This window comes from Apium graveolens, chromosome 2 (genome assembly GCF_009905375.1).
Source record: "Apium graveolens cultivar Ventura chromosome 2, ASM990537v1, whole genome shotgun sequence".
Classification (NCBI taxonomy): Eukaryota; Viridiplantae; Streptophyta; class Magnoliopsida; order Apiales; family Apiaceae; genus Apium; species Apium graveolens.
In genome coordinates, this window is record NC_133648.1 from 178,484,025 (window position 1) to 178,556,113 (window position 72,089).

Sequence of the window (72,089 nt, forward strand, 5' to 3'; positions counted from 1 at the left end):
ATTGTGTAAGTGGCTGGGTGGCAGTCCATCAACGCGTGAGGGGCCGGGGTACGGTCTAGCGCGAGGTCCTAATGCGGCCAGGGTGATGACCGGTGAGGAATTCATCCATCTACAGTAGAAAAGGTTACTTATTGGTATCTTTGCCTGATCAGCAAGATATCGGGTTTATGCCAAAATTCTTTTCCTTTCCAAAATTCATTGGATGTTTCAAACTCTGTTCATACTTTACATAACAGAGGTTCCAGGAAATGTTTAAGAGATATATATATGTGGATATATATATATCGGGACTAAATAAAGTATCTCGTAACTTTATTTCATTCAATAATATTTCAAAGATTGAATCTATTCAAATCTTGTCTTGTAGTCTCATCTATGTGATGAACTTTTGAAACTGATTATAACTTGAACGGTGGTAGTTCAAGTAGTATTGGGAAAGATATAAGTATATTGGGGTATTTGGTAACCTCATCTTTTAAACTTATATCTAATTAATAATTGTCTTATGTATGACAAAGATTTTCAGAAAAACGTTGAGACAAGGTTAGATATATGAGATCACCTTGCAACGATATTTTTTTCATACAGTTACACACTAGGACTTTGTGTATATTATGCATGGAAGAGGACTTCCAATATTTTGAAAAGTATATATGTATATATACTGAATATTTTGCGACTTCATCGCATTAAGTTATCAACTTGGTTCATTTCTTTTGACCAAGACTTTCATGAGTATTATGAGTAGGCTCATATATTGTAAATCATTATACATATTATTTTGGTGGGCTTGCTGCTCACCCTTGCTTTCTTCTTTCATCACACAACAACAGTTAGGAAAGATGGCCAGACTCCAGCAGACCCAGCGCAAGCGCGTGGGAAGCGTCCCGCGTCTTCCCGTTGATGTTGTAGCTGCTATAGCTGCAGAGGTAGATCTATTGTAGATCAGACCATCTACTTTTGAGAATCAATTATGTATAATTATAACTTGTGGCAGATAATGGCAATTAACTGTAAATTTATCAAGTAATCATTTTGGGTTGTAATAACTTTTAAATTGTGGATTCAAAGACTTGTACTTATTTAAATTTCATCTCTGAGACTATAACGGGTTGTGGTGTGTGTTAGTGTGGGGTCACAGCATAAGGTTATTTATTATTAATTAAGTGAAGTGATATTGTGGAAAGAAAGACCGTGACGACCCGGATCCCCGACCCCGGATCTGGGGGTGTTACAGAAATGGTATCAGAGCTAAGCGTTATAAACCTCAGAGATGATGGGACGTTAAGATAATAAGTTCACTAAGATAATAAGAACTCTTGCCAAGTTCATAGTCGGACTACCTAACGTAGTACTGACAGTTAAAACCCTTATGGGAACCCTTATAAATATCGTGATAGGAAGCGTAGTTCGTTATCGTATATGGTAGCGGGACTCCGAACCCTGAGGTTGAGGAGCAACAGCGCGATGATGTTTTATTACTAATTGGAGATCGGATTGTGGATCCGATAGAGTGTCCTAATAGCAGGACCGGATGATGTTGATATTGAGGATATAGCGGTTGAGGATGTTGTCCTAGAAGGGATAGTTGTTGAGGAGGATCCCATGGAGGATCCTGACAGATTGGATAAAGGACCACTGATGAATTGATGACCATGGTTAGGTCGACTACCAGAGGTAGGATTGGTCCGGATCACTACCGGAGGTTCGTTCAAGTTTGTAAAGATAGTAGCCCCTTTAACGCGGCTTACTCGTAAGACTGAGAAGTTCGAATGGACAGAGAAATGCGAGAACAACTTTTAAGAACCTGAAGCAAAGGTTGGTGACGTGCCCCTATGTTGGCGTTGCCGGATGGAAAATGAGATTTTGTGATTTGTAAGTGACGCTTCGCATAAGGAATTAGGGTGCTTCTTATATAGCACAGCAAGATAATCGCGTCTGCGTCAAGACAATTAAGGTAATATGAAATTCGATATCCCCGCCCATGAGCTTAGGCTCGTGGTAATAGTTTTACCCTAAAGATTGGAGGCACTACTTGTATGGAGAGAAGTGCGAGAATTACCTAAGCCATAAGTGCTCTAGTACATTTTCACGTAGAAAGAGCTCAACATATGCCAGAGGAGGCGGTTAGAGCTAATCAAGAATTATGATTGGGAGATTCTTTATCATTCGGGGAAAGCCAATATGGTGGCTTATGCCCTTAGTAAAAAGGAGAGACTCAAGATGATAATGTCTTTTGGGAGAGTTGATAAGAGATTTTGAGAAAATGGAAATAGTAGTGAAGGTAACCGGAGCCGGTACCGAAAAGCTGTTTGAGATTGCAATAGAGACCGAATTATTGGAAAAGAGCATATTGTGCCAGAAAAAGGTGATGAATGAAGGCAGAGAGCCAACAAATAAATATGAGATTAATACTGAGAAAGATGATAAGGGAATAATGAGGTATTCCTATAGAATTTGGGTTCCGAAAGTTCAAGAGCTTAAGGATGAGAACTTAGATGAGAGCCATAGTTTGAGGAATAGGATTTAGGGCAAACCCAGAGTGTGATAGTCAGGGAGGTTGCCATCAAGAAAGAAAGAACCCATAACATAATAGAGTGGAAAACAAGGTTTTTAATGTATAAGATAACCCCGATTATGGGAGAAGGTTGAAACATTTCATACTAAGGAAACAGAAAGTCGAGTAAGGAAAGGAGACCCGAGACGGTACTCCTATATGGCAATTTATGGACCTGTCTAGACATAACTTAGACTATTATCCCCAACCACCACCCTGAGGGGACAATGCGGCAGGAAATTCTTTCATGACCTTTAAATCGTTAAGCTCTCAGAGTTCCAAGGAACATGTTGACCTAGTCGAGGCAAGAGCCTGGCTAAAGGAAATATAGGAATCATTTGAGATTCTAAATGATTGACGAATCACAAAAGACTGTTTTTATCACTCACCCTCCTAAGAGAGAGACCACCTGCTGGTGAAAGGCCAAGGAAGGCACGGAGCAAGAGATTATAATAAACTGATTTAAGTCCAGTCAATTGTTTTCGGGAAAGTAATTCCCAAAGATAAGGAGATAGTGTAAAAGCTTTAGAGTCAGAACAAAGGCAGACGAGTATGATAAATTATGAATCTAAGTTGTAAAAGTTGTCAAGATTCGTTCTGAGGATACGAATCCAGAATGACGGGATGTTTGAAATCAATGCTTATGTTGTGTTAGTTCATGAAATAATGATAAGGAAGTTGGGTATGAGGAAACCCTAAAGACTCGTAGTAATAGAAATAGAAAAGTAAGTAATCGTCAGGATGAGGGTGATTCACCATGAGTTAAAATTGATGGTTGAGGGCATAAGAGATACATATATATTATCCCCTGTAAGTTGGGAGGATTCGAAGAAACCTTGAGATAGTTCGAAGGATAAATAATGAGACGCGGATAGACTGAGGAGACAAGAAAGTAAGAAATCAAGAAAATTGGATGAAGGAAGTGACCTTCAAGAATGTGAAGTGTAAGACCGGTGGCTTGATACCCAGGAAGGGAGACTGCCAGGTATGAAAGATATCCCAACATTGAGATGACTGTTGAGATAAACAACAAAAGTAATAAGGATTTATTAAGAAGAAGTTCACGTTGAACACGACCAATATCTTCCAGATCATCCATGTGATCATTACCAAATCAGGAAAGAAAAGCGGATAACCATTTTTATCTTTTGGAGGCCATGTGGATTGACCTTAACTTGAATAAGGATGCTATTGTGAAATTCGGTATAGACTATCGAGGTGGAAATGATTGAATAAGATACCCTTATCAGGGATATATGACTTTATTTATCCATGGAAGGATGCTTGTACCTTTTTAAAGGTGGAATTAAGGATAGAACATCGGTAACTTAAACGAATCCTAGGGGAATGCATAAAGGTTGGCATTTCACCCTTAATAGGGATAGTATGAGTTTTGACAGTATGAATTGGAAAGGATTAAGGTAATAATAACCTTTAAGGATCAGTGGAGAAATTTTTCAGAAGTATATAGACAATGGTTCTAGTATCAGTAAATGGTATTTGATATGCCCTGTATATAGGGAATACAGGAGGAACGATTGAAGGATAACCTTAGAGGTTTTACAAGGAGAAAGGAAATATTCGAAATTCTCAAGAATAAAAATGTTGATAAAGGAAATATGACATAATTATAATGATGCCAAGTGGGGCACGTGTTAAACCACGAGAAAGTATGGATCGAACCAGTAAAGGTCGAAATTATTCAGGGCAATTAAGACTTAAGATAAAAGATGTTCTAAGTATGATTGAGAGTCAGTCGTGACAGTGATTAACCTCTAACGACTGAGGCAATAACTTATGGAAAAATGGTGATATTTTTTTTTACTCATCAGATTTTAAGGAATACATCTTCACAAAAGCAGTGATTGAAATAAGGTAGAAAATTTATTTGGAGGTGGTTAAAATGACATTGACTATAAGGAAATTTTAATATCAGGAAAGGCCAAAGAGGTGGCCGACACTTTAAAGGTAAGAGGATAATTATAGGCGCTTGTGCCAGAGGAATACAGTGATGATGGTTAAAACTGTGAAGGTTGTATTATGGTTTGGAAGATTGACATTCCTTCTGATGACTGTGCAATACCCAACCGTAATAGTAGTTGGTAAAAGTTTAATTCGTGTAATCGCCATGAACGGGCTATCTATCTTAGGAGGTCCTATCTTGGGATAAGCCAGGACCATGTTTCCAAAAGGACTAGACGAACCTTTGAGTTAAGTCTTCTATTTAAGGCATATGATTAAGAATGGTATTAACCTGCTATCGTTGCTTTGATTGAAACTCTTCTGCAATTTTATCTGCTTCACGTCATGAATGTACGTCAGGATCAGGAGTGTTCTTCATGAATCAAGAACGGTGATCATGTTACCTCCTTAGAAGAATTCGATATGATATGAATGGACTCCGTATGGTTAGCTATTAAACTTCATGGAAAACGAATGACTACAGTAGGTCAACGGTGGGCCATAGTAATGTAGGAATGATTCTGAGAGTAATGAGCTGATTACTTACAACCGTGAGAGTTGTATTGGAATGGATGTTGAGAGTAAGTACCACTAATCGGGTCGTGGTGGTGTATAAGTTATCATTGATAGACTAATTAAGTCAATTATCTACCTATGATATATTTATTCCTTCTTATCGATAAAGAGTAGTATTACCCATACGAAGAAGGTTGCGGTATAGAAATGGATTCTAGTAACGATGAGGTCTAGAATGAGATCCCAGATTCGATTTTCGATATCGAGGGAGTTTCAAAGGTGATTGTGTATAAGCTCGAAGAAGAGCATGGGTCCATAGAATGATGGACGGAATAGAAATATTTAGGCATGGGAAATACGATGCTATAATACTTGATGCTGATATAAATACGTTATGTTTTGTTCTCCTATGACAAACCTCTATAATTCAGAGGTAGGTTCCAAGCCAGATATTTTGTGGCAGTATATATATATATATTTTATATATACAATTCTCTTCAGTTCGTTCTTTTCTCTTCTTTTCATTTCATGTAATCTGAGAAGAACAACCCTTCCAGAAGGGGAGGTATTGCCGAATGACTATCTATCTGTGTGATAGAAGCCTAGTAGGATACCATCTATTGTTTAATTGCTTGTCAAGTACTAAAGGCTGGCCACCTTCTGTACTAACTATGCAATATAACAAGTGTTCATGATCATAGTGATCTCTCAACAAATTCCTTTACTTCTATTTGATTGATCAAATTTTGGAAAATAGAAACAACTGAAAAAGGAGTAATAAAGTAGTGGTAGTATGCGGAATGGAAACACATTCGTGATACTAAGGTTGTCGTGGTCATTAAAAGGTTATAGAACGCTAACGAGCAAAAGTATAACTAGTATAATATTAGGAACGGAAGGTTGTAGCGATTACGAACTAGAAAAGAATGGGTATTAAGAAGCAAAAGCTCTAATGCTAAACGCTATAATGAGAGTCTGTGCAATAGACTTGAAAGAATTTGGAATGATCACTTAACGCGGATTTAGTTATATCACGACAATAGATCATATGTCATTATCGAGGTGTCACCTTATGAGATCCTTGAGGGAAGATAATGTCGATCTCCCTTATGTTAGGATGAAGTTGTAGAGCGCAAGATGCTCGGACCCGCAGTAGTCCAAAGGACCAGGGATATAATAGATCTAATCAGAGGACGGCTGGTAGTAACCCAAGATGGACATAAGAGGTATGCTGATTTGACTCAAAAAAGGACAAAGAGTATGAAATAGGGGGCCTAGTAATGTTAGGTATCCCCTTGGAAACCCTTGAAAAGGATTGATGAGGTTCGGAAAGAAAGGAAAGCTAAGTCTACAATTTGTTGGACCCTTGGATATATTAAGACGTTTGGGAAGTTAGCATAGGAGCTAGCCCTACCCCCGAACCTGTAGCAAGTTCATAACGTGTTCCACGTATCAATGTTATGGAAGTGTAATTCGGATGCCAGACAAATAGGGGCATATGAGCGCATAGACATGCAACCAGACGTAACCTATATGGAGCAACCAGGAAGGGTATAGAGTAAAAAGGAACGAGTGCTTAGGAGAAGGGTTATCAAACTAGTAAGAGTTTGATGGTAGAACCATAATGTGGGAAAATTTACTCGAGAGTTAGAAAGTGCAATGCTAAGAGAGTATCCCTATTCACTTTCTATCTGATTCCGGGACGGAATCCTTTTAAGGAGGGGAGACTGTAATAACCCCAATTTTTGGGAAATTTTTGAAACCCTTATGAATAGTGTTTTTGCTGAATGAGAAAACTTTTCATGCCACACTATGTAGGGGTTCTGATATGGATATTCTGAGATTTTATTAGTACTTTATATGGGATATAAGTGTATGTAAAGATCGTCAGAATCCAAATCCGAACACTTTGATTTTTCCCGGAAATTCACAAGATACGGAGAGAATTGAGTATAAGGTAACAGGATAAAAAGGATTTAAATTAAAGGATTATAGGAGAGGATCATAAAAGGAATATAATATATTGAGAAAGGTTAAGGGAACCTAAGTAATAAGATCCCGGGTATGATCCCTCAAACGATAAACGAGAACGAAAGATAAGCGAACCGTAAAACAAATAAGTGACCAAGAGACAAGCTTGTACAAGAAGCCAGGGATTGTGACATCATCAAACCACAAGGTGTGGACAAGTGGGAGCATTATGACATGTGCAAGGTGACATAAGCATGACATGGGAAGGAAGGAGGTGTGGTGGCTTTGTAACCACACAAATTCAAGGGCAAGAAGGTAATTGACTAAAGCAAGCACAAAAACCAAGCAACCAAGCCAAGCAAATCATTTTTCATCAAAATCAAAAGAAACCAAGGCATTGTTCTTCATGCTCTCGGCCAAAACAGAATCAGAACACTAAAACTGCTGTATCTCCTTCATTTCTCACTCAAATATTGTGTTCTATAGCTCATTGGAAAGGTATTGAGATGGCCTACAACTCTTGTTCACAAGTCTCGTCCAAATAATCATGGTTAAGACCCTCATTTTTACAGTTCTTTAAATCGGACTTTTAGAAACTTCAAAGCCTAACTTTGTGTTCTTGATTTCTTTGGAAAGATCAAGCTTGTAGGAGGCTCCCTAAGGCTTCCTAGCAACTTAACACCTCCCAAGGAAGGTATAAACTTCAAACCCTAGCCTTTACTTTATTTGTTAGTAAGTTTAATGGTTGGTGTTGTGAAATGAGAAGCATGGATTGTGATTATTAGTAGTTTGGTTTGATTTGGAAGTGTTTTGGTAATTGAAGCTTGATTATAGTTCATAGGTCTTGATTGTGGTTGTTTGAGTTGAAAACCTTGGAGATTATGGACTGATGTGGTATGGTTTAGGTGAAGTTTTGTTGTATTGATGGTTATGAGTTGGTTGGTGGTTAATTGGAGTAGTTTAAACATTGGTAATCGCGTAAACATAGCCGTCGTAACGTCCGATTTTCTTTGGACTGTTTTTGTGCATAACATTAGGACCCGAGAACCCCCTGCTAGATTATGACCACTGCGATGTTTAGATAGCTCATGTTACGAGCTTCGTTTTGATATGTAGTTCGTTCGATTCCGATGCACGGTTTAGGAGAAACGACCGTTTCAAGTAACGGCGTTTCGCGAACGAAACTTTTCCCCTCGCCTTACTTTGAAACATAGGTTAAAGACCAAAAAGGGTTAATTAATGTATGAAACATTTATGGTAAGTGTGTTAGGCAGTTGGTAAGACACTCGCGAAGGAATCGCTTTAAAACTCGTAAAGGTTAAATTATTAAAAATGGTGGAGCCGAGGGTACCCGAGCGACTTAAGCAAATCAGTGAGCGCAAAACAAGCGTTAGAGTCTAAGTTAGTTAAAGTATAGAATTACAAGTGATTTTGGTTTAATTCCAACTTACTTGTTGTTTATAGGTTACCAGACTCGTCCCGAGCCATTCGTAACCCCCAGTCGCTCAGGCAAGTATTCTATCCGTTATACTGTTGTTGTGATGTATACATTTGTATATGCATGATCTTGCGATAAATGCATATTGGTTATTTAGCAAATTCTTGCGATATATTGTAGCATGTGATATGGTATATATGCATGCCTGTTTCATATTCTTGAAATATATCTGTTGGTTCAGTTGATAATACTTATGCTAGAGGATAGCGGTAACTTGCATATACCCTTAGTATAGGGACCCAAAGGTGAAAATATTTTCTAAAACCGGGAGTCGAGGATCCCGAGTAGATTTTGTATATATGGATATGGATATATATATATATATATATATATATATATGGTTATAGTTTTCCAAACTATTAATCGAATAAGGTTTATTCGATAACTTTAACTTTATTTATTTATTTGAATATTATTTCGAATATTATTCGAGGGCTTATGACTCTTTTATATTATTATTGAATATTATTTGAATATTCATTCGAGGGCTTATGACTCTTTTATATATTATTATTGAATATTATTTGAATATTCATTCGAGGGCTTATGACTCAGTTTATATTATTTAATGAATATTATTTGAATATTCATTTGAGGATCTATGACTCCGATTATTTGCTGAAATATATTCTTTATTTCATTAGAGAATAAACTGTTAATAATCAAACTTATTTTCGATTATTCAAATAAAGATAATACTTTCATATAAGTATATCTTTGGTTATTTAATACTCGTTTCAATTATAAGTTTTAATACTTCTACTTCAATTATTTTTATAAAAGATTAGTCTTTATGGGAATATTATTTAAATAATAATATTCAGTCATTTTCTAAATATTCTGGGGACTGATTTACTTCATTAAATCAGCTTTACTCCAAACACTCTTTAAAGTGTTTTCGAGTCTTCAAAATGATTTTTAAAGTCAGAGCGGATCCCAAAACGCATTTTTATATTTAAGATATTCCTTTTTAAGGGGATTTAAATACTCGCTCAAAACCTGGGGAATCCGGCTCTGTGGTGTATTTTATATTCGCAACGAGGTTGCAGTTTTGGTAAATGAATTGATTACTTGCCCAACGTTCGGGAAGTAAGCCCATCTAATTGAGTCGGCATAAGCGACAGGCCGGGGTACGGTCTATGAATGTGTAAGTGGCTGGGTGGCAGTCCATCAACGCGTGAGGGGCCGGGTAACGGTCTAGCGCGAGGTCCTAATGCGGCCAGGGTGATGACCGGTGAGGAATTCATCCATCTACAGTAGAAAAGGTTACTTATTGGTATCTTTGCCTGATCAGCAAGATATCTGGTTTATGCCAAAATTCTTTTCCTTTCCAAAATTCATTGGATGTTTCAAACTCTGTTCATACTTTACATAACAGAGGTTCCAGGAAATGTTTAAGAGATATATATATGTGGATATATATATATCGGGACTAAATAAAGTATCTCGTAACTTTATTTTATTCAATAATATTTCAAAGATTGAATCTATTCAAATCTTGTCTTGTAGTCTAATCTATGTGATGAACTTTTGAAACTGATTATAACTTGAACGGTGGTAGTTCAAGTAGTATTGGGAAAGATATAAGTATATTGGGGTATTTGGTAACCTCATCTTTTAAACTTATATCTAATTAATAATTGTCTTATGTATGACAAAGATTTTCAGAAAAACGTTGAGACAAGGTTAGATATATGAGATCACCTTGCAACGATATTTTTTTTCATACAGTTACACACTAGGACTTTGTGTATATTATGCATGGAAGAGGACTTCCAATATTTTGAAAAGTATATATGTATATATACTGAATATTTTGCGACTTCATCGCATTAAGTTATCAACTTGGTTCATTTCTTTTGACCAAGACTTTTATGAGTATTATGAGTAGGCTCATATATTGTAAATCATTATACATATTATTTTGGTGGGCTTGCTGCTCACCCTTGCTTTCTTCTTTCATCACACAACAACAGTTAGGAAAGATGGCCAGACTCCAGTAGACCCAGCGCAAGCGCGTGGGAAGCGTCCCGCGTCTTCCCGTTGATGTTGTAGCTGCTATAGCTGCAGAGGTAGATCTATTGTAGATCAGACCATCTACTTTTGAGAATCAATTATGTATAATTATAACTTGTGGCAGATAATGGCAATTAACTGTAAATTTATCAAGTAATCATTTTGGGTTGTAATAACTTTTAAATTGTGGATTCAAAGACTTGTACTTATTTAAATTTCATCTCTGAGACTATAACGGGTTGTGGTGTGTGTTAGTGTGGGGTCACAGCATAAGGTTATTTATTATTAATTAAGTGAAGTGATATTGTGGAAAGAAAGACCGTGACGACCCGGATCCCCGACCCCGGATCTGGGGGTGTTTACAAAAATAGTAAGTTAAAATCTTTAACAAATTACAGGAATGCCCCTACCTCTTTTCTTTTAAAAACAACAGGCCCAATTCCTTTTCTCTCCCCCGTGCTCATTGCTCATCTCTCGACTCTTCTCTTCACCGACTTTTTTTCTCCTTCTCTCTAGTAAAGCTTCACCTCGTCGGGGTTTTCGTTTTTCTTGGTTCCAACCTCGAATTCAACCTACCCATGACTACTAAATCTGAAATCACGCAGTATGTGTATATATGTATGTATCATTCGTAAATTCGAAATCTAGAAATGGGTTTTGGATTTTCTCAAATCTAAACTCATTTATTTGTGATGATTGGATTAATAGAGATTATGGTTTTAATCAATAATTATGCTTATTGTTGTTTTGATAATATTGAGATATTAATATGTGATTATTTGGTTGTATGCTAAGTGTTTGATGATTGGATTAATAGAGATTATGGGTTTAATTAATTGCTAAGAATTGATTAAAGTTGTTAATAACATTGAAGTGCAGAAAATTCAGCATTTGCAAGGAAACTGGCCTATTTTGAATGGCTGTTTTGAGACGTTTAGAGACCTAATTGCTTAATGGTCAAACATAATAATTATAGGTTTATATTTGAATTATAAGTCTGCAAAATTTGGTTATTATCAGACTTGTACAAGTTGAGATACAATTATTTAGTGCCAAGTGTACAGAATTTCTGGACAGGGTCTGTTGGCCATATTGAAGACTCTGTTCAGGGGCGCTAAACACCTTACTTTCATCTGAAATTTTTAAGGTAGATAGGTATGCGAGTCACCTAAGTCTCTACCAAAATTCACTATAACAGACCTATTTATGAATTTATTAAAAATCCGGAGGCAAACTTAGTTTCTGTGAAATCGAGCAGCCAAGATACTTGTTATGTGTTTTATATGTTTAATTGTTTACAAAACTTTTGTTTGCACTTGATATTAAATGAGAACGAATATATTTGGTTAATGGTTTATTTCGATTATTATAACTTTAGTAAGATATAAGCGCACATCATTATTACTTGAATGATTATGTGCTTATGAGAACATATAACGATGTGTTTGAAATGACTTATATGGTTGTGTAGTCTTAACGCCGTTCTTTTGTGAGTTTGTCTGCGTGTATGTTTTACTGTATCCAGTATTAATATTAGATTTGTAAATATTCTGGTCAGGTTTATGTGTCTTGTTCTAGGCCCGTTTTACTACTTTAAATATTGGATTTGTTTCTGAAAACTTTATAGTAAATTGGAGTAACGTTAATCATGAGTGTCATAAAAATTCATGTAAAATCAATAAATTTTCAATTTATTAAAAATCAAAGAGTGGGTAATATTTGAACCAGTGTCTAGTTTCTTTCTTTATTAGTGCAGAGTATGAGTTTATATTTGGCTAATTGCATATAATTGATAAGTGAATTCTTGTCGCGGTGGTAGCTTGCTATTTGCATTAACTTATTTCATGTTTGAACATATATAATTTTATGAGTTTTTACTTGATACATGTCGGTAGTCGTATAAAAGTTATTTTGTTAAAGAATTAGGGAGTTAGTTACTATATGAGCATTCGTATGAATTAGGGAGTTTATTTGGAGTCTAATTTTGGACATTTGTTAAGTTGGGATTGTTATGTGTGGTGTGATTATATCTTGGTTGATGGCGGGTAATTATATGTTAGCTTATTGGTTTCTTTTTGGATTGGTTTAGGTAGTAAGTCAGATATGGTAATTGATTATTAGACTGCTTAAATTGGTTAATCTTGTATAGGTGAATAAACATATTTTATATTTAGTAAATTTGTAATTCTGCTGAAAGATTTTCTTATGTGTTTACTGCAAGTCAAGGCAGATTTTCTTATATGTTTACTGCAAGTCAAGGCAGATTTTCTTATATGTTTACTGCAAGTCAAGGCAGATTTTCTTATATGTTTACTCCAAGTCAAGGCAAGAATGGAAAGAGGAATAGAGATTATTTTCACTAACATATTTATTGCAGGTATTCTTTGAAGAATTCCCTTCTTGAGTCGGTCAAGGAGTGGGATGTTCGTGAAAAGCTTGAAGGCCTCCAGGGATATGCGGGATGATTGAAGGCCTCCTCGGGTGTCCTCGTTGGGGATGCAGGGTTAATATTGGTGTGTGCTTTGGGAGCTCTCTTCTTGTATTCAGCGGGTGTCCTTGTTGGAGAACTTTGGAGTCAACCTGCACTTTGCACCCAAGAACTTGGGATCACCTATCCTGTTATCTGATGGGTTATCCTCACTCGGGGGACAGGGACGCATCCAGCATTTGGGGTGAACCATGGCTATACCTGCGTTCGTAAATCAAGGGAAATAGTTGTAGCAGAGTGTTATCCTTGTGCAGGGAGTTGCGTTATCCGTGAAGTCCTACGATTATGGACGAGTCTTGGGCCTTCGCGGTTGGGCCTCATAGGTGGACATTCCTAAAGCTAGTGGAAGATGGATCCTGGGAGGACTTCTACTAGGCCTAGGAATGAGAAGTCTAAGCCCATTAGATTTCTTGTTCCTCAAGAACTACGTCAGGCTTGATTCCTATATAAAGGGTACGTAGGCACATTGAGAGGGCTAAGAAGTTGAGAGCTGAAAAGGAGCCACCACTTTCCCTAATCAATCTCGGCCATTAGTTAACATACAACCACCACACACCGCTTGATTTTTCGGCGAAGAACCACCGCATAGATCTTGATTCCAGCGAGAAACCTCAAATTTTGTTGTTACCAAATTCCTCCATCAACAGATTCAACGTAGCTTTAATATTGTATTACCCCTTTCCGGGCCTTTAGCAATATTTTTTGGGTTATATAGCAATATAGTTGGGATTGTTATGTGCAATCTATGGCGTAGTGTTAATTGTTGCTTTAAGGGCATCATTTGGTAAAACATTCATGCTTGGCGCTTAATGCTTAAGATTTGTCTTCTTTCTTCTTTCTCGTAATACTAATTATTTTTTCATCATCCAGTAATTCTGCCACTGATCATTTTTGGCAACATAATTAAGGATAACATTTTCGACATCCATTTCATAATGATAAGCAATAACCTTTTCTCTATATATGTGTGTGTGATACGTGTAAAGACTCATGAGCCACAGCCTGTCGCTTAAATGCGGTTTACCTTAGTTCACGTGGTTTGCAGGCTATTGCTTGAGCCCGTAGGGTTTACCCAGTGCGCATCCGAAGGGTAGCGGCTGCGGATTACCTACGATAAAAAAAATACATGTAAAGAGAAAATTAACAATCATATATATCTTATATTGATAAATTAATAAAATATTAATTTACCAATTAATTGATATTTTGATTAATTAATAATCTTCTCTCGTCCCGAATATTAATTTATCAGGATTTACCTGTATTGATATTTTATTCTCAATAAACCAATTACCAATTTATGTGTTTAACACATAAAAAAGATAGACTTACTTCTGTGAAATAATAACAAAAATTTTTGTTATTAAATATTGTTTCGGGATAATTCGAATTCCTCGTTGAGAAGAAAAGAACATTTTTTCACAAATAAATCCACCAACATTATGAATAAAAATTTACTAAGGGTCATGTTTTAATTATCGGCACCCCATTTTAATATGGGTCCCGTTCCCTGACAATCATGTGTCAAGGAACTGTTAACCAACACATTGTCTCCTGGTCGTTGGATGAACAATCCAGCGGCCAGGATTTAAAAAAAAATTACCCGGTCAGTGCTTCTTTCCGCGGAAAGCTGCCCTTCCGCGCTTATTATGCGCGTAACGGGTAATGACAAAAATGCCCTTAAATTGTATCCGCGCTTAATTTACGCGGAAGGCCTGAAGAGTCGATTAAACATAGTTTTAAACCCGGATAGCAGTTAGTGTAGGTTTCAAACACGATTCAACACAATATAAACACGATTTTGAGTTGTAGGAGGGCGATTGGAGACGGATTCGAGAGGAGAAAGCATAAACACGAATCATTCAACGTAAAAGGTTCGATTTTTATCTATTTTTATGTAGTTTGGTCGTGTTGGGTCGGGTTATTGGTGTTCAATCTGGTTATTAGGGTTCTTGAACACGATTCGTAATTAATCTGTGTGGGATTATGTTGTTGTTAGTAATCCGTGTATGTAATCGTGTATGTATTCACGTATATTGCATAATTATGTTGTTTAATCTCTCTTGTTTGTGTAATGTAATACACCTGTCTAGACAGTTAATTTTTGTAATAATAATGTCCGGGTCAATTAAAAACGGGTTTTGTTATTGTATATGTTGTGATCTTGTGAGTTTAAAGTTCGTGTGTAATTTAAAATGCAGACTGCATTATTTTAAATTGTCAATTGTTCTTCGATTAAAAAATTGATTGATTACTCGTACACTGCAGATGAATTTGGCGGTGTATACGTGGATAATGCATTGAACTTCCATTTGGTATAGTTTATACAACTACATAATGTAAGCTAATGTTGATTGATAGAATATAATGAATATCATATGGATTTAGTTTGTGATTTTCATGTCCTTGTTTCTAATGATTGTATAGTTGTATATATAATTGAATGATTCCGTGAATGTCATAGTTGCGAATGATTGCTGAGAACCATGAAGTTTTTTTGATAATATAGTTCGTTGTATATGTAATAGGATGATTGTGTTACTCTTTCGGGAGATGAATGCTGTTTGTGAAAGTGGTTAAATTGTTGAATAGAATATTAAAGTATTGCTTATATGATTGAGAATTGATGTGGATTATATCGTTTACGCTTAGTTTATTGAATTGTTTTTATTTATATTGTTTCAGGATGGATAACATATTGTCGGGTCCAGTTAGTCATGACATTATCTTTCATAACGAGTATCATTTGAGTTCGGATATTTGGGAGGGACACGAGCGGGGTCCTTTGGAGTGTTATTGTGGGAACAGGAACATGCGTATGTGGGTTTTATCTGATGCACAGAAGGTGTTGCATAGCATTGGTTTTGGTATGTTTGCAAATTCGGGTGTGGTTTTGCCGAATGATGCGAGGCTTGTCACGGCACTTGTGGAGAGGTGGCATCCCGAGACCAACACCTTCTTCATGAGACAGAGGGAAATGATAGTGACCTTGGAGGATGTTGGCTATATCTTGGGTTTATCGGTTGCTAGACATTCGTTAGTTGGCGACGGTCTGGATAGTGGCTTGGGGTATTTTATGAGACATTGGTTTGAGCCGTTGGATGAAGAGGAGGTGAAGGTGGCATGAGACAGAGTCTTCATAGAGAGGATTGCTTGTTGTACGTGGTTGTTGTAATTGTGGGCATATGAGCGGTTCTTGATTGAGAGACCTCTTCCTGATCCTATCAAGGATTCTTATCTAGTTGCTGAGTTATGGGTTAGGCCGTTGAGGAGGTGGTTAATGAGGAGGAGGAGGAAGAGGCCGATTAGGAGGCGGAGGAGGAGCCTAAGGGGAAGAAGGGGAAGGAGGTGAAGGGGAAGGAGGTTAAGGTGGCATGGATAGCAATATTCCACCTGAGTATGAGCAGGAGTTTGGGAGGATTGCCCTTATTTTATTTGAGCCGTACTGTCGATTCATGCAGGATGTTAGAGGTCCGTCATATAAGACTCCAGTGTTCCAGCATGTTCAGCTATCTCCCGAGGCGATGAGGCCTACAGTTGGAGGGATTCGAGAGCCCGATGTCATTAACATGACACTGCCGTCTCAGCAGGTGTCACAGGCCCCTACACAGGCATCTGTATTTGCATCAGGGTCATCTTTGAGGGCTGAGAAGATGGATATTCGCCGCTCTGTGGAAGAGAAATGGGAGATAAATAAGAGACTGAAGTAGGAGAGGATAGAGGCTATTAGGAGGGATTGGGGATGGGGAGGTTTTCCCAGGATTGGTCCTATTAAACACGATCTTATATGGACCTTGGACATAAATATTATGCAGAGTTTTCAACCCAAAGGATGGCTAGATGATAGGATCATATATGCTTACATGGTATAATCTTTAACCTTCTCTCATTTATGTTGTTCCTTTTATTTCATTTTAAATTTTTATATTTTATAATTATTGTGTGATAACCTGTTTCTTGCAGTGGTTGTTGCGTGATCGTGAGGAAGCCATAGTTGTCGCTGGGGTGTATACGAGGATGCCTTCATACTACTTCATGGATCAACTTTTTATAGAGTTGGGGAAGAAAGTAGACTACTCACTTCCCTTTTCTGCAAAAACCATGCATTTCTTTCTTACTTGGGCGAGTTATGGGGTAGATCCACCAATTAACCAGGTGGACTACATATTTGTTCCCGCAAATGTGAATAATAATCATTGGATTCTCATGGTATTTTCTGTGAAGGAATGGGGTATGATGATACTTGATCCTATGAACTACAACGCTAAATATCCCAAAGAAGAAGAGTGTGTGGTAATAGTTCCTTGACGACACCTTATATTGTAGTTTTGAATTCTTTCCTTATTACTTTCGTGAACTGATGGTTTTTGTTTTGTGTTAGGTTGGATTTGTTGGAAGTATGCTTCGTTATGTTGGCAAGAATAGAAATGTCCCAGAGGAAGAGCCTTTAGTTCATGTTTGGGATGCAATGCCTAAACAATATAATTACCTAGATTGCGGTGTGTACGTGTGCAAATATATGGACTATACCTTGCAGGGATATGACCTCGCTAAAGTGCATTGGGATGTGTCGGACATGGAGATCTTTCGTTATAGGATTGCTAAGGAGCTTCAAAGAGGGATGGCTAAACCCATACTAACACATAGTATGAGGCAAAGGATGGAGAGGGTAACCGGAAAGAGTACCAGTTAGGTCATTCGTCTAGTTGTGTAGTTTAGGTGAACTTGTGTAGTTTAGTTGAACTTGTTTCATTACATTTGAACATCATCACGTACCTTTTATTCGGTTTAATTACAAATGACACGTGTTTCGTTTATATCGTCATTTATCGACCGTGTCCAATTCCCGTCCCCTTTTTAGCTTTTTTGTTTCTGTTTTTTATTGATTTTTGTATATAATGGCCCCCTTCAACTTGTGTGGGTTTTGAAAAAATTTCGCGATTTGGGCCATATTTGGAGGGGTGCGTAATTTTGATGAATTTTTTTTTTGGAATTGGACAGGCTTGTTGTTGTTATACTGATGATATAACAGTTGATTGTTGTTGGTATCCTGTAAAACGGGTGGGAATGTGCCATTACAAATGGAACATTTCAAAAAAACTTTTTGTCCTTTCCGCGTAAAATAAGCACGGAAGGGTTAATGCATTACGCGGTTATTTTTCGCGGAAAGGACATAAAGTTTTTGAAAAATTTAACTCCTTTTTTCTTTGAAATCTGTAAAATAATGATGTATTTCAACTATATGAACTGCATTATGGAATAAAATATTGATTACAACATCACTACTTATGACTTTCAAATTTTAAGCATTACTTTATTATAATGACGAGCTTAATGTCATTTTGCCAACTTTGCATTTAAATTTCCATGCATGAAAGCATAAAATATTACAAAATAAAAGTGCATTTCACTTCATATCACATAAATAAAGTTATATTTCGACATAATAAGTTTTCAAGTAATGGATCAATGTCAAAATAGAAATTACATCATTGTCGCAATTCAAATCCAAATAAGTGCATAACTTGTCTAGTTTGACAAAATTACATCAAAATACAACAAAATACTTAAACAAAGGGAATTCTCGTATGAGCTACCTTAACTAACTAAATATCTCTAAAAAGTTACAGAAGCCGCCCGATAGTCGGTGCGTTGAGACCCCCGGGGGGCATCGGCCCTCACAATGTATGTAACCCAATAGAGCACAACAACACAACCTTCGCGTAGCACACCTTCAGTGACTTCGACATTGGTCTCGTGATCATTCCATATGGTGACGGGAATGGTGCTCGACCAGTCTTAGAGAGTGAATTTGCACCATGGTGCACGCCTTCAAACCCATGCGGTGGTATCGTCACCACGTAGGTGGGACACCCAGCCCTTGACGTGATCAATGCGTACTTGGTCCCGGGTGGCACCCTCACGAGGCCTCAACTTACGTATGTCCGCAATCCTATCACATTTCACAATTTTACCGCCATCCCATTCGGATAGTCTCCATGGGTCATCGGGTGACTCGTTACCCAAGTTCAAAAAGGGGAGAAAGTAAGGCGGCACATTGCTCCACACTCTTACAAACTTGCAAGGATGGGTTAACCAATGGCATACTTCGGCCAAAACCCTAGAACGATATGCCTCTTCTTTGGGAGGGTGCAACTCCGGGTCTTCTTCCTCCACTTGGAGAGGTCCTTCGTTAAACCGTGCTAGTTCCTCGCCCCATTCACGAGCGATTACATCCAACTCGCTAAATGTTGGTGACATACAATCCTCAAATTCGGAGTCCGAGTCCGAGAATGTGTTGATAACATGAGACACCGACTCATCATCCGAAGTATTGGTCATTTCACCTACATATAACAAGAAGAAATGCATGTTAGCAAAATGAGGTAGAACTACTAAAATCAATATAAGTGTAAAGAACGACAAAACAATATATATATATATTTATTTATTTATTTATTTATTTATTTATATAAAAGATAGTGTTATATAAAATTTGAATTACAATTGGCCACTTTGACTCTTTTTCAATTCTTCCATTTTCACTAAACATTTTCTAGCATCATGTCCCTCAATGTTACAATGTCCGCATTTCCTTTTTTTCCTTGCAAGTTCCTCAACGGGACTTTTAATTCGGTGCTCTTTTTTGCGCCCTTTGGTTTTTAAAACAACGGGTTCAAGAATAGTTTCATGCAACTTCTCTCCACTTTCTTGAGTATTTTTGGTATCAAATTCACTTCCAACACCTTCAACCCCATGAACGGGCATTTTCTCAATGATTTCGGTCTCTCGATTAATAACTCTCACGGCATACTTATAACGTTCCTTCGATGCCATGCAACTATGACTAAACCCAATAGTGAGCAAAGTCATGTGATTAAATCTTTCCGTTGAAGTCAAATCATGGGATGAGGCATCATCTTCGGGCATGTGATATGGCAACACACCATCAACTCTATTGGCATCCCTAGTCCACCTCCGTTTCATAAAATATTCTGGTAATTTCGCCACACGCCTCTTTGTCAACACAACAATAATATGACGACACGGCATGCCCGAATTCTCAAACATTCTACATATGCAAGAACCCCAAAACGACAACTTGTTGAAGGTAACAAGATCAGTGGTTCTCTTAGACTCAACCATTAATGGTCGATAACATTTGTAGTACGTATCTTCCACATCTTCTAAGGAACGATCTCTATCCTTTTCCACAAAGTACTTTGCGCCTCAGCCAATTGGTCTCGAAATTTTTTGAACATCTCTTTGGTATAAATGGAAGCGGCACGGTGCTCCAACGCGGTATTCATTCGCATGCAATGAATTTTGTGACGTGTATTATAATCCTCTTCTTTCTCACGCATAAATTGTCTTTCTAAAGCTTTTTGTGCACCATCAACAAATTCTTTCAACCCTGTGCAAGACCCTACATACGCATCAAAAAAGGCATTCATTCATTCGCTTCTTGATGTTATTTTTTGACCCCGGAAAAAAAAGTTATGTGTATAAGCATCGATCCACTTATGCTTCAAATTATACAAGCTTTGCAACCATGTATTATCCTCCAACTTGTATTTCAAGATCAATGTTTTCCAGCTATCCTCAAAAATTTCTTCGGTCCACGAGTGATATATGCAATTGTTGAAGTCACCTTTAAATTCTTCCTTTGCAAAATAGGTTGAAAGTTTCTCCGAAAATTTGTTACTAATATGCCACGAACACAACAAATGTGTCGTGTTTGATAGTTGAGATTGAATTGCCCCCGGCATCGCTTGATCTTGATCAGTGATAATAGCCAAAGGTATTTTTCCTTCAACGGCCTCTAACCAAGTACCCAAAACCCACTTAAATGTAGTCTTCAATTCATCACGCATTAGTGCAAATTCAAAGAGAACCGATTGATAGTGATGATTCACCCCGGTGAACGGCACAAACGGAATATATGTTGTATCGAATGCAACCACATCACCAAAATTTTTGTAGGCCAACAACGACCGGGGGTCAACCCATAAAAGGCACTTCAATCTTCCTTCTTCATCAATTAGAGTCCGAATAAAAAAAAATTCCTCCACTTTCCTCTTTTAACCGATGTAAAAAATCCAATCTCGCTTGAGCATCATTCACGCCCAAATTATCTTTTCTAAAATCACGCACGACATTTCTCAAGTGTTGGGCATAAAACCATACTTGCTCCTCTCCTCCGTGCATTTTTTCAAATATATTCATCTGTTGTCTAGGCGCAATACCCGAAACATGAAAACTCTTAATTACATTCTTTTGAGCGGCGGTTACATGTCGCTCCCTTTTAATCAAACTCATCTTCGAAGGTGACACAACTTCGTGATTGTGATTAACTCCAACGATGTTATCTCCCAATGCCTTGTATTTCGCCTATTAATCACATAAATCCTAAATTTACATCCACTTCTGGGAAGTGTATCTCTACGCCTTTTCTTCTTCTCACTACCTACACTTCCTATCAAAACTTCTTCATCCTCAACGGGTTCTTTATCGCGGTTTTCTCCCGCTAAATTAGAAACATAAGTACGGGCATATATTGTTTTGTCCACACGCCTTTAAGTATTTTGGATCTTAATTGCAAACCCATTTCTCAAAGTGTAGGCCCTAATTACATTTTCGGCGGCTACCAAATTCGGGAAATTTTGACTCAAGAAAGGAATTACAATATATTTTTCCCCAACAACATTCTTATCCCTAGTCCCACTACTATCATGCATAAACTCACTATTTTCATGCAAATCTTCATTTTCAAATCTATGTTCACTAACAAAAATATCTTCATCACAGTCATCAACAAGGTTAACATAATCTACATTATCATTACGTAAGCAACTACCACTAACATCAACCTCACTGTTTACAGCATTATCACTTTTTCAAAGTTTTTTTAACTCCAAACCTAGCAAACATTTTATCCATAATTACAACAAGAAAAAGGTAAGAAATTAAGCTTATCAAATGTATTTACTGGGGTAAAAAAACCAATAATTCCCCCAAATTTGCTCTTCAATTTGACAAAAGTTTCATAAAAAGGAAAGTGTGATCGTTTTAGAGTTATAAACTGCAAGTACAGTGCTTCCACGGTTATTAATTGCGGAAAGGTCAGCCGTTCCGCCCATAATAAGCGCGGAAGGGCAGCGTTCTGCGGAACATGATTATCAGGGAACAGGACTCTTTTGGTTAACAGTGTTTTGGTTAACAGTTCCCTGAGACATGATTATCAGACACATGATTATCAGGGAACATGACCCTTTTAATATATACGAATTCAATAGGGAACACACTGACCACTGATTTCGGTTTCAGATTTGTTTATCTCGTAATCGTGTTAACCTTCATCCTTACATTTATAACCAATTTTTAATATTTGGCCGAACAATCGATGCCCATCACTTCGGGTCCAAATCCCTGTGATAGCAGAATGCCTAGAGCTTGGCAATTCGTTTGTTTTACGTACTATCATGTCGTGTTTCGTATCATGAATGTCTAATCAAAATCCGAATTGTTAAGAATTTGTTTCGTTTCGTGTTCGTGTACCTTCATTTCGTGTACGTTTCGTGTCGTGTTTCGTATAATTTAAAATTAATAATAAAAGTAATGATAAATAAAATATATTTAAATATTAATTTTTTATTAATCAAGTCTCAACTCAAAAAAAAACTCAAATGCAGTTAAGTACTATGAAATTTAAATTTGAATCTATTTTGTATCTATTTTCAGTAAATATTATATATAAAATATTTTTGTAAGATATATGTATTTATAAATTTTTTAAATTTATTTAAATATTTATTTATTTTGTGTACTTTCATTTCGTGTCGTATACCCAATTATAAACACAAAACCGACACCAAATTCATCCGTATATTTACAAAAAATATCAAACCAAACCCATTATTTTCGTGTCAATAAATATATAACGGTAGTCCGGTGTGTACATTGAGTTGCTTATATACAAAATTACCGGCCCTTACAGCAATTAATTAATAGCCAACAATCAATTACTAATGAACTAGACATTTCACAACCGTGTTAATTATGTTTAATATTGGCCTTCACTCTCAAATATGATATTCTGAAATTACAAAAAAAACGCCATTACTAATCAATAGCACAGTTTTTCATTTTGTTGCTTGCCAGATTTTATAACCCTATGTGTTCAGACATCCTTTTACCACAAATCCGTTTACTGCTATAGTGAAGATTGTAAATCTAATCAGCTACATGAAGATCTTGCCTACTCTTTAAGCAAACAACTATCTCTCCCATTGAGAAAGAGGATGAAGGTACTAGAAATTTAGACTGACCTAAGGACTTGATCATAAAATTTATATTCTAAACAAGTAAAGTTCAACACAAAACTTGCTATCATTAAAAAAATGAGATGAGAAGCATTGGACATTGGTGAACGTTCAATGCACAAATGAAGGTCAAATGGTTGACAACTTCACTTTTGCAGCAGTGCAGCAAGCCATAACTGCATTCGACATCGCTTGCTCATCTTAACAATGACATCAATTCAGCAGTATATTAGATGGATGATAACTGGGTACATGGCCCAAGTGCACAGTGCAGGGGATCTAAGGGAAGACAAATTTTGGGACTAGCAACTCTCTGTTAACTTACCATGTCCACCAATGACAGAACAAAACCCCCTAAAGCTACCGAGAAAGAGGCATTGCGCCAGATAGTTTGATAAATACAGAACACACCTGGTGAAATGATCAACATGTACGACTCAGATCTCCACCATAACCTGCCCTCTCACCATTATTACGTAAATGTCTCCAACGTTTCTTCTTAACACTCTTCTCGTTCCTTGAAGTACTTTCTTCATATGCAATCCACCCTAGATCATCATTGTCTTTGAACTTCTTACCAAGCTTTTTCACCTTGGAGGACTTCCTCTTCTTTCCAGATGACTGTATACTGCAATTTTCAGAAACCCCGTTTCCTCGGGGGAGTGGTTCTTCTTCATTACCTAATTGCCAATTGAAAGCCAAACCCTCCTGATCATTGTACTCTGGTTGCAACTGTTCCCCTGCTCCTGGGAGCAACTTATTAAATGTCACCTCCAAATTACAACTTCCTTTTCGGTTTAATAGCACTGCATCCGGTCTGATTATGGTGCCGAGAATGCTCTTGTTGGGCCCGAGGGCCAAGATGGTCTTTGAGTTCGTCAACGTTGAGAATGCCATTGAAAAAGCAGATCTCACCTACATGTCCAATCATACAAAAAAAGTTGGTTTATCAGACTGTTGGACCTGTTTGAATCAAACCACGTTTCGATTTCACGGGACATATGAGTATGAATGTAACTATGTAAGTACTGCACTCATAGATAGAGAGGAATGGTGAAAGTGCTCTCAACCTAGGCCACTTTCTTTGTAGCCAGCCCAGCCCATACGACATAAATCATTAATTATATAGTATTTTAAGTAACTGTCATGCTATTTGATACTTCACTGATTAATGGAAATAACTGTAAACTAAAATGAAGCACACATTCAATGCAAGAGAAAAACAGCTTTACTATTAAATCAATTTCACTCTAGAAGTAGATGACTACAAGGGTCAAAAGTTACTGAGCATTTGAGGGACCCGGTTCCCTCCGAACAGAAACAAAAGAAGAGACTCACAAATTTCTAGCTACCCAACCAACACCTCTTGGTGTAGTGGTATGATATCTCTCCCGCCCCCTTTACGGATTGTTGAGCGTTCGAACCTTGTTAAAGACAAGGTGGGTATGTGAGTGTGTTCGAACTAGCAATGAAAAATAAAATAAAATTCTAGCTACCCACCCTCTTTTTTCCCCTTCCCCTTGTACTCTTTTTCTCAGTCCCCGCCACAAATAACTTATTCTGGTGTATGGACTATATTATCCTTCTGGCTACGCTTCATATAAGTCTTTGTAATCTGCGGTTTACAATAGTGTATGACATTAACAAACTGTCAGGACATTACTTACGCATCTATAAATATCTTTTCCTTGAAAGTATCAGAGACCCAGTTCCTTTCATATTTTATTCTGAGAGATGCACGATAGTGTACAGGAAAAAAATAATAAATATATCATTCCAAGAATAGTAGATGGTATCAGATACTGACCTGGAAATAATTGAAGGAGTTCTTCCCTATATCATTCTCTGGAGCCTATCACAAAAGCAGTATCGCATGTCAATATTACTGAGTCGTTTCCTTATGCAGGTTAAGGGTTTTGATAGTTTGAGTTGCGCTAGTTCTATATCCATAATTCACCATGTAAATTTATAAACTATAAGCCTATACAGCTTCCAATATTTACATTTCAATTTGGTCAGGCTTATCACAGTGGAAGTAAACGAATCTCCTATGGAGTAAGAGAAGTAGCCAAAACCACTGGTTTGGCCCTATAGGAATAAGTATAAAAAGCTAACTAAGATATCCAGAACTTCAATGAATTGCAAACAAATGAAAACTTAAAGTGGGCAACCTGTGGGTCTTCAATGGAAATGAGAGATGACCTTCCTTCACTAAAAAACCTGGTGGACAATAATCCATAAGCTGGGATCAAATATCAACCGCGATCACTATTTCTCAAGATATATAACTATTATCAATCATTACCGATATGACATTGCTTAAGCAAATAACAAACAGGGGAAAGATAAAAATATAATTGCACACGTCACGGGTATTTACCCTTTATTACTCTTGAAGAAAAAGACTTCTGCACCGTTGCAAGATATACCAACATCAGAAATGTTCAATTTACGTCCGTATATGTCAAAAAAATTCACCTACCTCGCGGAAAAATAAATAAATTAGCAAACATGTAAAAGTCCAACAATTTTTATGTAGACTAAATTAATGACTTAAATCTAGGTACTACACTATGCATGTCACTCATATACGATATGAAATATTGGAAAAAAAATAGTTTGATACTCCCTCTGTCCCATTGAATTCTATACATTATTTTTGGCACGCTTTTCAATGCTCCTTTAAAGTATAATTCCATAATATTTTTTAAAAAAAAATTCTGAATAAAAGTTTTATGTTTAAATTTTTATTCAAAAAAATAAATAAATTACAAAACTATATTTTTTAGAAGCCTTAAAATGCGTGCAAACAGTGAACGTATATAATCCGTTGGGACGGAGGGAGTATCATTTAGCAAAATAAATCGCAATTTTAAGAGAAGAGTACTAAATGTAATTTTAATTGAAAAGATCATGATCCAAGAAGTGGTTTAATTGATCATGACTACACATTTTAGTAGTTTTTCTTTTATAATACGACTTCTCTTAGGTGACAAATTTAGAACGGCTCATTCTCAATTATAATAATGAGCCCCTGTATGCACAAAAACAAAATCCTCGGCAATTATAATCAACCAGATCATAAAAAAATGGTTGTTAGAATGTGCCCATTTTAAGACAGAAAATCTCCTTGTAAAAAAAAAAACCTTACCATTTTAAGACACAGCTAAAAGAAGACCAACAAGCATCTTTTTCAAGGAGGAATGGCCCTTTCTAGCACAATATGAAGTTAAAATGCGCAACATAACACACCCTAAATATATGGTCCCTCGGGGCACAAACAAATACAACCTGAGACTACGTTTTTTGTTTCTGTTTGTTTCTCAACACTGCAACTTCATTTTCTTACTGGGCTTCATAACGCAGAAAATACAACATTGGTGGATAAACGCATGGCAATGTTGCATATTTTTTTTCAAAATAATCCAAAAATCAAACTTGCTTTTCTTATTTATTTTTTTTCTATGAACGCAAAATATAGCTGCTTTTTAAGAAGCCGAAGAAAAAGTTGCATATTAGGAAACCTGAGATAAATTTAGGTTTTCGAGTGCCATTAAGGTCATTTTTTGAATTGTGCTGTTTTGGGCCAATTTTATTCTAAATTGTGCCAGAAAGGGCCATCACCCTTATTTATACACCTTGAATTGCGTGAAACAATTATGCAGAGCAGAATTTGAGAAAAAATTATAAAAGAAAAGATAGAACTAGGGTGACTAGACCGTGGTAAGAATCACCACTCCTAGAGTTTCCCCAAGGGAGAAATTATGATGGATCACAGCCCTGCAAAGGGATGGAGACCCAATTTGAGAACAGTGTTATTAAAGGCAAAAAGCGCAGCGAAGCGCGAGGGGTCTCCTGTAGCTTAAGCGAAAAGCGGAAAGCAAAGCGCGGGCTTTTGTAAAAAAAGCGCACTATATAAAATAATATATTTATATCTATAACTATATATATTAAGAATTTAAGATACATGTAAACACTAGACATACTATTAATAATTATAGCCTTAAAATATTGAACTAAACCAATATTTTATACTACTAAAAGATATCAAGCAGGGGATAAAATTTAAATTTGTCCAACATCTCTCCCGCCCAAATACTCCCACTCTTCATCAGAACTAAGATCGAGACTCCTATTCTGCACAGACTCAAATTCCTCTTCATTCTCATATTGAACATCCTCATCCTCGATCTCGTCAATTAGATGCCTAGATCCAGAATTCCTGTTTGCATTTTTCGCTCTTAATTGTGACCTTGATCTATATAGTGCTCTCGAACACCAGAAACATTATAAAGATCATCATATGTTAAGCCATCTTCTTCATCTAATACGTAGTCATTCTCAGATTCTCCTCTAAGCCTTCCGGTTAGCCATTCATTACTTTCATCAATGTTATTTAACAATATAGGATCAATGATCTAATATTTTGTTTTATAATGGATTTTAAAAAAGACCCAATAAGTTAAAGACCAGCCCAACTGTATAAGTAATATCAGATCTAATAAAAAGTACTCATCTAAACAAAAGCCCACTTTTTCATAGCTTTTACGAGCTTGTCGCTTCATCAAAAAGCACGCTTAAGCAGGGGTTTTGAATTAACTCTGGGCTTTTTATAAGCTAAGCCCACAACAGGTGCGCTTTGCTCCGCTTTGCGCTTAAGCTGCGCTTTTTGCGCGCTTTTAATAACACTGTTTGAGAATCAAATATTATTTCAATAATCAAGTCAAACTTTATTTCATGAATTCATGATACATTAACATCACTATATAAAGAATAGGATACCGAATGAACTAAGATTCACTAAAAATAAAGTTTTAAAAAAACTAAACAAACTAGCCAACTAGTATATATAATTAAACTATAAAAATAAAATCATACTTTCACATTCATTCACCATCAAAATAAAGTGAAAATATACTTGGGGTGCTATTGTGGGAAAAAGGGAATACTAATCTAAACCGGTACCAAAGTTATACATGTTATATTTTAATTTCACAAGAAATTTACACATTCCTAATTATAATATATAAATAAAATTACTATATTAGATATCGGAACTATAAACTTCTTATAATCACCACAAAACTTAGTCATTCATTCCAGTAGTATACCATATATAAAGCCTGCCACATGCAGGCTATACAATTCTTAAAGTGTATGAAATAATTTATTAAATAGAAGGTTTTATTTATTTTTTACTTTCAGATTTTTATTTCACTTAACAGGATAGAAAAGTATTAACTATCATAAGAAAAATTATACATCAAAAGTAAATGGAAAATGGTTGTTGCAGCACATACCAAAAGAACTCCCAAATTGTGTTCAGGCAACGCATGGAAATCGTTGACACTCTGTATACAAGTTTAATTAGCAAACAAAATATTAAAAATCGCACGAAACTATAACTTACAATAATATCAGATATATTGATGGATGCAAAAACAGCTTGGGGTTTTAGGGAAGGGTTTGTGGCAAAGGCTCGTTTCCCACCCATCTTACATGACAAGGTCAAGGGTTCTAATTCTAATTCCCGCTCCCCTTATACCCATGAAAACTTTAGAAAAACTGGAATAATTAAGCACGAGCATATAAACATGACAAGTTGGGAGTGAGGGAAAAAGAAGATGACGATTATTCTTATGCAAGTTTAGATAAAAACATATATTTGTTATCAACATTTGATTCAATTACCCGCAGCATTGCTATAAGCATGGCAAGAAGAGCGTAAGAGCCAATTCCGCCAGAATAAACCTGCAAATGGTATGAAGTGTTAATAAAGTTGGCTGATCTTTATGGACTTATGGAGGTATGAGAATAAGTAATTAAAAACACACCTCATTTAGCTCTCTCTGTTGTAGAAAAACTTTTAGGATCAAACATAATGGTCTTAATGGGGGCCACTTGGATATAGCACCCTAAAAGGAAGCACCAAATCAATATAAATGAACTGCTCAAAGAAATACAGACAGAGGGAAGTTCATCATATTTAACTGGAAGGTACTATAAATTGCAAGCTACTGTCTCAAGCCTATCTTCATTTAAAAGACAGCATATGCAAGAACCATCACAACCAACCTTTATAAATTCAGCAGCTTTTGGTCCATTATGAACATCAAAACTGTTATGAAGAGATAACTCAGTAAAACTAATGTAGATCTCAGTTTTAACATATAAAAAATAAGATAAGCATCATTCTGAACAAAGGAGCATATTTGAAGAAATACAAGTAGATTTAAACCCCCTAGCAGATAAAACTTGAAGAACTACTGACAACTTAAATTCAAATCTGTGCAAAAAATTGTAAACACCAATACTTCATATCATATGCAAGTTTTATTAAATCAAAAGCTAACAATTTCCTTGATGAAAAGGTGCAACAACTTAACAGCGCATCTGTGTGATCCACATAATAAAATTGGTCATCTTAAAAGGAGATACCATCAGATCACATTATATAATAAAAGAAGAATAATTTTTCACTTTATATTAATTTAATAACATCGATGAAAAAGCTAGTTCAGTATCCCAACTTACGAATAAAATGCTTCATACTTGGTGCAACTTCTGAAAATATTTGTAAAAACGAATGAAAATCATAAATAATAGATTATTCGAACGAAGGCAAGATATGGACTGTTGATACTATTATTAAAAACACAAGAGCATTTCAATATCAATCTAGATGATCACAAAATACGATTGCATGAATCAAGATGCCTGGCGACTATCCTGACAACAACATTATCACAAAGTAATAGATTATTTATTTTAGGTAACTATAATCAGTACAAACATATTGTAGAAAACAAGACCTTATGTCAAAAGAAATCCCACTTCGTTTTTCCACAAATTTGATAATTGGCACTCGGGCCTTAGCAATTACCTGATAATCATCAAAGGATAAACGTTTACATAAGTAACAACACACATTTAGATATCATCTGAAAGCAATCGTGACTTTAACGATATAAAATTGCAGCACCTGTATCTTCTTTGCCACACCTCTTTGCGACAGGGCTCTGGAGAGAGCCATTAATCCTAACTGAGGACTTTTGATATCTGATCCCATAATTACGACCTATATTTAACAAGTAATTAAAGCTTCAAGTCTAGATTGATTGTATTTATAGAAGGGATATTAAAAACCAACTGGAGAACAAAATCAAAAGGACAACTTTGCTTGTATCAGAAGACTAGATAGTCAAAGTCAAATAATGAACTGTTTGGCACTAAATATTAAATGGTCACCCAGACTGTAGTACTGATATTACAACTGGGCAGCCTTGAGTTGTACATCCTTACTTTGTCATTGGATTCATATACCAAGAGAGGACGCCCTACATTCTTATTAAGATATTAATAACTTAAAGAGATCAAGGATGCAATAATTACATCAATATCGCTACTAGGAAGATAAAGCCCAGTCTTGAAAGACCCAAAAACTTCAACCTGCAAGTAGCAAAATCAATTACACCCATCATTATATACATATCTTAAAAATTCAGTACTTGGTAAAGAGGAAGGAGATAGGTGTAGAAGAGTGAGACGCACCTCACAATCGGGCCATATATACTTAACAACATTAAATACAGATTCTACAGCAGCACTTCTTGATGCTTCCTCCTCTGATGTCGGCGACAAAAATTCGCAGAAATCTAGTATCTCTGAAACACTCACAATCAAGTTCAGTAAATTAATGGACCACCTTCACTGCAACAGTTTATTTAGTTAAAAAACACAGATGTAGATGTAGGAGTAGAATCCTACAATATTAAATTCAATGAAATATATTCATATTCTCACACCCAGTGCTATTTTAGGAAAAAGACGCCTAAAATACTTATCCCTTCTGGGGACCAAGCAGGGATAATTCTTAGAAGCTAGGTGCAGTGATTACAAAGACTAAATATATTTACGTGCATATAAGTTAGAAGTGGAATGTCAATAAGTACCAAACTAAGCAACTTATTTAAAAAAAAATATATAAATGAAATAGATCTCTAAAAACAAAATATAGACTAAACATATTTATCTATAGTCCCTCCAAGAGTCCAAGTATGTCAACTTGGACACAAACAATCGAAGAAAAAACTGGGTTCGTTTAAAACTCATGTATGAGATTTGTACGGTTCAATCATTGGTCTCTGGTTCAAATAAACCAAGTTGTTCAGCTGAATCATAGCACAAAGTTAATATCGGGAGAAGTTTTGAAAATGGTTAAAGTCTATGCATTGACATATTTAAGGGTGAAACAATAAGCACCACAGAAGTCAACTCAATGAATAAGAAGAAAAAGAACAGATCAAATTGAAATTTAAAAACCTAAATCAAGAATTTTATCTTCTTCATATTACCATAAAATACATACATAGACAGAAATATAATGTTTTTTTTCAGGACATATATATAATGCTTTGATAAAAGAATTTTGTCTTTTGTGTACCACATCTAGAGAACCATAAACCAGGCCATAATTTCAAGTACCCATTCTGATGATAATGGTTGGGGAGATTTTGTTTAAGAATCTTAAGTCTTTGTATAATGAAGGCATAACGAAGCTTGTTCCTTTGGATTGCACCGAGGAAGGTTCGTTGAAAACTTGAAATCGATTTTAAGGAATTTGCATTGTTATGGAGGCAGAAGTTAGGAAGGAAAGAGATTTGGGTAAAGTAGAATGCTCCCAAACATTAGACAATATTCTAATAGACAGTTGGCCACCATTAGACAAGAAATACTCCCCAAATCTTAGGAACCCTTTGCTTTTGCTTGGAAAGCAAATTGCATAGTTTACGTACCCAAAACCCACAACACACCTTATACCCATACCATCCTCTCTACTGTGATCCTAATAGGTTAATCAACAATCACCACCACACACAAAAGATATAATTCTAATACACTGTTTTGAATCCAGCTTTGAAGTAACATCATTTATATTGTTTGCCCCCTTGAATTTATTCAATTGGAGATGACATGTAGGTGGGTATAGGATCTGAGTGGGATATGCTAAATTCAGACACTTGACCTTGCAGCAACCCGGTTCATAATGAAAATCAGGGATCTTGACATCTTTTTATAATATAAAATGAGATCCATTGATGCCTACACAACTTTTTATAGTAGAGAACAACATTTCCGTACATGACTTGTTTCTATGGTATTGTTTTGATTTTTATGATTCGGATTCACATATTAAAGGCTTTATCATTACCGCTCTTTAGACATCAAAATCAGGGTCACATACAGTACAGGTAACCAGGACCTAGAAATGCACAAACCAAACTCGAGTTCCATCAATGATTCGATGGTACCAGATTGTCACGATTAAACATCACAGTTGTTCAGAAGTTTGGCAAAAGGACAAAATCATCTCAAAGTAGTAACTCTAAATCCCCAATTGCTTCAAATAAATAACAAAAGAAATTTGAAAAAAAGTGCCTCTACCTATTTGTTTGATATTGCAAGTTTCCAATAAAATAATTAAAATTAAAATTAAAATTCCATTGTTGACAGAAGTGAGGGTACATCTAATTAAATACTGCCAACAACTCACAACTCCCTAGTCATCTCTAACGTAGTAAAGATTACAAACTCGGAACTCATAGCAGACAGTCTCTAAAAAAACAATCAAGACTAGCAGTTTGTTTGAAGTAATGAAAGAGTTTAAAGTGATTCACCGTGTACCGACTATTAACTAATCGAGGTTACAATTACTCAACATGTCTAATTTGGTGTCATAAATTTAGTGTAATTGTAATAAGAGAAAAAAGAAAAGGGGGGGGGGGACCTTGATGGAGCTGAAGCATGGGGCTGCGAAAGCGAGAATCGGTACGAAACCAGTTGGCCTCAAGAGCACGTTGTGGTTGGTGTTGGTGAGATTGAGAAGGAGTGAGTGGCTCAACAACAGGAGATGGCGAAGCAGCAGCAGCAGCAGCAGCAGATATATGATAGTCTTGGCTGACATCCAGAGAAAAGTAATCAACAGTAGATGTCTCTGGCGTGACGGAGGAGCAGGGAATAATTGAGTCTAGAGATATTTCATTACGAAACACAACGTATCCTTCTGGCGAGTTAGAACCGGAGAGAGGAGTTAGGGTTTCGTATATAACGCCGTCGTCGTTACCCATTGTAAGCGGTGCGGTGGTTAATTATTTAGGGTTCTGCCCACTTATGCTTCTTCTCCCTGCTGTATATCAAACTCCAACCGGGTTGCCTGCTTTGGCTTACTGGGCTGCCCCACCTTAGTATCAATTTTTACGTTTATTTTTCTTTTTCTGTATTACCGGACGTTTAAAAAAAAAGCCCGAAACCCGAAATTAGATAATCTCATCCCCAAAAAAGTCTGAAAAGTCCTCTGTGGAAAAAAAGACATGCTCCGGTTTTGTTCGGTGCGTGAATCTTCAATAGGCCTCCTATTTTCTTGAAATTTTGGTTCCGACAAAATCCGGTTCGATTTGATCCGAAATTCGAGAAATCTCGATAAAAACCCGAATATAAAACACTCGGATAAATGCTTATTTTGGTCCGGATAAAAATACGGTCTATTCAAAAAGCTCAAATAAAAATACGATTTTTTGTATAGGATATAAAAATATACAATATTTTTAATAATTTTCTAAAACTATATTATATTGTTAAAAGTAATAACGTATATTTAATTGATTTAATACAGTAAATAACAATAGTTAGATAGTAGCTTACATTTGGAAAAGATTGAAGAGGATGAAATAGAGAGTTAACATGTTCGTCGTGCGGTGTTGTACGGTTTGAACTATTTAAATATTTATAAACATTTATAATTCAAAACATTCATATTTGTACTAAATTTTGTTAAACTATTATACTAACTATCTATTATCTTATAATACAATAAATATTAAAAGTTTGATTAATACGGTCCTTCATTAAATTACTTAATTACCCTTATATATTTTTTTCTTTTTTTCAGGTCTACATACACGTAGATGAATTGTATCGAGATACAATATCCATTCCAGAGATTTCATTCTTTCGAGAAAGTTTATTATCTAACCAAGAGACATATAAATATATATTCAGACATTTAGACAATAATTCTTTAATGATCGAAAAGAGAAAACCCATAATGCCAAGTAATGTTTCTCTGAAGTAAACCTACAAACCACATACAAGTGAAAAAATTAATTAGTCTTAATTATCATAACAACTTAATGTGGTAACTTTTCTAATATAAATAAAACAACTACAACTTATATAGGTATATATAAAATCTAGAAAGAAAAAATTTAAAAACTATATAATATATTACAGATGAACCTCTAACCAAGGAAAAAATTACTTTGGTTAGGCATAACCCGAATAATTATAATTTATACTATAATGTATGTCTAGCAACATAACAAATATATATGGTATTTACCATAACTGTAATATTCCATATTTTCAGATATTATTATTATAATTATTTGGAATTATTTATGTGAATTTTAGTAAATTATCTGGTAACTGGAGTTGATATTTTGGATGTTTATATATGATATTCTTTGAGTATCCTAATTTTTATATGTCCAGAATAAAATATAGATAATTATGGTATTTTTCTGGTAATTTTTGGAGTGTTATATGATTTTATAATGATTTATGAATTATTAATTATTTTCTGAATAATTACAAAATTATTTTATAAAGCCGGGAATCGTCCGACTTCAACTGTTTTTACGTTTTTATAACCCGAAACTCTTCCGAAAACTCCTTCCTAACCTAATCCGGTAATTCCAGACATTTTCCGTGTTTTAACTTTTTCGATCCAGATTACGGTTTGACCCGTACGCGTCCCGGCTCAAAATTTTTGATACGATAATCGTTTTGATAAATCAACAAAACCCGTATTCTCGAAAGGCGGGATAATATTACATTATTTTCGTATAAAGTATTTTATAAGAAGCCCAGTTTTGATAATTATCCAAATCTGATATTAAATTGTATCGTTTTTATAGCTACTTAGCGCCTAAGTAATCTATTTTCTGATCCGATATGATCCAATGTGATACTCATTACTTGTTTAAATTGCATTTATATGAATCGATCCGTAATTTGGGCGCGTGTTTATTTGTGTCTTTATCGAAGTACTCGTTTTATCTCGATATATGTGCATTTGATTGTATTTTACGTGTTTTTGGAATTTTCTGTTAATTTAAGTATCGTTTCGGTTTTTCAAGAATTAACGGACGGGGACCCCACCGGGACGTCAAAGCGTACAAAATTCACTTTGTTATTTTTATGGAATCATTCATATTTCAAATACCCAACGTTTTTGTATTTTTGAATTACTCGCAATTTTTGGGGAATTTTGATATAAATTCTATATTTTATTACTTTTAAAAAAAATTGTTCCCCATAATTCTTATTTTTGGGCCTAATTATTTTAATTAATAGATAAAAACACCCTTATTTGTTTTTGGGGTATTTTTAATGATAATATAAATAGCTGAAATTTCTTTTTATTATTTATTTTACCAAAAATTCTTAGAAAAATAAAAATTCAAGAACAAAGCTTGGGGGTGGAAATTGTGTTCTTCATCTTTGATTGATGATTCCAAAAGCTACAGACCTCCGTTTGTGATGTTCTAGTAACCAAAATCACCCTCTTGAAGAGACCTTTCTTTTGATACAAAAATCATTATCTCCAATTCAGTAACTCACAAATTCGTTTTTCTTGTTCTTAAGCTCGAATTGGGTTTTTGATTTTTATGAGTTTTTGATTTTTTCTGATGTTATAGTTAGCTTTATTATGATTAGTATGATTGATTTGGACAGGTTTTATTGATGTTTTAGTTCGATATGCTAAGAACCGAGTTCTAAGTTTTTAGAATTTTCAAATTGTTTTTTATATTATTATGATGTTCTTGATGGTTCTTGATGATGTGGATCGTTTTTAATTGACCTGAACTTCGTTTTGATATTGGAAACTTGATTTTTGCTTTCGAATTGGACAACATCGCTATTTCGCCGGATTTTGTCGCCGGTTTCCGTTGAATTTGGTCGGAATCGATGATCTGTTCATCGATTATTGTTGCTACTAATGGTGGTGTGATATTTAGGATGTGTTAGTCTGGTATGGAAGAAAAACCGTGAAGATCGGCTTCGTTTTGAGCCCAGGGTGGTTGCCGGAAGTCGACGACGGCGGCCGGACGTTTTCCGGTCGTCTTCCTCGATTTTCCGGTGGATTCAGAACCGACCCGGTTTAAATTGCCCCGACCCTTTTCACTGAATTAAAAACCCGGTTTCAATCTCTTTTTCCCCAAAATCCAAACCCTGAAACTGTTTGTGCATTTTCTTTTTAAAAATTTATTTCAAAATTCATTTTTCTGATTTTAAAAATCATTTCCTATTTTATTTCAAAAAACATTTTATTATTATTTTAAATTCTAAAAAGTAATTACTTAATTATTTTAAATTCCAAAAATATATTTCTGTAATTATTTTCAAAAATCCATATTTGTTTCAATTATTTATAATTTATTTTAATTGATTATTTATAGATTTAATTAATTGGTTAATCAATTTAATCAATTAATTTTATTTATAAATAGTTAAATAAAATACAATTATTTATAATTAATTCAAATAATTCCTAAAAATTGATTTTAAGCTTTTAAAAATTATATTTTGGTATTTAAAAATCAATTAATATTATTATTAATTGATTTATTCTTTTTTATTCGTATTTTATTCGTAGTAAATAAACCGTTCGTCCGTTTAATACGAAACGAACGTGTATAGATTCAGAAAAATATTCCGATTTCAATAAAAATACTTTCGAGACCCAAAACCTTTTTGTTTCGAAAGGTCACTTGTTTTGTAAATCGATTATGAGTCGCGTAGTGACTGAAAAATCATATTTTGACCCGATTTCAGTTTTAAACGTACCGAGTCGAATGTTTTGACGAACCAAGTCCTATGCCATATGAATTATGTGATACGTGAGTTAAGTGTTTATGTGCTATGTGAATTACATGCGTACATGAGTCAAGAGTCTTGTGTTTGACTGTTTCCTTAATATGTGGGCTATCGTATGGGTAGACGATAGGGTTTTAACGCGCAGTTCGTCGAGCAATTATCGTTTAGACGATTAAAGCTATATCTTTTAATTATAGATGCGGATCGTTCGAGTGATCAAGACAAGGTGTTGGATAAAGAATAAGATGGAATGGTATTGGATATCTGGCTTCTAGCAATCGCAGGAGCCGCATATCGCTGAAGTGTTGAAAAGAAGGACGGTGATATTTTGAGACAGAATGTCAGAATAGATGCATCTCTGTGAGTGTGACTAACTACTAAAACCAAAGGCAAGTATCCCTATCATCACTTATTGTTCAAGTGATATTTATTTTAAATCTTCTTATACCAGTATTGCTTTCCCTATTCTCAGCTCAAAATAGATTAATGTTTTACATATCGCAGAATTAAATAATTCTGTTTATGCAAATGCTCATCTGCTATTCTATGTTCAGAATTGGCAAGTGTTTTTACTTATCCAATTAGCGGATTTATAAATGTTTTGGATTTTGAGAAAAATGATTTGGTTGAGAATATTCCTGCCCAAGTGAATGGAGGAATAAAATTATTTTGGGTGTCGATTATTATGACCCCTCTCAATAAAACAATTTAAGATTGGATCATAATTGCGTAAGTGACCGGGACGGACGATCCAGCGGAGGGCTATTTCTAAGTATCATATGGAACATTATGTCATAATTTTTGCCACAGGCATGTATATTGCCTTTTTGTTTGAGTACTCGTGTTTGGGGTCATGTTTCTACGAATCATGACTCAGTGCTATTACACGGGCTGATCAGCATGTGATAGTACATCCGTCGGAGAATAATCCCAATCTAAATTATCATATCATTTTTTATATTCATAGAATAAATGATTTATCAACTGTTTCTGTTTTGGAATAATGGTAAAATGCAATTTTATTCAGTTTCTGATTTATGTTGATACTTACTTTGTTGTTAAACATCAAAGGTGGTATTAGTATAGATGATTGATGTTGACTTCAGTATGGGATGTGGTGAGCATCAAAGTTCGTATTGATATCTAATTTGATATGACAACAAAATGAGTATTAATATCAAAAGTTCGATTTTGAATAAAGTTCATGATTCACTCCATAATCATTACTTCTTGTTAGTGTTGTTTACGATATTTCCGTAAACACTATTTTACGAGTTTTATTCTCATCAAGATTCAAAGTATTGTTGAAGCATTTCGCTCAAAAATATCAAAAAGAGTTTTGAATACAGAGAGAAACAATTATCCGATTCTTTATTAAATTTTCTGTTTCAGCAATTATGATTTTTTTTTAAAATGTTCTGCGCTATTGCAGATGACGGTTTTATATCAAAACGACCATATATATATATTATAATGATCTTGCTGAGCATTTTTTCGCTCATACTTGCCTATTTTTAAATTTAACCTCCAGTGAGGATTAACTTGCGCTGTTTAGCCGCGTAATTTGAGGAAGCAAGGAAGAAGCTTTTGGAAGGTGATTGGTCCAGGGTTTGCGGACTAGTGTAAGTTTTATTGTATAAAGTTGTTTATATTATATTATATTATAGTTGTGTATTTTATAGTTGGGCCTAGTATACTTCTTTTCGAAGTTATACTAGCGGGTTAAGTTTTAAGGTTTGAAATTATTGAAAAGAGTTTTAAAAGAAAGTGAAAATTTATTTGTGGAATTTGGATATCTTGTTTCTAGAACTGTAACCTTAAAAGATCTTGGATTACTTTGGGGTCATTTATGATAAATATCTTCCGCTGGCATTTATTTATTGATTAAACAAGTTAATTTGGATTGAGGTTTTATAGTGACGACCAAATCCCCTGACCCCGGATTTGGGGGCGTTACAATAACAATTACCATCAACGGTATATATTGTCTCTTGAAGACACAAAAATTCCAACTATCATCTATATATCTATATAAAGGAGGGTCACGGGTGTCTGACGTGTCACTTCTAAAAACTCCTTGTTAGGTCACACACACTGTAGAAGGGGGTTGAATACAGTGTTTACTACAATCAAATCGAATATAAGAACTCAAGTAACAGAAAACAGATTTTATTCAACAGAATAAACTCTGTTACAATATATAACTGTCCTCTCTCAGTGATGAACAAATTATCACTAGAGCTGCTAGGGTTACAAAGAATAATAACTTCGATAATGATAACACTTATAGTGTAAACCCTATGTCTGTGTTTATATACTACATAGTTACAAGATAATGTTCTAATTGATATGGAATATTATTCTGCTTCCTAAAATATATCAACTAGTTATCTTTTCTTCCAAGTATTCTATTCTTCATAAAATTCTTTCTTCCTGCATATTTCTTTCTGTCTTAGTCTCGATCTTTTTTTCTTTCAATCAGCCGTCTACCTTATCTGAAAGTCATCTTAAGTCCTGATATTATCTTCTGATAAATATCTTCTAATAACTTAAGTTCTGTCTTCAGTATAAGTGCTGATTTCCAGTTAAGTACTGATTTGTCCTGTTAGGTAAGATCTGAAAAATAAACACAAATCATATTACACATGACATTATCAAATATATCTAACAATCTCCCCCAACTTGTAAATTAGCATAATATACAAGTTCAACAGATATTTGATGATGTCAAAAACATTAAGTACAAATGCATGAGAATTTGACTAGATAACTACAACTTACAGTCCTTTCAGCTTTACCATCTTAAGGTCTGATAACAGCTTCAGTCTGTATACACTTCAGAATTTAAGTAGTTGTAGATCTTTAACTTGGCTTCAATTTCTGATCTCTTTGATATCAGGAGTTGTTCTGAGATAGTTCTTCAACAAACATATCTCAGCATATTCAAGTTCATTGACCATCATCCTTTTAGCATTTATCAATTCAGTTGTATATTCACCAATTTGAAAAATAGCTGCTCTGAGATTATTTATCTTAGCTTTTCTTATCTCCTGATCTAGTCTGATCAGATATGCCTTGTCAGACTCTAGATTGAATTCCACAGCCTTATAACCCAGAAAAGTAGTTATGATCTTAGCAGAGTTAGGCTTCATTTCGACAATATCACCTCTGTGATCTCTGTACTTGGGACAGTATGTGCTGTCAAACTTTACAGAATAAAGCTTCTTCTGTATTTGAATTTGAGATTTTAAATAACCTGCAACACTATCTGTTAATCTGTCTTTCACTCGAAGTAAAAATAGAACATGTTTCAGTTCCTCAAAATACTTCAGTGGTATAGCATTCTGCCTAATCTGGTATACCCTTCCATCTGTCATAAAATATAACAAGATATGTTCTTTCAAAAAGGTATGGTAAATCATTTGTACAGATTCAAGTTGATTCAATCTTTCAAGAGTTGCTCCAACACCTGGTTCACTTAAGGAAGTTGGATCATTGGTAGTGTTATGTACTCTTCTTTCATCAGAACTACCCAATCCAGATTTATCTCTTGCTTCCTTTCCTGTAACAACTCTTACTTCAAAACCACTTGTTGCAGTCTTCAAAGGTTGAGCCTGTTTAGCTTTGGTGAATCCTGGTAGGACTATCTTTGAAGGTTTAATATGAGCAATGTCTTAGGTTTCCTTTTCCTTATCTTCTGATATCAAGCCAACTTGAGCTATGTCAGAGGTTGCTTGCTTCACTGTCATATCAGAACTTACTACATCTTGACTCTGAACAACATGAGCCATGTCAGAGGTTGTTTGAAAAATCTTCTTTTGTATCAGAGTAAGATTAGCATCTTCTTCATCATCAATTATTTCTTCATCCATGACTGGCATATAAACCTTTACAGGTTCATCAACTTTTTCTTTGCCCTTGGACCTTGGATCAATTTCCACTTGTGATTTGGCTTTGGTTGCCTCAGAACTTGTTCTTTCCTTTATCACAATACCCTTAGACTTTGGAAATTTCTTTTCAACAACAGAAGTGATAAGTGGCATTTTATACCACTTAGAATATCTTAAAATGGCTTAAATTGGTGCCTTGAAATCAAGTATTTTGTGTATTTGATGCGTTTTTCTAGTGTTTATGCATTTCAGGGTATTAGTTGCATTTCGGAGGAGTAATCATCAAGAATAAGCCTTGGCATGTGTTCACCATTGAGAGAGGAAAGGAAGGGGCAGATTACGGCGAAGAAACGGAGCAAACTCAGGATTTTTCCAGTAGGGTCCTGAGCGCCCGCTCAGCAATGCTGAGCGGCCGCGCAGGAAGCTGAGCGCCCGCTCAGCTATGCTGAGCGGCCGCGCAGGGTCGGGAAAAAAAGATAATTTATTTTAGGACTTCTACTTCTGTTTGGCTTCCACTTCTATGTAATCTGAGTTTTATGGGACTATTATATAAGTAGATTTGGAGACGTTTTCACGAGAGAGGATCGTGGTATTAAGCAAGGAGTGAAGGAGATAAGGAAGAAGACCGTTTTAGCACACAGCAACGAAGAGGAAGCATATTTTCTTGTGATTCTTGTTTCATTGTAACGTTGGATGCTACTTTTCTTACTTTGAACCTATTTACTCTTGTGACGTACTCTGATTTAATATAATTAGTTTTGTTATTATTTTCTTGTGTTTGTTTATCATGATTTCATATGAACCCATGATGACGATGAGTGCTATTATGGGCTAATCGTGATCATGGGGTCGCAACGGATTTACTATGGAATTCTTTAGTTAATTGTTTAATACTTTAGTGTGTGATGATTGTATGATATCTAGTATTGGTTGTGCGTATTCGTCTTATGTGCGTCGCGAACATATAAGATAGGGTGTTAATCTCTTGTGAAGCGACGGTGGATCTTGAGATTTAGAACTTGCCATGCTAGCATAGGTTCATGTATGATGTGCATGATTAGTGGGTAACTCTAACAGTTTTATTCGCCCTGTGTAATCAAAAGGAATAACTTGTGCTTAAATCGTTCTATTGTCCATTTCTGTAGACATATAGGAACTCAGCATAATTGATGACTATTCAACTTCTATCTTAATTATGGATGTTTGGTAGAATGGTATTAGTACAATGAAAGTTGGCTTTTATCAATTTTGTGTTATTCGATTAATATCATCACTGTCACATGCTAAAGGTAATAACAATAACTATTGAAGGAAGTAGTAATGAAGTTGTGATCTCATGAGTGTTTTAATATTGTTAATTTGAATTGTTAATTAAGTGATTAATTAAGTAATTAATTGTAGTTAATATTTAGTCAACAATTCTAAGTGTTAGTGTCTTAACATTGGGAAGTAATCATACATTGGTGCGTGAGTTTAATTAAACAATAATTAGTCTGAGTCTCTGTGGGAACGAACTAGAAAGTATTCTATATTACTTGCGAACGCGTATACTTGCGTGAATATTAGCGCGTGTTTTCACCCTAACAAGTTTTTGGCACCACTGCCGGGGATTCGGCGTATTTGTTTAGTTTATGAACTTACCATCATTGGTCATTAGGACTCAGTGATTAGGACGTAGTAGTTACTTATTGTTTCCGGCTGTGTTTCAAGTACTTTAGCGAGCATTTATGCAAACTCGTTCTCGTACTCGCAAGAGGACTTTAGATACAGCTGAGGAGACAGACGAAGTTCTTGATATTCCGAAGAAGATAGATTTTGAAGATTCGGATTCAGGAACTGAGCAGAAAGAACCAGTAAACATGGGTGATCATATTGTTCAGGCTGATCCAGCTCTTATGGACTTTTCTCGGCCAAAAATTAATGACATTCAGTCAAGCATTCTTCATCCAGCTATTCAAGCTAACACCTTTGAAATCAAGCCAGGCACTATTCAGATGGTGCAGAATTCTGTTTCTTTTGGAGGGGCTGCGACTGAAGACCCCAACATGCACATAAGGAATTTTGTCGAGATCTGCAGCACTTTTAAGTATAATGGCGTAACTGATGAGGCTATCAAGCTGAGGCTTTTCCCATTCTCACTGAGGGACAAAGCTAAGGACTGGTTACATTCTGAACCAGCTGGGTCCATCACTACTTGGCAAGATATTGTGCAAAAGTTTCTGGTGAAGTTTTATCCGATGGCAAAGACTGCTGCTATGAAGAGTGCTCTTACTCAGTTTGCACAGCAACCTACAGAATCTATGTGCGAAGCGTGGGAACGCTACAAGGAAATGTTGAGAAAGTGTCCACATCATGGAATGCCCGATTGGATGGTGATCACTGGTTTCTATAATGGTTTGGGGGCCCAATCTCGGCCCATGCTCGATGCAGCAGCTGGAGGTGCCTTATGGGCTAAAAGCTATACTGAGGCTTATAATCTTATCGAGACTATGGCTGCAAATGAGCATCAAAACCCAACTCAGAGGATGATGTCTGGGAAGGTAGCAGGTATTCTGGAAGTCGATGCAGCCACCGCTATTGCAGCGCAGCTCCAAGCGCTGTCAATGAAGGTTGATTCTCTGGCTATATATGAAGTTAATCAAATAGCTATGGTTTGTGAGCTTTGTGCAGGTTCTCATGCTACGGATCAGTGTTCTCTTGTCAATGAATCTATTCAGTATATGAATAATTATCAGCGACAACAGCAGCCTGTGCCAGCTACCTATCATCCTAATAACAGAAATCATCCAAATTTCAGCTTGGGTAATAATCAGAATGCTATTCAGCCACCATATCAGCAAGGTGTGAGTAAATTGTTTAATCCACCTGGATTTCAGCAACCACAGAAGTATGCTCAAAGGCAATCATATCCTCAACAGGGAAGTGCAGCTGTACCTACTAGTGCTGATTTTGAGGAACTTAAGCTGTTATGCAAAAGTCGGGCGGTTTCTATCAAGACCTTGGAAAACCAAATAGGTCAAATAGCCAATGCAGTGCTCAATCGTCAACCTGGCACTCTTTCCAGTGACATTGAAGTACCAGGCAGGAAGAAAGCTAAAGAGCAAGTCAAGGCTATTACCTTAAGGTCTGGGAAAGTGGCTGATGCTGAAAAGCCAAAAGAAGGAGAAGCTGAAATTAGAGATGAAGAAGCTAAGCAAAAGGAGAAAGCGGCGGAACCAAGGAAGACTACTGTTGAACACACTCTGCTTTAGGGTAATACAGGGGAGAAATAGCTCTATCCTCCACCACCTTTTCCTAAGAGATTGTAGCAACAAAAGTTGGATAGACAGTTCGGTAAGTTTTTGGAGGTGTTCAAGAAACTTCACATCAATATACCTTTCGCTGAGGCTCTGGAGCAAATGCCTAGTTATGCGAAGTTTATGAAGAATATTCTTTCAAGAAAGGTGAAACTGGATGACCTTGAGACCGTTGCTCTCATGGAAGAATGCAGCGCTGTTCTGCAGCAAAAGTTACCTCAAAAACTGAAAGATCCAGGTAGCTTCACCATTCCTTGCACCATTGGCAAGTTGACTTTTGACAAGTGCCTTTGTGATTTGGGAGCAAGCATCAATCTGATGCCGTTATCGATCTTTAAAAAGTTGGATTTGCCTGATCCAAAACCCACATACATGTCTCTATAATTGGCTGATCGTTTTATTACTTACCCAAGGGGCATAGTGGAGGATGTGCTAGTCAAGGTGGATAAGCTCTTCTTTCCTGCAGATTTTGTTATTCTGGATTTTGAGGAAGATAAGAAGATTCCCATAATCTTGGGAAGACCTTTCTTTGCTACTGGCCGTACCTTGATAGATGTGTAGAAAGGTGAACTTACTATGCGGGTACAAGATCAGGATGTGACCTTCAACGTATTCAAGGCAATGAAATTCTCTACAGAAGATGAGGAGTGCTTAAAAGTGGATGTGATTGATTCTGCGGTTACTTCGGAAGTCGATCGCATGCTAATGTCTGATGCATTGGAAAAGGCCTTAGTGGGGGATTTTGACAGTGATGATGAAGATGGCAATGAGCAATTACAATATCTGAATGCTTCTCCCTGGAAGCGAAAGCTAGACATGCCGTTTGAATCTCTTGGTACTTCTGACCTCAAGAATGCTGAAGGAAAGCTCAAACCATCAATAGAGGAAGCACCTACCTTGGAGCTCAAGCCATTACCTGAACACTTGAGGTATGCTTTTTTAGGTGATGCATCTACTTTACCTGTTATTATTGCATCTGACCTTTCAGGTAGTGAGGAAGACAAGCTCTTAAGGATTTTGAGAGAATTCAAATCGGCTATTGGATGGACCATAGCAGACATCAAGGGGATCAGCCCTTCATATTGTATGCATAAAATTCTGCTAGAGGAAGGTAGTAAGCCGACTGTTGAACAGCAGCGCAGACTTAATCCTATCATGAAGGAGGTGGTGAAGAAAGAAATTCTGAAATGGCTAGATGCAAGCATCATTTATCCTATTTCTGACAGTTCGTGGGTGAGCCCCGTACAATGTGTACCTAAGAAAGGAGGTATCACTGTGGTAGCAAATGAGAAGAATGAGCTCATCCCCACTCGAACAGTTACAGGATGGAGATTATGCATGGATTATCGAAAGTTGAACAAAGCCACGAGGAAAGATCACTTCCCTCTTCCATTCATTGATCAGATGCTTGACAGGTTGGCTGGTCATGAGTATTACTGTCTTCTGGATGGCTATTCAGGGTATAATCAGATTTGTATTGCACCAGAGGATCAGGAAAAGACTACCTTCACTTGTTCATTTGGCACGTTTGCTTTTCGCAGAGTTTCATTTAGGTTATGTGGCGCCCCGGCCACTTTTCAGAGATGTATGATGGCTATATTCTCTGACATGATTGGAAATAATGTCGAGGTGTTCATGGACGACTTCTCCGTCTTTGGACATTCATTTGATGAATGTTTGAATAATCTTCGCGTCGTACTCAAAAGGTGCGTGGAAACTAATTTGGTGCTCAATTGGGAGAAATGTCATTTTATGGTGCGTGAAGGCATTATTCTTGGGCATAAGGTCTCTAGCAAGGGTCTGGAGGTGGACAAGGCCAAGGTGGGAGTCATTGAAAATCTTCCACCACCTATTTCTGTGAAAGGAATCCGTAGTTTTCTTGGTCATGCGGGTTTTTATCGGCGATTCATCAAGGACTTTTCAAAGATATCTAAGCCGTTGTGCAATTTGCTTGAGAAAGATGTGCCTTTCAATTTTGATGATAAATGTTTGGCGACATTCGAGACTCTCAAGAAATGTTTGATCACTGCACCAGTTATTACAGCACCAGATTGGACAGAGCCGTTTGAGATGATGTGTGATGCGAGTGATTATGCGGTAGGTGCATTTCTGGGGCAGCGCAAGAATAATCTCTTTCATGTGGTCTACTATGCGAGTAAGACCTTAAATGGGGCCCAAATGAACTACACCACTACGAAGAAGGAGCTCTTGGCTATAGTCTTTGATTTCGAGAAATTTCGATCTTATCTGCTTGGTACTAAAGTGACAGTATTCACTGATCATGCGGCCATTCGCTATTTGGTTTCCAAGAAGGATTCGAAGCCGAGACTCATTCGTTGGGTGCTCTTACTTCAGGAATTTGAGTTAGAGATCAAGGATCGAAAAGGTACTGAGAATAAAGTAGCTGACCATCTCTCTAGGTTGGAGAATCCCAAGTCTACTTCACAAGATAGGACATTAATCAATGAATCTTTTCCGGATGAGCAGTTGTTCGCAGTTGAGGAGGAAGAGCCATGGTTTGCAGATATTGTAAACTATCTTGTCAGCAATATAATGCCTCCTAATTTGACCTCCGCTCAAAAGAAGAAGTTTCTGCATGAGGTGAAGTGGTATATATGGGATGAACCATATTTGTTTAGACAGGGAGCTGACCAGATCATCAGGAGATGTATCCCATTCTGTGAGACGGAGGGGATATTACGAGACTGCCACTCCACAGTTTATGGTGGATATTATGGTGGTGAGAAGACAACAGCTCGTATTCTGCAAGCAGGTTTTTTCTGGCCTACTTTATTTAAGGATGCTCATCAGTTTGTTTTAAGGTGTGACCGTTGCCAAAGAGTGGGAAATTTGACGAGAAAGGATGAGATGCCGTTAAATGTGATGCTTGAAATCGAGGTCTTTGATGTTTGGGGAATCGATTTCATGGGGCCTTTTGTCTCGTCCTGCAATAATCAGTACATCTTGCTGGCAGTCGATTATGTCTCAAAATGGGTAGAAGTCAAAGCTCTACCGACAAATGATGCAAAGGCAGTGCTGAATTTTCTTCATAAGCAGATTTTCACAAGGTTTGGAACACCTCGGGTAATCATAAGTGATGAAGGGTCGCATTTCTGTAACCGTAAGTTCACTTCTATGATGCAGCGTTATAATGTGAATCATCGAGTTGCTACTGCCTATTGATAAGTGGCATTTTATACCACTTAGAACGTCTTAAAATGGCTTAAATTGGTGTCTTGAAATCAAGTATTTTGTGTATTTGATGCATTTTTCTAGTGTTTATGCATTTCAGGGTATTAGTTGTATTTCGGAGGAGGAATCATCAAGAATAAGCCTTGGCATGTGTTCATCATTGCAAGAGGAAAAGAACGGGCAGATTATGGCGAAGAAACGGAGCAAACCTGGAATTTTTCCAGTAGGGTCCTGCGCGCCCGCGCAGAAATGCTGAGCGGCCGCGCAGCAGCCTTGCGCGCCCGCGCAGAAATGCTGAGCGGCCGCGCAGGGTCGGGGAAAAAGCTGAATTATTTTAGACTTCTACTTCTGTTTGGCTTCCAACTTCTATGTAATCTGAGTTTCATGGGACTATTTTATAGGTAGATTTGAGACGTTTTCACAGAGAATTAAGAGAGGAGATAATGTTTTAGATTGTGTTTTTGCGCAAGAAGCGAAGGAGATAAGGAAGAAGACCGATTTAGCACACAGCAACGAAGCGGAAGCATATACTCTTGTGATTCTTGTTTCGTTGTAACGTTGGATGCTAGTTTTCTTGCTTTGACTTATTTACTCTTGTGACGTACTCTGTTTTAATATAATCAGTTTAGTTATTATTTTCTTGTGTTTGTTTATCATGATTTCATATGAACCCATGATGGCGATAAGTTCTATTATGGGCTAATCGTGATCATGGGGTTGCAACGGATTTATTATGGAATTCTTTAGTTAATTGTTTACTACTTTAGTATGTGATGATTGTATGATATCTAGTATTGGTTGTGCGTATTCGTCTTATGTGCGTCGCGAACATATAAGATAGGGTGTTAATCTCTTGTGAAGCGATAGTGGATCTTGAGATTTAGAACTTGCCATGCTAGCATAGGTTCATATACGTTGTGCATGATTAGTGGGTAACTCTAACAGTTTTATTTGCCCTATGTAATCAAAAAGGGATAACTTGTGCTTAAATCGTTGTGTTGTCAATTTCTGTAGACATATAGGAACTCAACATAATTGATGACTATTCAACTTCTATCTTAATTGTGGATGTTTGGTAGAAGGGTATTAGTACAATGAAAGTTGGCTTTTATCAGTATCGTGTTATTCGATTAATATCATCACTGTCACATGCTAAAGGTAATAACAATGGCTATAGAAGGAAGTAATAATGAAGTTGTGATCTCATGAGTGTTTTATATTTGATAATTTGAAGTGTTAGTTAAGTGGTTAATTAAGTAGTTAATTATAGTTAATATTTAATCAACAATTTTAAGTGATATTATCTTAACATTGAGAAGTAATCATACATTGATGAGTGAGTTAAATTAGACAATAAATTAGTCTGAGTCTCTGAGGGAACGAACTAGAAAGTATTCTATATTACTTGCGAACGCGTATACTTGCGTGAATATTAGTGCGTGATTTCGCCCTAACAAGTTTTTGGCGCCGTTGCCTGGGACTCGGCGTATTTGTTTAGTTTATGTACTTACCATCATTGGTCATTAGGACTCAGTGATTAGGACGTAGTAGTTAATTACTCTTTTCGGTTGTGTTTCAGGTACTTTAGCAAGCGTTTATGCAAACTCGTTCTCGTGCTCGCAAGAGGACCTTAGATACAGCTGAGGAGAAAGACGAAGTTCTTGATACACCGGAGAAGTTAGATTTTGAGGATTCGGATTCAGGAACTGAGCAGAAAGAACCAGTAAACATGGGAGATCGTATTGAACAAGCTGATCCAGCTCTTATGGATTTTTCTCGGCCTAAAATTGATGAGATTCAGTCAAGCATCCTTCATCCGGCTATTCAAGCTAACACCTTTGAAATCAAGCCGGGCACTATTCAGATGGTGCAGAATTCTGTTTCTTTTGGAGGAGCGGCAACTGAAGACCCCAACATGCACATAAGGAATTTTGTCGAGATCTGTAGCACTTTTAAGTATAATGGCGTGACTGATGAGGCTATCAAGTTGAGGCTTTTCCCATTCTCACTGAGGGATAAGGCCAAAGACTGGTTACATTCGGAACCAGCTGGGTCCATCACTACGTGGCAAGATCTTGCGCAAAAGTTTCTGGTGAAGTTTTATCCAATGGCAAAGACTGCTGCTATGAGGAGTGCTCTTACTCAGTTTGCGCAGCAACCTACAGAATCTATGTGCGAGGCTTGGGAACGCTACAAGGAAATGTTGAGAAAATGTCCACATCATGGAATGCCGGATTGGATGGTAATCACTGGTTTTTATAATGGTTTGGGGGCCCAATCTCGGTCCATGCTCGATGCAGCAGCTGGAGGCGCCTTATGGGCTAAAAGCTATACTGAGGCGTATAATCTTATCGAGACGATGGCTGCAAATGAGCATCAAAACCCAACTCAGAGGATGACGTCAGGCAAGGTCGCAGGTATTCTGGAAGTTGATGCAGCCACCGCTATTGCAGCCCAGCTCCAAGCGCTATCAATAAAGGTTGATTCTCTGGCTACGTATGGAGTTAATCAAATAGCTATGGTTTGTGAGCTTTGTGCAGGTTCTCATGCTACGGATCAGTGTTCTCTTGTCAACGAATCTGTTCAATATGTGAATAATTATCAGCGACAACAGCAGCCTGTGCCAGCGACCTATCATCCTAACAACAGAAATCATCCAAATTTCAGCTGGGGAAATAATCAGAATGCTATTCTGCCACCATATCAGCAAGGAGTAAGTAAACAGTTTAACCCACCTGGATTCCAGCAACCACAGCAGTATGCTACAAGGCAATCATATCCTCAACAGGGAAGTGCAGCTGCACCTACTAGTGCTGATTTTGAGGAACTTAAGCTGTTGTGCAAGAGTCAGGCAGTTTCTATCAAGACCTTGGAAAATCAAATCGGTCAATTAGCCAATGCAGTGCTCAATCGTCAACCTGGCACTCTTCCCAGTGACACGGAAGTACCAGGCAGGAAGGAAGCTAAAGAGCAAGTCAAGGCTATTACCTTAAGGTCTGGAAAAGTAGCTGATGCTGAAAAGGCAAAAGAAGTCGAAGCTGAAGTTAGAGATGAAGAATTTAAGCAAAAGGAGAAAGCGGCGGAACCAAGGAAGACTACTGTTGAACACACTCTGCCTGAGGCTAATACAGGGGAGAAACAGCTCTATCCTCCACCACCTTTCCCTAAGAGATTGTAGCAACAAAAGCTGGATAGACAGTTCGGGAAGTTTCTGGAGGTGTTCAAGAAACTTCACATCAATATACCTTTCGCTGAGGCTCTGGAACAAATGCCTAGTTATGCGAAGTTTATGAAGACTATTCTTTCAAGGAAGGTGAAACTGGATGACCTTGAAACCGTTGCTCTCACGGAAGAATGCAGCGCTGTTCTGCAGCAAAAGTTACCACCAAAACTGAAAGATCCAGGAAGCTTCACCATTCCTTGCACCATTGGCAATCTAACTTTTGACAAGTGCCTTTGTGATTTGGGAGCAAGCATTAATCTGATGCCCTTGTCGATCTTTAAAAAGCTGGATCTGCCTGATCCAAAACCCACATACATGTCGCTACAATTGGCTGACCGTTCCATTACTTACCCAAGGGGCATAGTTGAGGATGTGCTCGTCAAGGTGGATAAGCTCTTCTTTCCTGCAGATTTTGTTATTCTGGATTTTGAGGAAGATAAGAAGATTCCCATAATCTTGGGGAGGCCTTTCTTGGCTACTGGCCGTACCTTGATAGATGTGCAAAAAGGTGAACTTACTATGCGGGTCCAAGATCAGGATGTGACCTTCAACGTATTCAAGGCAATGAAATTCCCTACAGAAGATGAGGAGTTCTTAAAAGTGGATGTGATTGATTCCGCAGTTACTTCGGAACTCGAGCACATGCTAATATCTGATGCATTGGAAAAGGCCTTAGTGGGGGAATTTGACAGTGATGATGAAGATAGCAACGAGCAATTACAATATCTGAACGCTTCGCCCTGGAAGCGAAAGCTGGACATACCATTTGAATCTCTTGGTACTTCTGACCTCAAGAACGCTGAAGGGAAGCTCAAACCATCAATAGAGGAAGCACCTACCTTAGAGCTCAAACCCTTACCTGAACACTTGAGGTATGCTTTTTTAGGTGATTCATCTACATTACCTGTTATTATTTCAGCTGACCTTTCAGGTAGTGAGGAAGACAAGCTCTTAAGGATTTTGAGAGAATTCAAATCGGCTATAGGATGGACCATAGCAGACATCAAGGGGATAAGTCCTTCATATTGTATACATAAAATTCTGCTAGAGGAAGGTAGTAAGCCAACTGTGGAACAGCAACGAAGACTGAATCCCATCATGAAGGAGGTGGTGAAGAAAGAAATTCTGAAATGGCTAGACGCAGGCATCATTTATCCTATTTCTGACAGCTCGTGGGTGAGCCCCGTACAATGTGTTCCTAAGAAAGGAGGTATCACTGTGGTAGCAAATGAAAAGAATGAGCTTATCCCTACTCGAACAGTTACAGGATGGAGAGTATGCATGGATTACAGGAAATTGAACAAAGCCACAAGAAAGGATCACTTTCCTCTTCCATTTATTGATCAAATGCTTGACAGATTGGCGGGACATGAGTATTTTTGTCTTCTGGATGGTTATTCGGGGTATAATCAGATTTGTATTGCACCAGAGGATCAGGAAAAGACTACCTTCACCTGTCCATTTGGCACATTTACTTTTCGTAGAGTTTCGTTTGGGTTATGTGGCGCCCCGGCCACCTTTCAGAGATGTATGATGGCTATATTCTCTGACATGATTGGAAATAACGTCGAGGTGTTCATGGATGACTTCTCCGTCTTTGGACACTCATATGATGAATGTTTGAATAATCTGCGCGCCGTACTCAAAAGATGCGTGGAAACTAATTTGGTGCTTAATTGGGAGAAATGTCATTTTATGGTGCGTGAAGGCATTATCCTTGGGCATAAGGTCTCTAGCAAGGGTCTGGAGGTGGACAAGGCCAAGGTGGGAGTCATTAAAAATCGTCCCCCACCTAATTTGGTGAAAGGAATCCGTAGTTTTCTCGGTCATGCGGGTTTTTATCGGCGATTCATCAAGGACTTTTCAAAGATATCTAAGCCGTTATGCAATTTGCTTGAGAAAGAGGTGCCTTTCAAATTTGATGATGAATGTTTGGCAGCATTCGAGACTCTCAAGGAGAGTTTAATCACGGCACCAGTTATTACAGCACCAGATTGGACAGAACCGTTTGAGATGATGTGTGATGCGAGTGATTATGCGGTAGGTGCAGTTCTGGGACAGCGCAAGAAAAATCTCTTCCATGTGGTTTACTATGCGAGTAAGACTTTAAATGGGGCCCAATTGAACTACACCACTACTGAGAAGGAGCTTTTGGCTATAGTCTTCGGCTTTGAGAAATTTCGATCTTATCTGCTTGGTACGAAAGTGACAGTATTCACTGATCATGCAGCTATTCGCTATCTGGTTTCTAAGAAGGATTCGAAGCCAAGACTCATTCGTTGGGTGCTTTTACTTCAAGAATTTGAGTTAGAGATCAAAGATAGAAAAGGTACTGAGAATCAAGTAGCTGACCATCTCTCTAGGTTGGAGAATTCCGATTCTACTTCACAAGATAGGACGTTAATCAATGAATCTTTTCCGGATGAGCAGTTGTTTGCAATTCAGGAGGAAGAACCATGGTTTGCAGATATTGTAAACTATCTTGTCAGCAATATAATGCCTCCTAATTTGACATCCGCGCAAAAGAAGAAGTTTCTGCATGAGGTGAAGTGGTATATGTGGGATGAACCATATTTGTTTAGACAGGGAGCTGACCAGATCATCAGGAGATGTATCCCGTTTTGTGAGACGGAGGGGATATTACGAGACTGCCATTCCACGGTTTATGGTGGACACTATGGAGGTGAGAAGACGGCAGCTCGTATTCTGCAAGCAGGTTTTTTCTGGCCTACCTTGTTCAAGGATGCTCATCAGTTTGTTTTAAGGTGTGATCGTTGCCAAAGAGTGGGAAATTTGTCAAGGAAGGATGAGATGCCATTAAATGTGATGCTTGAAGTCGAGGTCTTTGATGTATGGGGAATCGATTTCATGGGGCCTTTTATCTCGTCTTGCAATAATCAGTACATCTTGCTGGCAGTCGATTATGTCTCAAAATGGGTCGAAGTTAAAGCTTTACCGACAAATGATGCAAAGGCAGTGCTAAATTTTCTTCATAAGCAAATTTTCACAAGGTTTGGAACACCTCGGGTAATCATAAGTGATGAAGGATCGCATTTTTGCAACCGTAAGTTCACTTCTATGATGCTGCGTTATAATGTGAATCATCGAGTAGCTACTGCCTATCATCCGCAAACAAATGGTCAAGCGGAAGTGTCTAACAGAGAGATAAAGCGCATTCTAGAGAAGGTTGTTTGTCCGTCAAGGAAGGATTGGTCTTTAAAGCTCGATGAAGCTGTTTGGGCTTACAGAACAACATACAAAACTCCACTTGGGATGTCACCGTTTCAGTTGGTGTACGGCAAGGGATGTCATCTACCGGCGGAGCTTGAGCATAAGGCCTACTGGGCATTGAAGAAATTGAACCTGGATTTAGATGCAGCTGGTAAGAAAAGAATGCTTCAGCTCAATGAACTTGATGAATTTCGACTTTTAGCGTACGAGAATAACAAAATGTATAAGGAAAAGGTGAAGAGGTGGCACGATAGGAAGCTACATCCTAAGTTATTTGTGCCAGGGCAACAAGTTCTGTTATTCAACTCTCGGCTCCGACTTTTTCCTGGGAAGTTGAAATCAAGGTGGTCTGGACCTTTTATTGTCAAAACTGTGTTTCCACATGGAGCGGTGGAAATTTTTGAGAATGATTCGGACCAAGCATTCAAGGTTAACTGTCAGCGGTTGAAACACTACTATGGGGACATGGCAAACCGAGAGGTGGTTAGTGCCATTTTGTTGACTACTTGAGAAAGATACGGAACGTCAAGCTAATGACGAAAAAGAAGCGCTGCGTGGGAGGCAACCCATGAATTGTTGTTACAGGAACCCTTAGAAGTTAATAACCTATCCAAAAACACAAAAAAAATCAGAAAACAGGAGCTGAAATTTTTTTTTTCCAGAGACCCTCTGCGCGCCCGCGCAGAAATGCTGAGCGGCCGCGCAGGGGTCGAGTTCCAGAAATTTTTTTACAGTTCAGAAAAAAAAAAAAAAACAAAAACACAAAAACCCATCACAGCCCATAAACCCACAAATTCTTTTCCCATTACCCCATGATTTTATCCCTCAACCCCACTCCTAATCTAATTTAACCTACTCCACACCCGATATATACATACACCTATCCTACATATCTCCCACAAAATTCCTACACTTAAACCCTCTCATAAACATCAAAAATTAGTTCTTACACACTTTTATTCACAAATCAATGGCACCCAAGAGAGCACGCACTATTGACAGCAGCAGCACAGTTCCTACTGCTGATTCATCAAGGGGTACTGCTGCAAGGCCTCGGTTAACTGACAGAGCTGCGGAGGAGGAGTACACTAGGCTGTTGGGGAAGCCGATTTTAAAGGAGAGGGGGGTTTTTATCATCAGGGAGGGATGGTGAGTTGTTGCCCATGATTGCAGAGAAGGGGTGGATAGCTTTTTGTGAGTCGCCCGAAGCAGTACCGATGAGTGTTGTTCGCGAGTTCTACGCGAACGCGAAGGCTGAAAAGAATGGGTTTTCTGTAGTTCGTGGGCTGACGGTTGATTATCATCCTGCGGCGATTCGCCGTGTGATTGGACAGCGAGAGAGAAAGCCCGAGGAGGAGAACTGGAATGAAAAGACTGCTGAGGATTTTGACTTGGATTTGATTTGTGCGACTCTCTGTCGACCGGGCACAGTTTGGAACCGCAATCAAGCACGAGGTGCTACTATGGCCAGGCCAGGGCGTGGTGAGGCTGGTTCTTCGAGAGCTCAGGAGGGTGCTGGGATGGGTGATGCCCAGTATAGGAGGCTTTCACGGCGGATGGATGCCATGTATGAGACGCAGAGCAGGTTTGCTCAGGAGCTCACTCTTGCGTTAGGGACTGCTTTTCGAGGCCTTGGAGCTGATATCCAGTGGCCAGTTTTTGGTGAGGACTCTGCATACCCGCCGCCTGATACTCCACCCACTGAGGGTGATGATGATGACTCCGAGTAGGTATACCCTGTGTTCCTTTCTACTACCTTCACTGGGGACAGTGAAGATTTTAAGTTTGGGGGTGGTAGTTAAGGAATATTTTGTGTGTGTCATATAGCTACATATTCATGATAGTTAGTTCATATAGTTGCATAATTTTTGCCATATAGTTTTTTTTTATATATAGCTTTATTTGTTTGTCATATCATATAGCTCATGCATATACCATGATCCCTTTTGCAATGATTTATCGACTGAATTGTGATATTGATGCGAGTGTAGTGATAGCATTAAAGTGATATTAAGTTGTGTAGGTTGATATGCATGCTAGAAGCACTTGTATTTTCACTAAATCTTAGAGAATGCTTAAGGACTAGATTGTTGTTATGATCTGATTATTTTCGAGGATAATCTATTTATTATGCTTAGAATCTGATAATAGGTTCTTAGTGGTAAAGGCATGAAAAAGAAAAAAAATGGAGTAAAAATGGAATTTTTGGCTAGGCGTCAAATGGCTAGTAGCCGGCTCGCATGTTATGCGTGTAGTCTAGGGTTGAGCAAGATGGAGCGAAACGCACTTGCTCAGAGAGAGAAAAAAAAAAGAGAAAAAAAAAAATTTTGCATAATTGATCAAGAGTGGGCTCTTTGGTATTCGAGTTATTAAGTTCTTAGGGGACTTTATGCCTAGTGACCTAAGGCTTTTAGAGTCTGGGATCCGCTAACCTAACGCTTGTTACATGGATACCATTGTATAAGTCTTTTATGGACCTCACTCATTGCACGGTCAAATAAGCATTTGAGTTGTAAATAAGAAGCACGATTCCGTAGTAAGCTCCAGAGTTCTTGTAGTGTTGTATATCACTTTATGCCTAGAATTTTTATTCTTTGTATAATCGTAGGATTGCCTTGAGGATAGTCTAGTCATAGTAATTGGTCTAGTTCCGAAGCATATCTGTTAAGCATTTGCACATACCACGTTTCTGGCTGTATGTCCGTTTGCATGAGTTTATTGATCTTTAGTGTCTAACTGCATTCGTTGAGACGTGACAATTTGGTTGGTTAATTGTAGTAAGGGGGATCGTTGCATTTTCATATAGATTGCATTCATGCATATTTTTATTTGTTTTGAGTCTGTGACGCTTGAGGACAAGCATCGATTTAAGTTTGGGGGTGTGATAAGTGGCATTTTATACCACTTAGAACGTCTTAAAATGGCTTAAATTGGTGTCTTGAAATCAAGTATTTTGTGTATTTGATGCGTTTTTCTAGTGTTTATGCATTTCAGGGTATTAGTTGCATTTCGGAGGAGGAATCATCAAGAATAAGCCTTGGCATGTGTTCATCATTGCGAGAGGAAAAGAACGGGCAGATTACGGCGAAGAAATGGAGCAAACCTGGAATTTTTCCAGTAGGGTCCTGCGCGCCCGCGCAGAAATGCTGAGCGGCCGCGCAGCAGCCTTGCGCGCCCGCGCAGAAATGCTGAGCGGCCGTGCAGGGTCGGGGAAAAAGCTGAATTATTTTAGGCTTCTACTTCTGTTTGGCTTCCAACTTCTATGTAATCTGAGTTTCATGGGACTATTATATAGGTAGATTTGAGACGTTTTCACAGAGAATTAAGAGAGGAGATTATGTTTTAGATTGTGTTTTTGCGCAAGAAGTGAAGGAGATAAGGAAGAAGACCGATTTAGCACACAGCAACGAAGCGGAAGCATATACTCTTGTGATTCTTGTTTCGTTGTAACGTTGGATGCTAGTTTTCTTGCTTTGACTTATTTACTCTTGTGACGTACTCTATTTTAATATAATCAGTTTAGTTATTATTTTCTTGTGTTTGTTTATCATGATTTCATATGAACCCATGATGGCGATAAGTTCTATTATGGGCTAATCGTGATCATGGGGTTGTAACGGATTTATTATGGAATTCTTTAGTTAATTGTTTACTACTTTAGTATGTGATGATTGTATGATATCTAGTATTGGTTGTGCGTATTCGTCTTATGTGCGTCGCGAACATATAAGATAGGGTGTTAATCTCTTGTGAAGCGATAGTGGATCTTGAGATTTAGAACTTGCCATGCTAGCATAGGTTCATGTACGTTGTGCATGATTAGTGGGTAACTCTAACAGTTTTATTTGCCCTATGTAATCAAAAAGGGATAACTTGTGCATAAATCGTTGTGTTGTCAATTTCTGTAGACATATAGGAACTCAACATAATTGATGACTATTCAACTTCTATCTTAATTGTGGATGTTTGGTAGAAGGGTATTAGTACAATAAAAGTTGGCTTTTATCAGTATCGTGTTATTCGATTAATATCATCACTGTCACATGCTAAAGGTAATAACAATGGCTATAGAAGGAAGTAATAATGAAGTTGTGATCTCATGAGTGTTTTATATTTGATAATTTGAAGTGTTAGTTAAGTGGTTAATTAAGTAGTTAATTATAGTTAATATTTAATCAACAATTTTAAGTGATATTATCTTAACATTGAGAAGTAATCATACATTGATGAGTGAGTTAAATTAGACAATAAATTAGTCTGAGTCTCTGAGGGAACGAACTAGAAAGTATTCTATATTACTTGCGAACGCGTATACTTGCGTGAATATTAGTGCGTGATTTCGCCCTAACACCTATCATCCGCAAACAAATGGTCAAGCGGAAGTGTCTAACAGAGAGATCAAGTGCATTCTAGAGAAGGTTGTTTGTCCGTCAAGGAAGGATTGGTCTTTAAAGCTCGATGAAGCTGTTTGGGCTTATAGAACAGCATACAAAACTCACTTGGTATGTCCCCGTTTCAGTTGGTGTACGGTAAGGGATGTCATTTACCTGCGGAGCTTGAGCATAAGGCCTATTAGGCGTTGAAAAAGTTGAACCTGGATTTAGATGCAGCTGGTAAGAAAATAATGCTTCAGCTTAATGAACTTGATGAATTCCGACTTCAAGCGTACGAGAATAACAAAATGTACAAGGAAAAGGTGAAGAGGTGGCACGATAGGAAGCTACATCCTAAGTTATTCGTGCCGGGGCAACAAGTTCTCTTATTCAACTTTCGTCTCCGACTTTTTCCTGGGAAGTTGAAATCAAGGTGGTCTCGACCTTTTATTGTCAAAACTGTGTTTCCACATGGAGCGGTGGAAATTTTTGAGAATGATCCGGACCAGGCATTCAAGGTTAATGGTCAGCGTTTGAAGCACTACTATGGGGACATGGCAAACTGAGAAGTGGTTAGTGCCATTTTATTGACTACTTGAGAAAGGTACGCAATGTCAAGCTAATGACGAAAAAGAAGCGCTGCGTGGGAGGCAACCCATGATTTGTTGTTACAGGAACCCTTAAAAGTTAATAACCTATCCAAAAACACAAAAAAAATCAGAAAAACGGGACTGAAAAAAAAATTCCAGTGACCCCCTGAGCGCCCGCTCAGCTCTGCTGAGCGACCGCTCAACAAGCTGAGCGCCCGCTCAGGGGTCGGCTGCCAGAATTTTTTTTTACAGTTCATAAAAATACAAAAAAAAAATCAGAAAATTAAAAAAACCCAACACAGCCCATAAACCCATGAACTCTTTTCCTATTACTCCATGATTTTTATCCCTCAACCCCACTCCTAATCTAATTTAACCTAATCCACACCCTATATATACATACACCTATCCTACATATCTCCCACAAACTTTCTACACTTAAACTCTCTCCCAAACACAAAAACTCAGTTCTTAAACACTTTTATTCAAGATTCAATGGCACCCAAGAGAGCACGAACTATTGATAGCAGCAGCACAGTCCCTACTGCTGATTCATCGAGGGGTACTGCTGCAAGGCCTCGGTTGAATGAAAGAGCTGCAGAGGAGGAGTACACTAGGCTTTTAAGGAAGCCGATTCTGAAGGAGAGGGGGTTTTTACCATCGGGGAGGGATGGTGAGTTGCTACCCATGATTGCAGAGAAGGGGTGGATAGCTTTTTGTGAGTCGCCCGAAGCAGTGCCGATGAGCGTGGTTCGCGAGTTCTATGTGAACGCGAAGGCCGAAAAGAATGGGTTTTCTGTGGTCCGAGGGCTGACGGTTGATTATCACCCAGCGGCGATTCTCCGTATGATTGGGCAGCGAGAGAGAAAGCCCGAGGAGGAGAACTGGAATGAGAAGACTGCTGAGGATTTTGACTTGGATTTGATTTGTGCTACTCTCTGTAGGCCGGACACAGTTTAGACCTTCAAGACCGGCACTAATGAGTATCGTCACTTCCCGGCGATCGCTATGAACAGGTATGCCCGTGCATGGAATGCTTTTATTTGTGCTAATATTTTTCCTTCTTCGCATGCACACGAGGTCACAGTTGAGAGAACACAGTTGTTGTGGGGAATTCTTAATGAGGAGTACTAAGTGGACCTTGGTGAGTTTATCTACCAAGGAATTCTGAAGTTTTTGAGGGGAGCTAAGCATATGAACATTCCTTATACATCCACGGTTACGAAGCTTTGCCGAGCAGTAGGAGTGAACTGGCCGGCTCATGAGCAGTTGCAGTTGCCGGCCGCTCCGATTAATTCTGGGACTCTGAATGGGATGCAGGAGTGGACCGGTGGTGAGCTCGAGGAGCATGGGCTGGGTTATCGTCTTCCAGGAGGGCGTCCATCACGAGGTGCTACTATGGCTAGGCCTAGGCGTGATGAGGCTGGTTCTTCGAGAGCTCAGGAGGGTGCTGGGATGGCTGATACCCAGTATAGGAGGCTTTCACGGCGGATGGATGCCATGTACGAGACGCATAGCAGGTTTGCTCAGGAGCTCACCCTTGCGTTAGGGACTGCTTTTCGGGGCCTTGGAGCTGATATCCAGTGGCCAGTTTTTGGTGAGGACTCTGCATACCCGCCGCCTGATACTCCACCCACTGAGGGTGATGATGATGATGACTCCGAGTAGGTTTACCCTGAGTTCCTTTCTACTACCTTCACTGGGGACAGTGAAGATTTTAAGTTTGGGGGTGGTAGTTAAGGAATATTTTGTGTATGTCATTTAGCTGCATATTCATGATAGTTTAGTTCATATAGTTGCATAATTTTTGCCATATAGTTTTTTTATTTTATAGCTTTATTTGTTTATCATGTCATGTAGCTCATGCATATACCATGATCCCTTTTGCAATGATTTATCGACTGAATTATGATATTGATGCGAGTGTAGTGATAACATTAAAGTGATATTGAGTCGTGTAGGTTGATATGCATGCTAGAAGCACTTGTAGTTTCACTAAGTCTTAGAGAATGCTTAAGGGCTAGATTGTTGTTATGATCTGATTGTTTTCGAGGTTAATCTATTTATTATGCTTAGAATTCGATAATAGGTTCTTAGTGATAAAGACATGAAAAAGAAAAAAAAATGGAGTAAAAATGGAATTTGTTGCTAGTTGTGGCTAGGCGTCAAATGGCTAGTAGCCGGCTCACATGTTATGCGAGTAGTCTAGGGTTGAGCAAGATGGAGCGAAACGCACTTGCTCAGAAATTTTTTTAAAAAAAAAAGAAGAAAAGAAAAAAAAATTCCGGTGTTTATGCATAATTGATCACAAGTGGGCTCTTTGGTATTCGAGTTATTAAGTTCTTAGGGGACTTTGTGCCTAATGACCTAAGGCTTTTAGAGTCTGGGATCCGCTAACCTAACGCTCGTTACATGGATACCATTGTATAAGTCTTTTGTGGACCTCACTCATTGCACGGTCAAATAAGCATTGTTGTCGTAAATAAAAAGCATGATTCCGTAATAAGCTCCAAAATTCTTGTAGTGTTATATGTCGCTTTGTGCCTAGCATTTTTATTCTTTGTATAATCATGTGATTGCCTTGATCATAATTGAGTCATAATAATTGGTCTAGTTCCGAAGCATATCTGTTAAGCATCTGCACCCACCACGTTTCTAGCTGTATGTTCGTTTGCATGAGTTTATTGATCTTTAGTGGCCTCACTACATTTGTTGAGATGTTGCAATTTGGTTGGTTTGTTCGTAGTAAGGGGGATCGCTGCATTTTCATATAGATTGCATTCATGCATGTTTTTATTTGTTTTTGAGTCCGTGACGCTTGAGGACAAGCATCGATTTAAGTTTAGGGGTGTGATAAGTGGCATTTTATACCACTTAGAACATCTTAAAATGGCTTAAATTGGTGCCTTGAAATCAAGTATTTTGTGTATTTGATGCGTTTTTCTAGTGTTTATGCATTTCAGGGTATTAGTTGCATTTCGGAGGAGTAATCATCAAGAATAAGCCTTGGCATGTGTTCACCATTGAGAGAGGAAAGGAAGGGGCAGATTACGGTGAAGAAACGGAGCAAACTCAGGATTTTTCCAGTAGGGTCCTGAGCGCCCGCTCAGCAATGCTGAGCGGCCGCGCAGGAAGCTGAGCGCCCGCTCAGCTATGCTGAGCGGCCGCGCAGGGTCGGGAAAAAAAGATAATTTATTTTAGGACTTCTACTTCTGTTTGGCTTCCACTTCTATGTAATTTGAGTTTTATGGGACTATTATATAAGTAGATTTGGAGACGTTTTCATGAGAGAGGATCGTGGTATTAAGCAAGGAGCGAAGGAGATAAGGAAGAAGACCGTTTTAGCACACAGCAACGAAGAGGAAGCATATTTTCTTGTGATTCTTGTTTCGTTGTAACGTTGGATGCTAGTTTTCTTACTTTGAACCTATTTACTCTTGTGATGTACTCTGATTTAATAAAATTAGTTTAGTTATTATTTTCTTGTGTTTGTTTATCATGATTTCATATGAACCCATGATGACGATGAGTGCTATTATGGGCTAATCGTGATCATGGGGTCGCAACGGATTTACTATAGAATTCTTTAGTTAATTGTTTAATACTTTAGTGTGTGATGATTGTATGATATCTAGTATTGGTTGTGCGTATTCGTCTTATGTGCGTCGCGAACATATAAGATAGGGTGTTAATCTCTTGTGAAGCGACGGTGGATCTTGAGATTTAGAACTTGCCATGCTAGCATAGGTTCATGTATGATGTGCATGATTAGTGGGTAACTCTAACAGTTTTATTCGCCCTGTGTAATCAAAAGGAATAACTTGTGCTTAAATCGTTGTGTTGTCAGTTTCTGTAGACATATAGGAACTCAGCATAATTGATGACTATTCAACTTCTATCTTAATTGTGTATGTTTGGTAGAATGGTATTAGTACAATGAAAGTTGGCTTTTATCAGTTTTGTGTTATTCGATTAATATCATCACTGTCACATGCTAAAGGTAATAACAATAACTATTGAAGGAAGTAGTAATGAAGTTGTGATCTCATGAGTGTTTTAATATTTTTAATTTGAATTGTTAATTAAGTGATAAATTAAGTAATTAATTGTAGTTAATATTTAGTCAACAATTCTAAGTGTTAGTGTCTTAACATTGGGAAGTAATCATACATTGGTGCGTGAGTTTAATTAAACAATAATTAGTCTGAGTCTCTGTGGGAACGAACTAGAAAGTATTCTATATTACTTGTGAACGCGTATACTTGCGTGAATATTAGCGCTTGTTTTCACCCTAACAAGAAGCTTTAGATTTTGTCTTGAAACCTTCTGTTTTGAGTCTAGCTTCTTCTTCCTTTAGACTCTCAAAGTCCATTCTTGGATTTTCTTTAAGAAATAACTGCTTTGAAATTTCTTCATCAAGTTCCAGATGTTCACCAGAACTTATCCTTTTACCAGTATCAGAACTTATTCTTCTCCCAATATCAGAACTTGTTCCTTGACTTATAATTCTAGCTTTACTTGATGAAAATCCTTTGCCTTGACCTTGACCTCTACCCTTTTTAGAGTTTCCCTGATCATCATTTCCATCATCCTTTCCCTTCAGTGTTTGAATAGATTTGCATTTGGACTTAATCACTTTCTCCCCCTTTTTGGCATCAGCAGGTAAAAGAAGAGAGACAAGCAATTCCACTGAGAATTGGATCTCATTGAGTTAATTTTGGTGAGAAGCTTGATTCTTCAGAATTTCATCAATTTGAGTTTGTTGCTTCTCCTGAGTTTTCTCAATGTAGGCAATTCTGTCAAAGGTTGGCTTGAAAAATCTGTTATTTTCAAGTTTCACATTCATATCTTGTTGGATCAAAGTTTCTTGAATTTTATTCACCTTGGCATGAGTTGTTGAGTGTTGACCCTGAAGGTGCCTAGTACTCAATGCAGTAACTCTCAGATGTGCCTTGAAATCATCATTTAACAGCATTTCATCAGCTTTTGCCAGATGCTCAGCAAGAATCTTTTCAGAAGAAACAAAACTAACTGTGTTCCATTCCTTAGTCCACTCATTTCCTCTAGGAGTTTCACTCCAAGGTACTGGTGCTTCCTCTGTAACAAACTTCTTGACTAAATTAGCTTTATTAATTGTTTGTTGAGGTGCATGTCCTGATGGACCAGCTGTATCAGCATCTAAATTAGCAGCAGCTTCAGTATGTACTGGATCAACTATAGGTGACTTAGGAGGTATAGGCATTCTGTCTTGAGCAGTTTCCGGTTGTGCAGAAGGAAGTGATCCAATAATAATTGGTTCTGTTGAGATCAGAGATTCCTGATCCCCTCCCTTAGCTGCTTCCACTACATCCTCTGAATCTGACTCAACTATGTCCCTGTGAGCTCTATGTTTCTTTAATTTTTTCAACGGTGGAGACACTATAGGAGCTTTATCATTAAAATTTAACTTTCTAAGCCTTTTGAGGGGCCTAGAACTCCCAGTTACAGTATCTTTCTGAGAAGAAACCTTCTCAGCTTCTACAACAACAGGTTCTGATATGGGAACCTGTTCCTCAGTTTTTCCTCAAATCAACAGATTTAATCAAAACATTCATCACAAAATAAAAATTAAAAATCGATGAAGTAAAGATTAATAAATTGCAATTAAACATGCACAATCACATAATTTGAGAAATAAAGAACAAATCTTGCAATTAAAGAAAATTTCATTGATATAACAGATGATTACATTTCATGAAATTTATCAATTACATGCAAAAATTACAAGATAGTCCTATTCTACGATTCTTAACATCAACAGCCTTAGTCCTAAGCTAAGAAGACCTAACGACTACTTCTTCTGCTGCTGACAAAGAGCACTATAAGACGGATGATCCGTTCTTGCTGACGAAGAGCTTCTCTCCTTTCCTCTTCTAACCTATCAAGATGGAGTTGATACTCCATTGATAAGAACAAGAGTTCTGTGTGAACCTCTTGTGGAACTGAGTTCCAAAGCTCGTCAGGAATGGCGGTGACATGCCACTTTTGTTGCCATTCATCACAGCTCGATGTTAAAGGTTTCATAGTTCAGGAACATGTTGAAACGGACCATTTTTGTTGATATGAATAAAAAGAGAGTAAGTTTGTGAGAAAATGAAAGATGTTTTGGCTGGAATGAATGATCGATTTAAATAGCCAATAGAATACCAAGGGATGCGAGGATTGGTTAAAAATTACAAGTAAAAATAATGACCCCTCGACTCCCTAGACTGATGTGTAATAATAACAGTCAGTAAAAGATCTAAAGCCAGAATTAATGGGCACGTGATATAATAATAATTACTGTGCACATGCAGTTTTTCAGGACATACACGCTAACCACTAACCCATAATGATTATGACTGTTTTATCTCACCTTAACCAATATTCTGTAAAAATATTATTGTTCAAGTAGTGACCAAAAATAAACCAAGTAAATGAATACGGCCACGTCAGCATCAAAATTTGATCATTATCAGGATTTAAAAGTCATCAGAATATGGCTCCTTAACTCGAAAAGTGAATGTTTATTCCTGTAATTCTTCACACAAATACTGATATGGTTTCATCAGAACTTAATCATCAGAACTTCCATCAGAACTTGTCCTCAGAATTTATGCAATCTGACACATAAACTGTTCATCTAAAACAACATTTATCACCACAATAAATTTCATCATTCATATGGAGTGTAAGTGTGTGCATTAAGCTAAATATCAGACAAAGAGTAAAGTTTGATTCACTTCAGTATATCTTAGAAATAAGGCATAACTAAGAACTTTGCTCAAAATATGTCATTATTCTGAAGTCTACTTTAGAATGAGTTCATGCAAGAGTCCACCTCAGCTGTTTTGTGCTCATTTTATGCATCTTTTGAAATTCCATTTTACAGTGGCTTCTCAGTGTAAGTGAGTCACGACTGCTTATCAGAATTTATGCTGTTATCAGAGTATTTCTCCAGTAATCATAGAGTGTGAAAAGTCACCAAGAAATTTTTTATTTTGCTTTTCTAATGCATATTACTTAATACCAGCAATGCACTTGGGTCTTCCCTTCCACATTTTTACTCTAGATCTCAAAGGAGTACCTGATTTTTATTTCTTTTCTTTTCTTTTTCTTTTGATAAGTGAGGCTTATCAGCACTTAGTACATCCATTAGATTTACTAACATCAGAACTTAACAGATAAGAAGCACTATTCTAGTTTTTGACTTAGTAATAAGATAAACAAAGTAAACTTAACTAAGCTCAATATCAGAATTTGCTTGTGTTACAAGATTTCCACATAAACAATTACTTCAAACATGGGATCTTTAGTATATTCAAGACTACTAGGTCAGCATCTAGCACAGTTATCCTCATTAGATTGAATAGTCACAGAAATATTCATATCACTAACAGAGTTTAGAAATTTACATTAGACAACAATCAACACTTAAGCAAATTTCAATTTAAGCACAGAATACACAAAGATAGTAATATCTGTATACTGATCATAAAATTTGATGTATCAGAACATAAACTAAGCAGATTTAGAGAAAGAACCTGAAACCATTCCAAGTTCATTTACCAATCTTGTAAAAGTAGCCTCATACAGTGGTTTTATGAAGATATCTGCTAGTTGTTGATCTGTTGGAACAAAATGCAATTTCACTGTACCTTCATCCACATGTTCCCGTATGAAGTGGTACCTAATGCTGATGTGCTTTGTCATTGAGTGTTGAACTGGATTACCTATCATATCAATAGCACTTTGATTATCACAGTAAATAGGGATTTTAGAAAATTCTAACCCATAATCCAGTAACTGATTCTTCATCCAAAGAATTTATGCACAACAGCTTCCTACAGCAATGTATTCTGCTTCTGCATTTGATGTGGAAATTGACTTCTGTTTCTTTCTAAACCAAGAAACCAATCGGCCTCCAAGAAATTGGCAGCTTCCACTTGTGCTTTTCCTGTCAATTTTGCATCCTGCAAAATCTGCATCTGAGTAACTTATTAGCTTAAAGTCTGATTCTCTAGGATACCACAATCCCAGATCAGTTGTACCCTTAAGGTACTTAATTCTTTTCACAACTGTTAAGTGAAGTTCTCTTGGATCTGCTTGAAATCTTGCACAAAGACAGGTAGCATACATGATATCAGGTCTACTTGCAGTTAGATAGAGTAGAGAGCCAATCATACCTCTGTAATCAGTAATATCTACCGATTTACCAGTATCCTTATCCAACTTAGTTGCAGTGGCCATAAGAGTGGATGCACTTGAACAATCTTGCATTCCAAACTTTTTCAACAAATTTCTGGTGTATTTAGATTGACAAATAAAAGTACCTTCTTCATTCTGCTTGACTTGAAGGCCCAGAAAATAGTTAAGTTCTCCCATCATACTCATTTGATATCTTGACTGCATCAGCTTGGCAAACTTCTTACAAAGTCTGTCATTTGTAGAACCAAAAATGATATCATCAACATATATTTGCACCAAAAGTAAGTCCTTTCCATGGTTGAGGTAGAACAGTGTTTTGTCAATAGTCCATCTATTAAATCCACTTTCCAGAAGAAACTGAGCTAAAGTCTCATACCATGCTCTTGGAGCTTGCTTAAGGCCATAAAGTGCTTTATCAAGCCTGTAGACATGATTGGGAAATTTGGAATCTACAAAGCCTGGAGGTTGTTCAACATATACCTCTTCTTCCAATTCTCCATTGAGAAAAGCACTTTTCACATGCATTTGAAAGACTTTAAACTTCTTGTGAGCAGCATAAGCCAAAAATATCCTTATGGCTTCCAATCTAGCAACTGGTGCAAATGTTTCATCATAATCAATTCCTTCCTGTTGAGAGTATCCTTTTGCAACCAGCCTTACTTTGTTCCTTGTAATTATGCCATCACTATCAGTTTTATTTCTGAACAGCCACTTTGTACCAACAACAGACCTGTTCTTTGGTCTTGGCACTAGGGTCCAGACTTTATTTCTTTCAAATTCATTTAACTCTTCCTGCATTGCTTGCACCCAATCAGCATCTTGAAGAGCTTCTTCCACTTTCTTTGGTTCAGTATGAGATAGAAAAGAATGTTAGAGACATTCATTTGATGTAGTTGTTCTAGTTCTGACACCTGCATTAAGATTTCCAATAATTAAGTCAGGTGTATGTGCTTTAGTCCACTTCCTTGCAGATGGAAGGTTCTCTCTAGAACTGGATGCTCCCCCATGATCCATGCTGTCTCCATCAACATTTTCTGATGCTCCCCCTGAAATTATGCTCTCTGAGTTGGATCCTTCAGAATTTGAGTTTCCAGAAATATCACAACATGAGTTTCCAGAATTATCAGAACTTAGCCTATCAGAACTTGAAGAGCCTGTTGTAGGTTCTAATGCTTCTTGAGATGTGGTTGGATCTTCAGTATGCTCCCCTGCACAGGTGCATTTTCCTTTTGGCGCAATCACCACAGTTTCAATAACATCAGAGTTTAATCCATCAGAGTTTGTAGTATCAGGATTTAGACTATCAGGAGTTACAAAATCAGAATTTAAGATTTCATTTTCGAATCTCAACTGATCATGATCATTGAAATCTTCAAGTCCAGGAATCTTCTTATCATCAAAAGAGATATTGATCGATTTCATGACAACCCTTGTTCTTAAATTGTAGACTCTAAAGGCTTTTGTGGAAAGTGGATATCCAACAAAAATTCCTTCATCATCTTTTATATCAAATTTGGATAGCTGTTCGGGATGAGTCTTAAAAATAAAACACTTGCATCCAAATACATGAAAATACTTCAGATTTGGCTTCTTTTTTTTCACCATCTCATATGGTGTCTTTCCATGCTTGTTAATGAGTGTAGCATTCTGAGTAAAATAAGCAGTCTGCACAGCTTCAGCCCAAAAGTAGGTTGGCAACTTTGCTTCATCAAGCATAGTTCGTGCAGCTTCAATAAGAGTTCTATTCTTTCTTTCAACAACTCCATTTTGCTGTGGAGTTCCAGGAGCAGAAAATTCCTGCTTTATTCTATGGTTTTTGCAGAACTCTTCCATAATCAAATTCTTGAACTCAGTATCATTATCACTTCTTATGATCTTCACAGAATCTTTGACCAATTTATCCAGTTGCTTGACATGATCAATCAAGATAGATGCAGTTTCACTTTTTGTGTGCAAGAAATACACCCATGTGTATCTGGTGAACTCATCCACTATGACTATATCATATTTCTTCTTTGCAATAGACATCACATTCACTGGATCAAATAGATCAACATGTAGTAGGTGATAAGGCTCAAGAATTGATGATTCAGTCTTGCTCTTGAATGAAGATTTTCTTTGTTTTTCCTTCTAACATGAATCACAAAGGCCATCAGGAGCAAATACTGATTTTGGCAGTCCTCTCACAAGATCTTTCTTGACTAGTTCATTTATATTGTTAAAATTTAAATGAGAGAGTTTCTTGTGCCAATACCAGCTTTCTTCAATTGATGCTCTACTCAACAGACAGATTGTAGAACCATCAGTACTTGTTGAAAGCTTGGCTTCATAAATGTTACCATACCTGTACCCTTTCAGAACAACTTTGCCTGTAGATTTGCTTACAACTTCACAGTGTTCTTCAAAGAAATCCACATGATACCCTCTGTCACAGATTTGACTAACACTCAGCAGATTGTGTTTAAGTCCTGAGACCAGAGCTACTTTTTCAATGATGACATTCCCAAGATTGATATTGCCATATCCCAGAGTTTTTCCAATGTTGCCATCTCCATAAGAAACACCTGGGCCAGCTTTCTCCACAAAGTCTGATAGCAGGGCTTTATTTCCAGTTATATGTCCTGATCATCCACTGTCCAGAACTAGGATGTTTTTTCTGTTGCCCTGCAATCACAAAGACCACTAATGATTAGTTTTAAGGACCCAGACTTGCTTGGATCCTTTGGCCTTTTTAAGTTTGTTAATATTTGCAGCGGATTTAGCATCAGAGTTTATGTTAACAGTTTTCTTATCAGAATTTACAATATCAGACTTTGCATCAGAACTTACACTAGAAGGAATAATGCTAACTTTCTTTACAGAAGGCTTTATTTGATAATAATCATAGTACAAACTATGATATTCCTTACAAGTATAAATGGAATGCCATAAACTATCACAATGAAAACAAGGATTTTGTGGCTTATATCTAACAGACTGACTCTTAACTCCTGACTTTGAAGGTAAGGAGTTTATGTTCTTATTCTTCCTGCAAAAAGAAGCCAGATGGTTTGAGTTTCCACAGTTATGACATGTTTTTCTAGGAGCATTAGGAACAGGCTTATAATTGTTACTTTTGTTCACACCTTCCTTTCCATTCCTATTTTTCATAGGCGGCTTTACCTTGTTTACATTCTTAACATCTTTTAGCTTATGTTTAAGCTGCTTCTTAGTCATTAAGCCTATGTTAACCTCAGTTGGCTTATCCTGTTTAGGTTTGTCAGAAGTTACTTTCTCCTTAACTTCTGATTTCTCAATATCAGACTTTGCAATTACAAACTTAACATGATTTACCTTTAGTTTTTGTTTTACAACTATAGGCTCAGTTTCTATAGTTCTCTTACTGTTCTTATCATCTCCATAACCTAAGCCCTCTTTCCAGTTTCCACTACTAAGAATATCCTGAGTTGCTTTACCAGAGTTAGTCCAAGTCCTGATAATCTCTCTTTCCTTTTCAAACTCAGTTTTTAGAGATTCATTCATTTTTAGCACTTCAAGCCTAACATAATAGGCATCATCTCTATCTTTCTGAGTTTGATGGAACATGACTAACTCTTTTTCTAAATAATCATTCCTCTTTTTATAAGCAAGATTTTCAGAAGTTAATCTTTCACATGTTAAAGTTTGATCTTTATAACTAATGAACATGGTTTTAAGATATCTTCTCAACTCAGTATTATCATCAATATGAAAGGCATAGTAGTTTGAGGTACCTTTAAGTCAGCAGTATCAGAACTGCTATCAGCATTTGCCATCAAGGCATAGTTTTCCTCATCCTCAGAATCTGAAGCATCTGACCAGCTTTTCTTCTTTGTGACAAGAGCCTTACCTTTATCACTCTTCCCTTTTCTGCAATCAGGAGATATGTGGCCTTTCTCACCACAGTTGTAGCATTTAACATTCTAGTAGTCTCCTCTATCAGACTTTCCTTCTTTGCCTTCAGATTTTATGAAACCTTTCTTATCAGAACTTGCACCTTTCCTGGAAAACTTCTTTCCTCTCCTGAATTTCCTGTATACAATCTTTGTGATTCCTTTCACCATAAGAGCACACAGCTTTATCGTCTCTTCATCAGGGTCTATCTCAGGTATACTTTCAGTTTCTGAGTCATCATCACTATCAGAACTTGATGACTCAGTATCAGACTTTGTGATGAGAGCTTTTCCCTTGCCTTTCTTTGAGGCAGCAACTTACGGACTTTCCTCCTCAGCCACAAAGGCAATTGTCCTTGACTTTCTTCCATTCCTCTTGCTTCTTTGTTCCATCTCAAGTTTATGAGTCTTGAGCATCCCATAAATTTCATCAAGAGTTGTTTCATCAAGATTATAGTTGTCTCTTATTATTGTGGCCTTCAAATCCCATCTTTCAGGAAGAGCTAACAGGAATTTAAGATTTGAATCTTTAATATCATACTCTTTGTCAACTAGTGACAAATCATTCAAGAGTTTGACAAATCTGTCATATAAATCAGTTAATGACTCATCAGGCTTTGAGTCAAAGTGCTCATACTCTTGAGTGAGTATAGTCTTCCTGTTCTTCTTGATTGAATCAGTTCCCTGACACCTTGTTTCCAAAGCATCCCATATCTCTTTTGCAGTCTTGCATTAAATTACCCTGTTTGACATGACATTATCAATGGCACTATGCAACAAGTGTCTTACCTTTGCATCCTTTGCAATCGATGAGATATCTTCAATATTGTAATCACTTTTCTCCTTTGGTACAGACTTTGTTGGCTGACCTGCAACTTCCACAAAGAGT

At 37.2% G+C, this 72,089-nt stretch overlaps 3 protein-coding genes and 2 non-coding genes across 6 annotated transcripts; 1 reads left to right on the forward strand and 4 right to left on the reverse strand.

Annotated features, from left to right (window-relative positions):
• The first annotated feature begins 16,817 nt into the window (after positions 1–16,817).
• On the forward strand, positions 16,818–17,701 carry LOC141695660 (ubiquitin-like-specific protease ESD4). Its single transcript, XM_074499890.1, has 3 exons — positions 16,818–16,874; positions 16,972–17,301; positions 17,390–17,701. The coding sequence occupies exons 1-3, from the start codon at positions 16,818–16,820 to the stop codon at positions 17,699–17,701; spliced, it is 699 nt and encodes a 232-aa protein (XP_074355991.1).
• A 1,808-nt stretch (positions 17,702–19,509) lies between these two features.
• LOC141695662 (protein FAR1-RELATED SEQUENCE 3-like) lies at positions 19,510–20,154 on the reverse strand. Its single transcript, XM_074499894.1, has one exon. It carries the CDS (start codon positions 20,152–20,154, stop codon positions 19,510–19,512), a length of 645 nt encoding a protein of 214 aa, XP_074355995.1.
• A 3,096-nt stretch (positions 20,155–23,250) lies between these two features.
• LOC141708006 (uncharacterized) lies at positions 23,251–33,636 on the reverse strand. Of its 2 annotated transcripts, XM_074511476.1 has the most exons (13): positions 33,118–33,636; positions 30,882–30,994; positions 30,723–30,779; positions 30,313–30,408; positions 30,143–30,213; positions 29,406–29,448; positions 29,165–29,245; positions 29,022–29,081; positions 28,631–28,681; positions 25,711–25,808; positions 25,502–25,550; positions 25,138–25,182; positions 23,251–24,245 (listed from the first exon to the last, which is right to left on the reverse strand). In XM_074511476.1, exons 1-13 carry the CDS (start codon positions 33,455–33,457, stop codon positions 23,754–23,756), a joined length of 1,596 nt encoding a protein of 531 aa, XP_074367577.1. In that variant the 5' UTR covers positions 33,458–33,636; the 3' UTR covers positions 23,251–23,753. The 2 variants fall into 2 exon arrangements, with proteins under 2 accessions (XP_074367577.1, XP_074367578.1); XM_074511477.1 differs by lacking the exons at positions 29,406–29,448; positions 30,143–30,213.
• A 9,774-nt stretch (positions 33,637–43,410) lies between these two features.
• LOC141709396 (small nucleolar RNA R71) lies at positions 43,411–43,517 on the reverse strand. Its single transcript, XR_012569974.1, has one exon. It is a non-coding gene; the product is annotated as a small nucleolar RNA R71 (small nucleolar RNA).
• Positions 43,518–49,768: 6,251 nt separating this feature from the next.
• On the reverse strand, positions 49,769–49,875 carry LOC141709537 (small nucleolar RNA R71). Its single transcript, XR_012570107.1, has one exon. It is a non-coding gene; the product is annotated as a small nucleolar RNA R71 (small nucleolar RNA).
• Between the last annotated feature and the right edge of the window lie 22,214 nt (positions 49,876–72,089).

Excerpts from the sequence above, each read along its gene's own strand:
- LOC141708006 (XM_074511476.1), bottom strand. The coding sequence starts at position 33,457 with ATGGGTAACGACGACGGCGTTATATACGAAACCCTAACTCCTCTCTCC. Across the intron at positions 30,995-33,117 it reads CATGCTTCAGCTCCATCAAG|AGATACTAGATTTCTGCGAA; the intron begins GTCCCCCCCCCC and ends TGAGTGTTTCAG. Across the intron at positions 24,246-25,137 it reads ACTCCTTCAATTATTTCCAG|GTGAGATCTGCTTTTTCAAT; the intron begins GTCAGTATCTGA and ends TTGGACATGTAG.
- LOC141695660 (XM_074499890.1), top strand. The coding sequence starts at position 16,818 with ATGCAGAGTTTTCAACCCAAAGGATGGCTAGATGATAGGATCATATAT. Across the intron at positions 16,875-16,971 it reads GGATCATATATGCTTACATG|TGGTTGTTGCGTGATCGTGA; the intron begins GTATAATCTTTA and ends TGTTTCTTGCAG. Across the intron at positions 17,302-17,389 it reads CCAAAGAAGAAGAGTGTGTG|GTTGGATTTGTTGGAAGTAT; the intron begins GTAATAGTTCCT and ends GTTTTGTGTTAG.
- LOC141695662 (XM_074499894.1), bottom strand. The coding sequence starts at position 20,154 with ATGGTTGAGTCTAAGAGAACCACTGATCTTGTTACCTTCAACAAGTTG.